Source organism: Phyllobates terribilis, unplaced genomic scaffold (genome assembly GCF_046119375.1).
Source record: "Phyllobates terribilis strain yellow unplaced genomic scaffold, ASM4611937v1 Scaffold_176__1_contigs__length_3987557, whole genome shotgun sequence".
In the NCBI taxonomy this organism is placed as follows: Eukaryota; Metazoa; Chordata; class Amphibia; order Anura; family Dendrobatidae; genus Phyllobates; species Phyllobates terribilis.
Genome location: NW_027362936.1, coordinates 691,380 through 763,468, shown reverse-complemented (window position 1 = coordinate 763,468; position 72,089 = coordinate 691,380).

The following is a 72,089-nucleotide window of genomic DNA, read 5'->3' as shown; positions in this document are numbered from 1 at the left end:
AGTAGCGGCAAGGCCTGAGGTGGTCAGCGTTTTGGCGCATATCCTACCTCCTCCGAGGATTGCTGGATGTTTTCCTGCTACTATCCCAGTTCTATGACTCCCGTTAAAACAAAGCTTCAGGTGATGAATGATGGATGAGGTGGTGGCAAAGGAGAGCAGGAGGAACAGGGACCATTCACATCAATATCAGGCCAGTCAACCACATATGTCTTGTAGGATATGTTTCTGTAACAAAAGGAGCAGTTTGGCTACACAGTTATAGGGCATACAGTGAGTGCAATGCCTACCAAAAATTTCGAGGCACTCCAATGTACCTTGGAAATGACATGGAGGTCAGAGGGCCTTAACTAAACAGTTTTTTCCATTTATAGCAACTGGGTCTCCTGTACACTGTTGGCCTAAACAGTGAATGGAAGGCTTTCCAAAAATTATGAGGAACTGCAATGCCCCTTGAAACAGACGTGGATTACAGCGTACTAAAAACCTTCTACCCACTATTGGGGAGTGGGTCTCCCTTAGTATTCGCCTTTGCATTGAAAAGCAAAAGCTGACTAAAATTAGGAGGAAATGCAATGTCCGTTGGAAGAGTTGTGGAGGTTAGAGGTAATTAAAAACAACATTTCAATGTAGCTTAACAAGATGGTTTTAATGCCCCTCGGAAAAGACGTGGAGGTCCCAGTAGCTTAACCAGACGGTTTGAATGCCCCTCGGAAGAGGGGCTTTTAATGCCCCTTCCAAGAGCCATACAGTACAGCATAGTACAAACATTATTCCCATTATTGGGGAGTGTGTATCCCATAGTCATTGCTTATGCCTTCCAAGCAAAAGCTGCCAAAAATTGGGACGGAGGAACTTGCAATGCCCCTTACAAGAGCCATGCAGTACAGCATATTCCAAACATTATTCCCATTATTGGGGAGTGGGTCTCCCATAGTCTTTGCTTATGCCTTCCAAGCAAAAGCTGCCAAAAATTAGGACGAAGGAGCTTGCAATGCCCCTTACAAGAGCCATGCAGTACAGCATATTACAAACATTATTCCCATTATTGGGGAGTGGGTCTCCCATAGTATTTGCTTATGCCTTCCAAGAAAAAGCTGCCAAAAATTAAGAGGAACTGCAATGCCCGTTCGAAGAGTCGTGGAGGTTAGAGTTAATTAAAAACAACATATCAATGCCCCTTGGAAGAGCAGTGGAGTTCAGAGTGGTTTAACAAGACGCTATTAATGCCCCTCAAAAGAGATGTGGAGGTCCCAGTAGCTTAACAAGACGGTTTTAATACCCCTTGGAAAAGTGGTGGAGGTCCCAGTAGCTTAACAAGACGGTTTTAATACCCCTCGGAAAAGTGGTGGAGGTCACAGTAGCTTAAGAAGACGCTTTTAATGCCCCTCAGAAGAAACGTGGAGATCCCAGTAGCTTAACAAGACGGTTTTAATGCCCCTTGGAAAAGTGGTGGAGGTCGCAGTAGCTTGACAAGACGCTATTAATGCTCCTCAGAAGAGACGTGGAGGTCCCAGCAGCTTAACAAGACGGTTTGAATGCCCCTTGGAAGAGACGTGGAGGTCACAGTAGCTTAACAAGACGCTATTAATGCCCCTCAGAAGAGACGTGGAGGTTCCAGCAGCTTAACATGACGGTTTTAATGCTCCTCAGAAAAGTGGTGGAGGTCCCAGTAGCTTAACAAGATGGTTTTAATGCCCCTCAGAAATGTAGTGGAGGTCCCAGTAGCTTAACAAGACTGTTTGAATGCCCCTTGGAAGAGACGTGGAGGTCCCAGTAGCTTAACTGGCCGGTTTAAATGCCCCTTGGAAAAGTGGTGGAGGTCACAGTAGCTTAACAAAACGCTATTAATGCCCCTCAGAAGAGACGTGGAGGTCTCAGTAGCTTAACAAGACGGTTTTAATGCTCCTCAGAAAAGTGGTGGAGGTCCCAGTAGCTTAACAAGACGGTTTTAATGCCCCTTGGAAAAGTGGTGGAGGTCGCAGTAGCTTAACAAGACGGTTTGAATGCCCCTTGGAAGAGACGTGGAGGTCCCAGTAGCTTAACAAGACTGTTTTAATGCCCCTCGGAAAAGTGGTGGAGGTCACAGTAGCTTAACAAGACGCTTTTAATGCCCCTCGGAAGAGACGTGGAGGTCCAAGTAGCTTAACAAGACGGTTTGAATGCCCCTTGGAAGAGACGTGGAGGTCCCAGTAGCTTAACAAGACAGTTTTAATGCCCCTCGGAAAAGTTGTGGAGGTCACAGTAGCTTAACAAGATGCTTTTAATGCCTCTCAGAAGAGACGTGGAGGTCGCAGTAGCTTAACAAGATGGTTTGAATGTCCCTTGGAAGAGAAGTGGAGGTCCCAGTAGCTTAACAAGACGGTTTTAATGCTTCTCGGAAAAGTGGTGGAGGTCCAAGTAGCTTAAAAAGACGCTTTTACTGCCCCTCGAAAAAGTGGTGGAGGTCGCAGTAGCTTAACAAGACGGTTTGAATGTCCCTTGGTAGAGACGTGGAGGTCCCAGTAGCTTAACAAGACAATTTGAATGCCCCTTGGAAGAGACGTGGAGGTCCCAGTAGCTTAACAAGACGGTTTTAATGCCCCTCGGAAAAGTGGTGGAGGTCACAGTAGCTTAACAAGTCGCTTTTAATGCCCCTCAGAAGAGAAGTGGAGATCCCAGTAGCTTAACAAGACGGTTTGAATGCCCCTTGGAAGAGACGTGGAGGTCACAGTAGCTTAACAAGACGGTTAGAATGCCCCTTGGAAGAGACGTGGAGGTCACAGTAGCTTAACAAGATGGTTTTAATGCTCCTCGGAAAAGTGGTGGAGGTCCCAGTAACTTAACAAGATGCTTTGAATGCCCCTCGGAAAAGTGGTGGAGGTCCCAGTAGCTTAACAAGACGCTTTGAATGCCCCTTGGAAGAGACGTGGAGGTCACAGTAGCTTAACAAGATGGTTTTAATGCTCCTCGGAAAAGTGGTGGAGGTCCCAGTAGCTTAAGAAGATGCTTTTAATGCCCCTCGGAAAAGTGGAGGTCCCAGTAGCTTAACAAGACGGTTTTAATGCCCCTTGGAAAAGTGGTGGAGGTCGTAGTAGCTTAACAAGACTGTTTGAATGCCCCTTGGAAAAGTGGTGCAGGTCCCAGTAGCTTAACAAGATGGTTTGAATGCCCTTTGGAAGAGACATGGAGGTACCAGTAGCTTAAAAAGACGGTTTTAATGCCCCTCGGAAAAGTGGTGGAGGTCCCAGTAGCTTAACAAGACGGTTTTAATGCCCCTCGGAAAAGTGGTGGAGGTCCCAGTAGCTTAGCAATACGCTTTTAATGCCTCTCAGAAGAGACGTGGAGGTCCCAGTAGCTTAACAAGACGGTTTGAATGCCCCTTGGAAGAGACGTGGAGGTCCCAGTAGCTTAACAAGACGGTTTTAATGCTTCTCGGAAAAGTGGTGGAGGTCCCAGTAGCTTAATAAGACGCTTTTAATGCCCCTCGAAAAAGTGGTGGAGGTCGCAGTAGCTTACCAAGACCGTTTGAATGCCCCTTGGAAGAGACGTGGAGGTCCCAGTAGCTTAACAAGACAGTTTGAATGCCCCTTGGAAGAGACGTGGAGGTCCCACTAGCTTAACAAGACGTTTTTAATGCCCCTCGGAAAAGTGGTGGACGTACCAGTAGCTTAATAAGACGCTTTTAATGCCCCTCAGAAAAGTGGTGGAGGTCCCAGTAGCTTAACAAGACGGTTTGAATGCCCCTTGGAAGAGATGTGGAAGTCCAAGTAGATTAACAAGACGGTTTTAATGCTCCTCGGAAAAGTGGTGGAGGTCGCAGTAGCTTAACAAGACGCTTTTAATGCCCCTTACAAGAGCCATACAGTACAGCATTTTAAAAATATTATTCCCATTATTGGGGAGTGGGTCTCCCACAGTCTTTGCTTATGCCTTCCAAGCAAAAGCTGACAAAAATAAGGACGGAGGAACTTTCAATAATGGCAACACGGACCACGGTCACCCAGTGGTATAGTGGTGGTGGAGGCTGAGGATAAGGAGAAGAACATAAAACAGCCGAAATGAGGAAGCGTATACCCATGTGTGGGTGTGAAGCGGTGCATGTGAATACACCTTCCGAAATAACACAGTGGATTTGACTTTATGTTACTCTGCTGTCATTTGGTGGTGATGAGAAGTCTGGCCCAATCCAGCTACTGTTCATTTTGATAAGGGTCAGCTTGTCAGCATTGTCAGTTGACAGGCGAGTGCGCTTATCAGTTATAATTACCCCAGCAGCACTAAAAACACGCTCTAATAACACGCTAGCGGCAGGGCAGGCCAGGACCTCCAAGGCGTACAGAGCGATTTAATTCCAAGTGTCCAGCTTGGATACCCAATAATTAAAAGGCACAGAGGAATCACGGAGGACGCTGGTACGGTCGGCAAGGTACTCCCTCACCATCTTTTGAAACTTTCCACTGCTTGTGAGAGTACCCCGCGCCTCAGGGCCTGTAAGCTGGGCAGGTCTCAGAAAACTGTCCCAGAATGTTGACAGTGTTCCCCTGCCTCTGCTGGATTGGAGTTGCCTCTCTCTCGCTTGTACGCCTTGGTTGGTCAACGAACTGTGACCTCTGCCGCTAGCGTGTTCAGATGGGAATTTTTTTTTAACAGTTCTGCAGCAAGGGCCTTCTGGTACTGCCCCATTTTCGTAGACCTCTCCACCTCAGGAATAAGAGAGTGAAAGTTCTCCTTGTAGCGGGGGTCTAAAAGTGTCACCAACCAGTAATGACTGTCACCCAACATTTTGACAACGCGAGGGTCACGGTTAAGGCAGAGTAACATAAAGTCAGCCATGCGTGCCAGACTGGTAACGGGCAAGACTTCCGTGTCCTCACCAAGATGACGACTGACCATGCTCTCCTCCTCCTCCTCCTCCTCCCCCCCCTGTCCTCAGGCCACCCACGCTGAACTGACAGTATGACAGTTGTACAGGTACTACCGTCTACAGCGCATGATACAAGCTCCTGTTCTTCCTCCTCCTCCTCTCCCTCATTGTCCCCCAATGCACGTTGGGATGAGATGAGGCTGGGCTGTGTGTAATCGACCGCTACGGCTTCTTGATCCATTTCATCATACTCTGGCTGCAATGCCTCCTCTTTAATTCTCTGCAGAGAGCATTGCAAAAAAAAGACAAGTGGAATGCTGACGCTAATGATGGCGTCATCGCCACTCACCATCTTGGTGGACTCCTCAAAGTTTGTCAAGATGGTACATACAGTACAGACCAAAAGTTTGGACACACCTTCTCATTTAAAGATTTTTCTGTATTTTCATGACTATGAAAATTGTACATTCACACTGAAGGCATCAAAACTATGAATTAACACATGTGGAATTATATACTTAACAAAAAAGTGTGAAACAACTGAAAATATGTCTTATATTCTAGGTTCTTCAAAGTAGCCACCTTTTGCTTTGATGACTGCTTTGCACTCTTGAGAGACTGCCATAAAGACTGAGAGGAGGGGGCATCTTTGCATGCAGTATGGACAGGGGATTGCCATGCACACACAACAGGTGACACCCGCTGACACTGGTCATGGACCCTGGGGTTCGCCCCACAAAGTCGGGTGCTTTGCTGCCATGTGCTTGATCATGCTGGTGGTGGTCAGGCTGGTAGTTTTGTCACCCCTGCTGATGCTGGCATGGCAGGTGGTACAAATGGCCTTTTTGGGGATATCAGCAGAGTCTTTAAAAAAATTCCAGACTCTGGAAGACCTACAGGTTGTACTGGCAACGTCCCTCGTGTTGGTGTTACGGGGAACTGTTGCCGGCCTTCTGTGTGCGGCCACCACACTGCTTTTTTCTGCCTGTTGGGGTACTCTGCCTCCCTCACCCTGTCTGCTGCTGGCCTCGCTCTGCATGTCCTCCTGCCACATTGGGTCAGTTACTAGATCATCCACCACCTCCTCCTCTTCCACTTGCGCACCACGATCCTCCTCCTCACTTCCTGGCAATTGTGTCTCGTCATCGTCAACCTCTTGTGACAAATTGCCAGCGTTGACTTCCTCTGGCCGTGGCTGTTCAAATATTTGGGCATCTCTACATGGGATCTCCTCTTCCACCACTTCAAGCGGAGCAGGCGAGGGGCACAAATCTGGAAATGGACCAGTGAACAGCTCTTCAGAGTGTCCAAGTGTGGGATCAGTTGCTGTCTGACGACACTCGGCATGGTGGGAGGGAGGAGCATCAGGGTGAGGAGGAGTATGCGGTCGAGACTCATGGCTACTAAGAGTTGACCGTGTGGAAGACAGACCGGAGGTGGTGGTGCCCAGGTAACTGGAAGTATTATCTGCTATCCAATTAATAACCTGTTCACACTGATCTGGTGTTGTTCTGTGCTTCCCTAGTAATTCGGTCAAGAAGTGGGAGCGAGAAGATATGGCTGTTGGTTGTGGCACATTTTCACCTTGGCCACGGCCCCGTCCTCTGCATGCACCATCACCAGAACGTCCACTTCCATGTCCCTTGCCACGCGCCTTGCCCATTGTAAAGTAAGTAAAATAGCTTACACTCGCACCATCAATGGAAAAAGGGTAATAAAGTAGATTAGAACCGTGGAAGAGGAAAACCACAGTTCTATTTCTCTGGCCTACACCCGACTCTTTTAAACAATCTGAACAATCAGGGAGAAACTATTACTGTTTTTCTTTACGGAAAAAATACCAAAAGCTGAATAATAGAGATTTTTTACCGTGGAATGGCAAAACCACAGTTATTGTTTACTGGGGTATACCAGAAAATTTTAAATAGATATATTTGTGTCTGAACAATCAGGAGACAGTACTGTTTTTCTTTACAGCAAAAAATGCAAAAAAGCAGGATAATACAGAGATTTGACCCGTGGAACTGCAAAACCACACTTGTATTTCTCGGGCCTACACCAGACTATTTTCAACAGATATATTTGTGTCTGAACAATCAGGAGACACTACTACTGTTTTTCTTTGCGGCAAAAAATGCCAAAAGCAGGATAATAGAGATTTTTTACCGTGGAACAGCAAAACCACAGTTATAATTTACTGGTGTATACCAGACTATTTTCAACAGATATATTTGTGTCTGAACAATCAGGAGACACTATTAGTTTTTTTTTTTTACGGTGACACATATTACGATAACTTGCACCCATAGTGCAAAAAAAACAAAAACCCTAAAAAAAACACAATGGGTTCAACCGTACTCAAATTGTTAACTAGGAGCAATGATTAGTGTGAATAATATAATATTTTGATTGGAGATGATCCAACCTCTGGTTCCACCACTGATCCTGAGAATGAAGGAATGGGGAACCTATCAGCTTTTTTTTTTCCTGCACAGCTGTGCTCCCAACCACCCACAGTGCAAAAAAAAAACCTAAAAAAACAATAGGTATAACCGTACTCAAATTGATAATTGGGAGCAGCGATTAGTGTGAAGGATATAATATTGTGATAGGCGATGTTCCATCCACTGATTCTGAGAAAGAAGGAATGGGGAACCTATCAGCTTTTTTTCCTGCACAGCTGTGCTCCCACCCATTGCGCAAAAATACCCTAAAAAAATGCACGTACTCAAATTGTTAATTGGGAGCAATGATGAGTGTGAAGGGATATAATATCTTGATTGGCGATGGTCCGACCTGTGGTTCCGCCACCGATCCCAAGAATGAAGGAATTGAGAACCTGTAAGCTTTTTTTTTCCTGCACAGCTGTGCTCCCAACCACCCACCCATAGTGCAAAAAATAAAAAAAACAATAGATCCAACTGTACTCAAATTGTTAAATTGGGAATGTGAAAAAAATAATGCATCCACTTCTTTCTAAATTAGGCTGTCAGACCCCCAAGAATGACATCCTAGTAATATGCCATGACTTATACCTCTTTAAATGTATGCAAAGGATAAACCTGGATATCCAGGTATACGTTCTATTGATTGATTTCTATAAGGGCCTATTTACACATGTAAATGTGTATCTGCTACGGACATGAATGATCGGCTGCAGCCCTTCCACGTGGCCAGTCAATGGATCCGCAAATCACAACAAGTAATTCAAGGAAATGGAAAAGTAACAAAAAAAAATTCTAGTAACATTGCATAGCGTACCGGCGATTGCGCTATTTAACTTGCCATCAGTGATTGACAGCATATAAATGGTTAAACAGCAGTGATTGACGCTCCGCTCTGGCCGCTGCTGTTACAGCAAGATGTCAGCTGTGTAGGATGGGGGCTCTGCTCCTGAGCCCACCCGAAACAGCAATCCAATGGACGGTTTCACACACCACATTATCCAGTGGTGTTTAATTTGCTTTTCTATTGAGGAAACAAAACCGTTTTAATAACGTTTTCCTTCTCTGGTATCTAGGAGCCATTTCAGCTATTTGTAAAGGGAATCTGTCAGCAGGTTTTTCTTGGCTATTCTGAGAGCAGCATGATGGGGTGAGCGCCACACTAGGAGTAGGACCACCGAGCCCAGAGCTATGGCAAGACGTGCAGACAATATATACCAGGTATGAATGAATCCAATACAACATTATTGTTACTTGGGAATGAACCTACTTGGATATAATACATCCCTTGATATGTATATACCAAAAGGTCATTATCTTGGGAATGCCTATATTGGCTTTTATTATTTGGGATTATATCCTTTTACTATGTGACCTAGGATATACTATCAGTATGCATTAGCACAATTGGAGCTACTACTATTTAGCCCTGGTGTCTCTGCAATTCAAATATTTACATTATACCTCCTCACTATTATATGGTATTACTATATATATGTGTGTGTGCTCTTTTCTTTGCCGCCATGTACCCAAATTATTATAATAAAGGTCTTTTTTAACACATTGACCCCTTGTCGGATGTACTATATATTGGTTGTTGTTGAGAGCAGCATGATGTAGAGACAAAGACCCTGATTCTAGGGACGTCTCACTTACAGGGCTGCTGGTTGTAGTTTTGATAAAAATCACACTTTTATTAGCAGAAGATTATCACTAGAGGACTAGTAAACCTGCTGCCAGGTAGTCCAACCACGCCCCCCACCACTGATTGGCAGTTTAAATACAGTGTACACAGAAAGCGGCCAATCAGTGGTGTGGGTGGGGTTATTATACAGAGCTCAGCATTCAGAGATCTGCATGAGAAAAAAAAACCTGCAATTTTATCAAAATAACACCAAGCAGCCCAGTAAGTGATACATCGTTGGAATCAGGGCCTCGGATTATGCTGCTCTCAAATGGGATAGCAAAAACCTGCTGACATATTCCATTTAAAGGGGCAGCTGCTACTAAATCCAGACATGGTGCAAAATGTAAATTCTGCTGCAGATTTACTGCTGTAGATTTTTAATTCCTAAAAATCCCTGTAGATTCAGAGGATCTCAACCTTTTCAATGCAAATTATTTTCAAGACTTATTCACAGATATTATGAAATATTACAGTAGAAATAAAAAAAAAAAAACACAATACCTAAACCCCTTCCTTGGGAAAAATATACGGCAAGTATAAGAAAGACAAAAATTTATTCTGGAGTCATATTGAAGTGTAAATAGAATTGTAACCATACAATGTAAACAGCAGCAAATGTAAGTAGGATCCACTGGATCTATATAAGAGGAACGCTTTCCAAAGCTGATCGTCTGAGCCCACCGCTATGCTGGCTGGACCGGCATTGTGATCGTCAGCACCTGGAATATACGTCACGTTTTACTGCAGCTCATAGAACCAAATGATAAGACGCAGAGCAGTGCGAGGCTTGTGACACAAAATATACGACATGTTTGATGAATGGCATAAAGGAAAGCCGATGCATTCAGATGTCTCTGGGCAACTATATGTTGTGATAGATAAGTTCCTGTCAGGATGAGGGGCAGCATCCTATCTGCTCACTCATCATGACAGGTTTACATGTTGACTCATGGACGTGATCAGTCAGTCAATCAATGACATAGATGCACGTTCTTGATTCCGACAGGTAGGTCAGAGATGTCCGTCTCAAACAGTTTACCTTCACCCATCTAGGATGGATGGCTGCTGACATCGTTGGCCATTATGTCCATACGCAATTATTATCCGCTAATTGTGATGTACAGTACAAATTTATATTGTGGTACCATGTTAGCCAGAAAATTTGATGGAAATAATTTTATGCCCAAAAATGGCAAAAGTATCCTCGGAGTGATACCTTCTTCAGGCAGGATTACAAATGTTAAGAATTCATTTGTAATATTGCCTGAAGAAGGAGCCTCTGTGCTCTGAAAGCTTGCATATATATTTTTTTTTTCTGGTTAGCCAATAAAGGTATCACTCCAAGAATACTTTTGCCATTTTTGGGCATAAAAGTATTCACATAGAATTATCCACTAATTAAAAGAATTTATTTTTGCTAAATAAATGTATACATTTTTTAAAATTTTATTATATACATTTTCTCAGAGAACCTCTTTAAGAAGGAGATTTCAGAATGGGCTATAAGACATGTCCAGCTTTGCTTAATTGTCTCACCTTACTGTCCTTGTTGAACTGAGCTCCACTTTGTTCTTGGATGATATTGTAAGGAATGAAGACGTCTAGATGATACAAATCGGGACGTCCGACTATTCTGTCTTCACCCAAGTCCAACACAAGAGATCTAGCAGAAGACTGTAAAGAGAAGACCAGCGTGGTAACAACGCTTATGTCGCTGAATGCTTCTGTACGGGAAAGAAAGTTGTAACCAACAAGTGCACAAAAATCTAAACTTTTATCTTGATACGTGGCCAACTAGAAGTTACTGTGTAGCTCCAGACGTCTCATACATTAAATCTGACACGTGGAGGAACTGCTCACAGAAAATGCTGAAAAATATTTTTTAGGATTCACACTGCATTAAAAGGGGTTGTCCACCACTTTAATACTAATGGAATATCCTTAGGATAGGTCATCAATATTAAAGTGCCAGACAACCCCTTTAAGTGAGGCATAATGAATGGTACCAGAATTTCAGATAATGTAGCCTTCATTAGGCAGAAGGCCCACTCGGTTATATGAAGAAATCTGGGGTCCCCAAAAGCAAACCCCGTAATCACCAGATTCCCGTGTGGTGACTACTTAATCTGCTTTTTGGGAAGACCAGAACTGACCCCTATATTTAACCAAGTGGGTCCCCTTAAGCTACATTATCCTGTCTGATGAAGGCTACATTAGCTGAAACATTCTTAATCTTCATTATGCCTCATTTAACGCAATGTGAATCATGGACATGAGAAAAATCAAATTAAAAAATAAATACATTTAAAGCATTTTCTGTGCGATTCCTCCAAATGTCACATTAATATAGAAAAAATAAAGAGCGGCGTGTTCTACACTATTGCAACAAGCCTCTTTCATCATTTATATCATCATTATAACATCATTTATATGCACCAGCACCATGGAATCAATGGCACTATATAATTAAATAATAATAATAATATATACATCTTCCCACCAGCTTGTTTTCCCTCTATCTCCTCTCTGGATCTATGAAGCCAGAACTGTCAAAGAAGAGGTGATGGTGGAGATGGAGGGGAAACAAGCAGGGCGGAAGGCTTATATAAATGACTGGTCCCGCAGTGAAGCACTGGGCGTCTGTGCTTGGTTTGAACAGTCATTCTCCGCTGACAGAGTCGTTTACAGAGATCTTCTTTCCAATTCCAACAGCTTGCAAACAACCCACCATGGTATGAAAAAAAAATTATATCATCATCATCCAGCAAATGTGTCACAGCTGCCAGCAATTGGCTACTGTGGACACATCAATGCTGTGATGATAAAAGTTGGCAGAGGAGGACCGGTAGCACGAGGTTGGCACAGACTTTTAATAAGGGAAGACTATTGGAAATCACATGAAATGCAAAAAGGTCACAATCCTAAACCACATCTGAGGGTCTCACCACTTTAGGTAAAGAGATTTCAGCCACCAGAAAACTTGGGTGTCCTACAGGAGGTTCCGCCACAATCATGTAATCTGGTTTCACGGGTGAACTGATAAAAAAAGGAAGGAAGCAGTATATTGCAAGGGTACACCATCAATTTATGATCTGTTGGGGTCAATCTCTAATATAATAAAGGGGCACTGATGCTGGTAAAGAGGAACAGCCTCTTTCAGGGTCATTCCCTGCACATTGGCATCATGGCCTCCACTGTGCAGCGGAACGACAGCATAGATCCAGCAAAGTGAATGGGCTTAGCTGCAGTTCTCCTGCATAGTGAATATCCGGGTAGCTGCCCCACACCAGCATATTCTTTAAAAAGGGCAGCGGGGTTACTTCCAGGCTGCAGCCCCCTTATTCTTGGAGTCCAAGAAGTTGGATATCCTATATCTTTTGTAAGATGGGATTCTAAAAAAAGTAAATGCATGCATTAAACCTCAAAGTAACCCAAACCTTTCAACTTCTGAGATGAGGGACTTGCTTGGAGTTAGCTGGGAGGGTCTGTAGGAAAAAAATAAAGACCATAAAGGCATAATAGTTAAAACAAAAAAAAAAACAATGTCCACATTGTTCTTGCACCATAACAAGCCATTCTGCAACTTCCCCCATCTGTTGGGTTTAACCCATCACCACGAGGAGTGGCGCTCCACCATCTGTTGGGTGTAACCCATCACCATGAGGAGTGGCGCTCCCCCATCTGTTGGGTGTAACCCATCACCATGAGGAGTGGCGCTGCCGCTTCTGTTGGGTATAACCTATCACCAGGAGGAGTGGCGCTCTTCATACTTTGTGTACCTAGAGGAAATGTGGTATTATAAGACATCCAATCAATTGAATGGCCGACCATGTACTGCATGGATGAGCGAGGAACATCAGAGAAGAAGCCGCCGATGCTCAACAGCAGCCTACTCTGTCGTCTTTTACAGACTGTATGCCATAGACTTGTACCTTAGAGTTGGGACTTACCCCATTATGTTAATTTCCTGAATCATCGGTTTTGATTTGGTTCTGATATTCTGTTCAAAAATGGATCCTAGGAACTTCCGATTTTTCGGCATTTTCCACTCTGAAGGGAAACCATAGATGATTAACAGGGTCGGACTGGAACTGAAACTCAGCTCTGGCATGTGAGAGCACGCAGGCCCGCCCGACGCGCGTTAAATTTGAAATATTTTCGTCAATTATTTGGGTATATGTCACAATAAAAATTGCTGCAAACTGCACTTTATCATCGATAGACAAACACTGACATAATGTAAAATATAAACTTCCCTCCAGGAAAATGTTAATTTCTTTCAACTGGAGGGACGGACATATTTGTAATATAGAGCTCCATGTTCCCAAAAACGCTATGTTTGATAGTACCAGGAAAAGCAGGAAAAGTGAATCCTTGCAGATTTGAAGCAGTTTCATGTCTATTCTTTCAGTATTTTTGCAGCGTTTCTAAAGAACAGGACAAAAAAAATCTCAAAAACGCAATATCAAGGGGATTTTCCTGCCGAGCGACAGGTTTTTTGTGCAGAAATGTTCTTCCCTTTCTTTTTTGTTTATATTTTGTGTTATACACTAGTGGCCAAAATTGAGGCAACACCTTCAGTTTTTCACCATCACCAATATTTAATGGAGGTTTTCACTGACCTACTTACTTGTACACACGCCCTCTTCTGCGATATGTATTCTATGTTGGTTTATAGTGACCTGGGTGTGGGTTGTAAGACAGATATTGTGCGATTAAAATGCGGTTTTGATATTTTAAAGCCAGTTTGTCATCAGAAGGTAAGCAATTACATGTTTTCGTTCTCAAAGTGTGTAAGCGGTTTCAAGAGACTGTTTCGATAAAGAATAAACCAGGTAGAGAAAGGAAGAAGGCTACAACTCCTCAGACTGATAGAAGAATTGTTAGAATCGCCCTAAATAACAGGGAATAAACTGCTGTTAACATCAAGGAGCTTGTCAACACCGGAGTGACAGTGTCCGATCGGACGGTTGGACGATGACTGGTAAATGCGGGGTTAAGAGCCAGAATACCAGGTAAAAAGCCATTTTTGAAAACCTCACAGCATCAGAAACGTCTGCAGGGGCCAAAGAACATTGTAAATGGACCATTGAACAATGGAGAAATGTTATACGGAGCGATGAGACACGCATATCCATCTTTGGCAGCGACGGTGTCTGCTACGTTCGACGACGACCTGGAGAGGACTGGTTGCCAGAGGGTACAGTACCCACCATGAAGCCTCCTCTGAGTGTTATGGTAGGGGGCTGCGTGTCCAGAGATGCAGGTGGTCGGCTGCAGGTAATTGAAGGAACAATTAATGCTGAAAAGTACATCAAGGAAGTCCTTCAGCCTAAACTCATTCCTTCGGCACGTGATGTATTTGGTGAAGGGACACCGTTTATTTTAAGATGGAGCCCCATGCCATACAGCTAAAAAATGTCTCTCTTGGTTCAAGGACAAAAATGTCCAGCTATTGAATTGGCCAGGAAACAGCCCAGATCTCAATCCTATTGAGAATCTCTGGGCTCGCCTCAAAAGAGCGGTGTCAAAACAGCGGGCTTCACACAAGAAGGAACTCATTGCAGCCATCATCAAATCATGGCTTCATATCATCACAACATCTGATTTACACAAACTGGTAGATAGCATGCCAAGTAGATGCCAGGCAGTCATCAAGGCCGAGGGCTGTCCAACTGAGTATTAACATTTAGTGTTAGATATGAAAACAGGACAAATCAATGGCTTTTCTCCCACAGTCATCTGAGTGACAATAGTGTCCAATTTGTTGACAAATGAACAAATTTCCAGCTAATATTGTGTTTCTATATGAGATTTTATTTCTACTTAAAAACTTTACTGTGAAATCAAAAACATTCATGAAATTTGTATTTGTATTGGCAAAATGCTAAAAATTCATAAATCTTGGGGGTGTTGCCTCAATTTTGGCCACTAGTGTATAGAGTTCCTCAGTATATTTATATGTTGTCCCCCATCACCTTTTTCATCTCTCCTTACAAGTATGCCTTGTATCTTAACTAAAACATGGTAGTAAGTAGCATATTAAACCCTTTTATAATGGGTAGTGTAGAATCGCTGCATATTTCAGGGTTATGCGCTCCTGAGGACTCATTAGTGCTGCCCTCCTCAGGCGAAACCTGGTTGTGATCTCGTATAATATGGGGCTAGCCGGTCTCACCTACCAGTTTGGGTCACAAACCCTTTTTCGTTTGCTTTGATGTTTTACTCATTGTTTATTACGTTTACACCAAAAATCTCTCCTAATCCTGGAGATCAAACCTATGAAAGCAATTTATGAATGATCGTAACACCTCTATGAAGGGTAATTATCACATCCTTCATAAATATACATTTATATGTATAAATACATATGTGGTCAACGCATAGTACTGGCACATGACTTATCACTTTCCAGGACCTTACAAAGCACCAGGAACATTCATAACAAGCGGAGGAGAAGCGATTCTGGCAACTTAATAGGAAAGGATTCTTTACAGTTAGAGCAGTCAGACTGTGGAATGCCAACCACAAGATATAGTAATGGCAGATAGCATAACAGCATTTATAGAAGGGCTGGATACTTTTTTAACAAAACATGACATTGTGGGTTATAAATAATCTAGTAATAGAAAATGTATAACTTTGGAGATAGACCTAGGATATTAAAGTTCAAACTTTTTCAACCTATGTAACTATGCAAGTATGCAGAATGCACATTAGGAAAATGCTTGAAATGCAATTCCCTATAATATTATTTTACATGTAATTTCCTCTTAATTATCCGCTTTGTAAAGTGCTAGTTATAAGCCCAATCTATGGATCTAAAAAGTGCAAAACACTCCTGAAACACTTGTACGTATGTTCTATAATCTTTATTTCTTATGGTGCCTAAGGGAAGCCGTAATGATAAGACTCCTGCTTGGTAACAAGTGCAGTTATTTGCCTCCATAATGAAAGTGAATTACCAATGATGAAAGGGTTAATACTTGGACCCTGCATCAGTAATAGCCCTTGTAGTAACCATGACAACTATTGTGAGGGCATAAACAAGTGTCATAAAGAAGATTCCATAAAAGAATGCCGTGCTGCCATGATCAGCGCCATTACTGATGATGCGCCTGAGGACCTTGAGCTTGACCACCCCACGTAATGTGCCAATGTTGGTGTAATTTGGAGGTTCTAGCAGGGAAAGGGGTTGTCTTCTTAGACACCCCGGGGGGAAGGGAAGGTAACAGAGGGGGGGTCCCCAAAACAGGATCCCCTTCTGTTACTATGTACAAAGAGCTGCTCTTCTTTGGGAGTTCATGGATGGATCGTTGACTTTAATGGGTGATAAATTGGGAGGGGGAGGGGATACGCATCCTATTAGGGGTTATCCATAATGAGCAACCCCTGTAACCAAGTACCCAACATCTTGAGAGACGGAGCTGGATCTGTAAGGGAGAAGTGGTAGATCCACCTGGGAAATCAGATCAACTAAATTCGTTCCAGCAATAAATGTGGTGACAGATATCGCAGCCAGATCTCTCCCACATCCAGTTTATCACATTAATAGTCTATATTTGTTATGTCGTTCTCTGTAAATATGTAGAAATTCTAAAACTCCGTCATATATCGGCACTAACTCTCTAAGCCCAAGGGAAGGGCAGCCCTCCAGCCATGGTTCCCTAGAGGTTTCCTCCACAGGGGGTTTTCGTCTCCTGAGCGCTGGAGGGTGACTCTTCGTGAGTCGAGGGTTGTGCCATTTTCGGTGTCATGTAAATTTAAATAAAGTTGAGAACGTTTGACACCTAATTGCAATGATTTGTGTATTTATTTTGTATGTGTCTGATTCATTTTGTTTGGGAGTCGGGGTCCATCACACATCACTGAGTCATACGTCTGGACATCTGCCGCCAGAAATTTTGCTCCAGGGGTTGCCCCTGCTCTGGGGAGTTTGATGGAGCAGAGAAGACAAGAATTACAGAACTCATCCTCAGAATAAGGACTTCTATTATAGTACTACAAGCAGCTTCCTCGCCTCATTCACACAGTGAGTATTTTGGGCACTAATTTACATCAGTATTTGTAAGCTGAAAACCAGAGGGGAACAAACACAGTGAAAAATAGTAACTGAAACACTTTCACCTCTTCTGTTTTGGATCCACTCCTGGCGTCTGCTAACAAATACTGATGCAAAATATCGCCATGGAAGTTCCCTAAATTCTTACTGACTGATTTGACTGTTTGAGTAGCAGTCAAGCAACAGAGGTTGCAAGCGTTAAAGGAGTTTTCTGGTATCAAAAACCCCTGTCCCCCTTGCCATTTTTCTCTATCCTGAACCTGTGCTTCCTGCCCTGATCTCAGACTGTCTGACCTAGTCCTTGTCTTCGCTCTCCTGAGTCTGGTACCCTGGTACCTCCGGAAAGCTGCTGCAGTCCCGGGAACTGCACTGAAGTGGTACCTGGTGTCTACCGGCGGCCCAGTCTATCCTCACCACCAGAGGTTCTAGTGGAGACCCAGTAGACACCTAGTCACAACCCTCCCGTGGGGCAATGGGTCCATATCCACCAGGGTTACACCCACATAGCAAATGTGGTACCAATATTCAAGAAGGGGATAACATCTGAGCCTGGAATTTATAGGTTGGTAAGTTTAACTTGTACTGTGGGCAACAACTTTGAGGGTTTTCTAAGAGATACTAACCTGGAGCACCTCAATAAGAATAACCTAAACATATGATTATGAGGGATCTGTCCTGCAAACTAATCTGAAAAGATTCTATGGGGAGGTAAGTTCAGGTTGGACCAGGGAAACTTAGTGGATGTTGTCTATCTGGACTTTTCAAAGGCATTTGATACGGTGCCATACAACAGGTTGGTACATTAAAATGTTCAATATATTATATGGTAAACTTGCTCCACGAAAGAACAAGTCCTTGTGTGGTCGATGGAAAAATCAAGGAAAATATCAGTGATGCGGTCGTTACCTCTTGACAGCTCCATTTCGTACTTGTTCTCTAGTCCCTCCATGGCCACGGTGATAAAAAATTCCCTGAAAAGCTCATTATTCTAATAAAAAAAATACAAAGTAAGGAGCTGACACAAAGGAGAGCAGACAGCTCGTATGTCGGAATAAGCAATTGCAGTTACCGTAATTTTCTCAAAGACGGTGCCATTAATCACTATGTCGTACGCCGTGCAGCTGCCTCCACCTGTAGGACAAAGTGCACCAGGACTTAGATACTTTGCGGTGCCGACTCAATCCATTGACCTTAGTAGGGCTGCTATGAATAAGTGGTATAAGTTCTTAAAGGGGAATCCAAGTAGTGGACAATCCCTCTAAGTCCCAAATCTAAACCAAAAAAGTTCAAAAGTCAACAACAAGATGTCAAACTTTATTCCGCAGACTGGAAGTGGACCTACCAGAACCTGTGGAGATGGCACCTTTGACCATTGAGGATTAGTAAGTTGTAATACTTGCTATTTTAACCCCTTTAAGGATATCTCTGGACTATCCCTTTAAAAAGAGAAGCGCTGTATTAAAAAAAAACGTACTATTATCAACTTCAACGTGGGGCTCTCCAAGGCTCATGGGGACTCGATAGCCGGAGGGATCATCAGATTCCAGGATGCTGACTAACTCCTGCTCCGTCAGGTCCGGGGCCGCTGGGATCTGGTTCGACTTGCAGATGTTAATAAAGATTTTGGTATTTTTGGATGTGCGAGTTTTAATGCAGAAACCTAACACAGAAATAAAAACAAAAAGTGAACAAAAACACAATAAAATCGGCAAAAGCCAAGCAGCATTTACATGTAATCAACTGCATAAGAAATTATGTGACCCCCCACGTTGGTTGCATCATGTGACCGTTGCAGTCAATAAGACCCCACTGCCCCACTGTGGTATCTGTCACATAATATGCACAAAGTAATCTGGATAATAATCAGAGGACGCCCATCTCACCCGGCTGGGGTCTGATCTCTCTGCGTTCTGGTAAGTTCGGTATTCTGCTCTCCATCTCCTGTTTGGCCTGAAATGAGGCAACAAGTGAGAATCAGTGAGTAACATGAACAGGATGGTTCTGCAAACTGATTTTTCCTGCACCAAAATAGTACAACTGTGAGGGGTCTAAAGCCAACAATACACATTAGGTAAATGTTGGAGACTGCCGCGCCCCCGGCAGCTGACGGAGGAGACATTCACCCGGTGATTGCTGGCCTCTCCAATTCATCTTTCGTACCTTCATCAGCATCTGTTCATACAGCGCTTCCTCCATGTTTGTGTTAATTTCTGCAGACAGCAGCGACTTGTCAGACGCCATTTTTTCGGTCAAAGACAGAAGCTCAGGGATCTTGTTTTATAAGAGAAAACCTGAAAAATGAAAATATGTATTAATCTTCTCCACAGACAACGACAGGGGGAGAGTGCGGGAGCCTGACAGCCCACGGCACGAGGGAGTGAGGGAGACTGACAGCCCAGGGCACGAGGGGGTGCGGGAGCCTGACAGCCCTTGACACGAGGGGGTGCGGGAGCCTGGCAGCCCACGACAAGAGGGGGTGCGGGAGCCTGGCAGCCCACGACAAGAGGGGGTGCGGGAGCCTGACAGCCCACGACACGAGGGGGTGCGGGAGCCTGACAGCCCACGACACGAGGGGGTGCGGGAGCCTGACAGCCCACGACACGACGGGGGGCGGGAGCCTGACAGCCTTCGACGCGAGGGGGTGCGGGAGCCTGGCAGCCCACGACACGAGGGGGTGCGGGAGCCTGGCAGCCCACGACACGAGGGGGTGCGGGAGCCTGGCAGCCCACGACACGAGGGGGTGCGGGAGCCTGACAGCCCTCGACACGAGGGGATGCGGGAGCCTGGCAGCCCACGACACGAGGGGGTGCGGGAGCCTGACAGCCCATGACACGAGGGGATGCGGGAGCCCGACAGCCCACGACACGAGGGGGTGCGGGAGCCCGACAGCCCACGACACGAGGGGGTGCGGGAGCCTGACAGCCCACGACATGAAGGGGTGCGGGAGCCTGACAGCCCACGACACGAGGGGGTGCGGGAGCCTGGCAGCCCACTACACGAGTGGGTGCGGGAGCCTGGCAGCCCACGACACGAGTGGGTGCTGGAGCCTGGCAGCCCACTACACGAGGGGGTGCGGGAGCCTGGCAGCCCACGACACGAGGGGGTGCGGGAGCCTGACAACCCACGACACGAGGGGGCGCGGGAGCCCGACAGCCCACGACACGAGGGGTGCGGGAGCCAGACAGCCCACGACACGAGGGGGTGCGGGAGCCTGACAGCCCACGACATGAAGGGGTGCGGGAGCCTGACAGCCCACGACACGAGGGGGTGCGAGACCCTGACAATATTGGGAGTGGGATTCTGCACACCTACAGCTAGCTACTTATTGTCCTGAATGTAGTAATCACCTTGGCACATTTCCATCTTCTTACCTGTAGTGCAGACACCAAACACCACTACTCTGCCTGCAATCACCCAGCTACAGCGTCACCACGCCTCAGCAACAGGGGAGCGTCTAGATTGGAGTTGATTTCTTGAGGGGGAGGAGTGATTTCATGGAACCATGATGTCACCAGAAGGGGCGGGGCCTTCTCAGTCCAGTCAGTGGACACTATTCCACCTGCAGCTGCAGCAGTGTGCACATTGTGCCGGGACAGGAGGACTGGTGATGAGGAGCTCGTGTTCTGCGTTGTGCTGTGAGGACTGAGGCGGGGAGAACACAATATTAATTATAATAATTTTTTTTCGGCTGTGTGCCCACTATGCGTTTTTTAAGCGTTTCCGCGGTGGCAATTCCGCTGCAGAAACGCTTAAAAACGCTTGGTAGAAGGTCTGCCATGTTCCCCAATGATAATCCGCATGTGCTGTGCACATGCTGTGTAAATTTCTGCTGCGGATTATCATTGCGGAAAAATCCGCTGCACTACCAATTATTTTGCGGAAGCACGGCGCTTTCGCCGCCATTGACTTGCATTAGAACACATGGAATCCGCATCACTGGATCTGTACATGCAGAATCCATGCGCTTCAATGTGCGGATGGTACCCGGGTTTGGAGAAGAGGAAACTGTCCTCTGGACCCGGGTACCATAGAACCTGTAAAAAAAGAATAAAATAAAAAATAAATATTATACTTACCTTCTGATGGCCCCCGGTGTCTTTATCCGATGCGTCCTGGCTTGCCAGCAGCTCGCGATGGTCTGAAAAGGACCTGCCGTGACGTCATTTAGTCATGTGACGGGTCACGCGACCGCTGACGTCGGCAGGCCATCAGAAGGTAATTATATATTTATTTTTTACCATTCTTTTATGGTCACACTATATAAATCCATGCCGGTTGCATGTATTTATATAGTGTGACCAAGTTGTCAAGCACTTTCCAAGTGATGCTAAAATCGCTTGTCAACCCGCATGCGGAAATGCAAGTGAAGAACGCTTCACATCAGCAAGTCCCAGGCAGGAAAAAAGCATGTACAATCCGCATGTACAATCCACATGCGTTTTTTCTGCCAGGGAGACGCGGAAACGCTCAAAAAAAATCCGGAGCATTTCTGCATCGTGGGCACATAGCCTTACATTAATTGTATGACTCAATATTGAGCACACGTAACCATCTATACACAGCTGGAGGCCGCACGTAGCCATCTATACACAGCAGGAGGCCGCACTTAGCCATCTATACACAGCGGGAGGCCGCACGTAGCCATCTATACACAGCGGGAGGCCGCACGTAGCCATCTATACACAGCGGGAGGCCGCACGTAGCCATCTATACACAGCGGGAGGCCGCACGTAGCCATCTATACACAGCGGGAGGCCGCACGTAGCCATCTATACACAGCGGGAGGCCGCACGGCGCCATCTATACACAGCGGGAGGCCACACGGCGCCACCTATACACAGCGGGAGGCCCACAGCGCCCCCCCCAGAGAGAGCAGGAGGTCGCACGGCACAATCTATACACAGCGGGAGGCCGCACAACGCCCCCCCCCACAGAGACAGCAGGAGGCCGCACGGCGCCATCTATACTCAGCAGGAGGCCGCACGGCGCCCCCGACCCCAAAGACAGCAGGAGGCCGCACGGCGCCATCTATACTCAGCAGGAGGCCGCACGGCGTCACCTATACACAGCGGGAGGCCGCACGGCGCCACCTATACACAGCGGGAGGCCGCACGGCGCCACCTATACACAGCGGGAGGCCGCACGACGCCACCTATACACAGCGGGAGGCAGCACGGCGCCACCTATACACAGCGGGAGGCGCCACCTATACACAGAGGGAGGCCGCACGGCGCCACCTATGCACAGCGGGCGGCGCCACCTATACACAGCGGGAGGCCGCACGGCGCCACCTATACACAGCGGGAGGCCCCACGGCGCCACCTATAAACAGCGGAAGGCCGCACGATGCCATCTATACACAGGGGGCCGCACAATGCCATCTATACACAGCGGGAGGCCGCACGGCGCCATCTGTACACAGCGGGAGGCTGCACGGCGCCATATATACACAGCGGGAGGCTGCACGGCGCCCCCCCCCAGAGACAGCAGTAGGCCGCATGGCGCCATCTATACACAGCGGGAGGCCGCACGGCGCCCCCCCCAGAGACAGCAGGGGGCCGCACGGCGCCATCTATACACAGCGGGAGGCCGCACGGCGCCCCCCCAGAGACAGCAGGAGGCCGCACGGCGCCATCTATACTCAGCAGGAGGCCGCACGCAGTCACGCACACACAAACATATACATACACGCATAAACACATTTGAAACACAAAAATACATATAAACAGACATCACACAATGACATCTGCCTGCACACACACACACATACATACATATACATACACACACACACACTCACCATCCCCCGACTCGGCTCCAGCTCTTTTCCGGTGCAGCACTGCAGGCCGGGCGCGCACTGCGTGACGTCACAGCTAGGAGACACGGCCGCGCACAGGGCCGTGTCTCCTAGCAGTGACGCGGCCGGGCCAGCACAGGGAAGTTAACTGCTGCAGTGCTGGCCCGGCCGAAGAAGAAGCAGCGGCTGTGTGCCGCTGCTGGGGGAGCGATCCTTGGGCCCCCCCCCACTGTCTGCCGGTATGTGCCGTGGCGCCGCACATATAATGAGGACAATCTGGCCATAGACACCCCGGAGCCCCGGGCCCCCTGGAGGTTCGGGGCCCCGGGCGGTAGCCCAGATCGTCCTCATTATAATCCGCCTATGCTTATATACATGTAACACTCACTACCCCCTATTCCTGTGTATTGCTGTAATATATAACCTATACTCGTTATCCATCATTATAAATTAAGAAGATTTTCCACTTTATCCGATATATCCACACTCAATCAGTAGATTAGATGTCTGCTGAAGAGGCAATACACATGAACGTCTCCACATCATCCTCCCCGACTGTATCTATATGTGCCCCGTGACCCCCGATCAAGTGTCTCCATCACGTGCTCGCAGCGTCACAGGTCACATAGTTTCCTCGTAGCGTTGGTGCGCGTTGTGTATCGAGCCACGCCTCCTCAGCACCCATTGGTTGGTGGAGACATACCTCCATCCTGATTGGCTATAGTTGGCCGTTTAACTCTTAGCTCTTTCCGAATGATGCCACCCCCTGACGAAGACAAGAAGCCGAAACATACATCGGGTCGACGCCAATCAGGAGTGGGATCTGCATCTGCTATAGCATGAGTACAATGCACATGTGGTCACCTTTTTTAAAAACGCTTAAAGTGGATACAAATACATATCTGTCAACAGCACATATGCCCAAGTCAGTGCACTACTCTCTACAGCAGAGGTCCCCAACCGCCGGTCCGCGGACCAGGACCGGGCCGTTGGGGTTTTTCAGCCGGGCCGCAGCGCCGCTGACAGTTGTAGAGGATCAGCAGAGAGAAAGCCAGCATGTGATCAGTAGCCTATAAGAAAAGAGGAGGAGGGACTGGCAGTGAATAGATAATTAGCCATGCGGCCCTACTCGCAGAATGTGCTCAGGCAGGAGCAGGGACAAGCAGGTCATGTGTGTCCAGCGCTCCTTCCCCTCCTGCTAGCTGCGAGTTGGAGGGGGAGGGGCTCTGGATGCTAATGGGCAGCTAGATATGACGTCAGGTGTCCCACCCTTATGACTCCTATAGCTGTGTTCTGGTGTCGTGCGGCCCAGCAGCAGATTTTCTGGTTAAAGTGAAAAAAGCAAATAACAGTGAAAATTCATAGCAGCAGTGGCTGTGTCCAGTAGCAGTAGTAGTGGTCATCATCATCAGATGGGACCTAAATGGGATCGTCTTGTTGCAGGAAAACAAGCCCAGTGCTCCCACTGATCCAGGGAAACAAGCCTGGTGCTCCCACTCATTCTGAACTTATGGTAAGTTGAATCACATTCTCATTATAAATGTCATAATTATATGATAAGTATGCACTAAGCTCCACCCCTCCATAACCCCACCCACATATGACCAAAGCCCCGCCCCCACCGGGCCATTGAAAACTGGTCTTGCTTAAAGCGGGTCCCTGGTGCAAAAAAGTTTGCCGACCACTGCTCTACAGGATTCACACCGACATCCAAATAATAAGGGACCAGCCCTTGTATATATACATACACAGGTGCATTTCACTAAAATAGAATATCATCAAAAAGTTACTTTATTTCAGTTCTTCAATATAAAAAAAGTGAAACTCGTATAGCCATAATCATCAGCATTAACAGAAATAAACAATAACTGTTTGATTATATTCTAATTTAGTGAGAAACACCTGTATTTGTTCACATAGGAGATATATAATTTATGTAGATTTATTCTTTGGAGGCACTTGCACTTTATGTAAAGTTTATGATAATTAAACAATCATATGTACAGATATATCTAACTAATGATATGTATATATATTTTTATATACTGGATTAATTTGTGGCTTGATTCTCTGTATTATCCCTTTGCTGTTCTAATCATGATCCATTCCCACTGGTGTTAATTGTAATTCCTGTCTCGACGTCCCCTTTGCGTATAGTTAATTCCCCCCTTTTTTTGCATTTCCTCCTCTTCCACCTGGTTATCAATATAATAATTATGTGCATCACCCACATGCCTGGACTCTTCTGGTCGATGTCTCCTTTCTGCTATACACTAGAGTGGTATACTATGTGCACAGATACATGGAGAGCCATATACTTCTCAGGAGGTGCGCAGCGTCCACCTCCTCACCGCACAGGCCCACAAGCTCCTCTCCGGCAGGAAGAAGATGCATTCAGGCGGCTCCTACCACTGCAGCAGACGGCAGTGCACAAGGATACAGGATGCAGTGTGGATGTGTCTGCACCACTGGGATGTGGCCGACCTGCATGTATACATATGCCCCTCTGCAGGGGCGGACTGGCCCACCGGAGGATCGGGAAAACCCCCGGGTCCCGATGGCCCCGCCCCCTACACCCCTGGGCCCTGTACAGAGAACAGAGGCCCCCCCCCGGTTCGCAGCACTGCCGATATGATTAGTGATGGGCCCTCTGCCTCCTCTGCGCAGCGCGACACTGCCGGCGCGTGCGCAGGAGGTCAGTCTCAGGGTGATGACGTCATTGCTCTGGGACTGCTTCCTGTGCGCGCTGTGGAGTATGGACCCTGCGTCGCTCCGGGCAGCGGCTGCAGCTCATCTCGACGCGTCATTATGAAAAGTAGGAAGCAGGGGGGGAGGGGTGACTGGGAGGACCCCTGGCCGAGGCTGGCAGTAAATACTACTGGGCAATGGGCATGATTATCATCATGCCCATTGCCCAGCATGTCCTGCTGCCAGCCTCTGGTTACTGGTACTATGCCCAGCAGCATGTACTATCACCAGGGGCTGGCAGGACATAGTGGGTGGGCCTGATAGTACCAAGGAGGCTGGCAGGACATATTAGGCATGAATCATGCCCAGCATGTCCTGCCAGCCACTGGTGGTACCATCATGCATGCCCATTGCCCAGCCACTGGTGGTACCATCATGCATGCCCATTACCCAGCCACTGGTGGTGTGGTACTATCATGCTAGTACTAACACCAGTGGCTGGCTGGCAGGACATGCCATGTGAGCTTGAATGCTAATACCACAGAGGCTGGCAGTACATACTGGGCAATGGGCATGATAGTACCACCAGTAGACTGACTAGGCGGTCTCCAGGGCTCCGTCTCCCCTTCTCGCTGCTGTTAGGCTGGGTTAACATTGCGTTTATGCTGTGCGTTACAACGCATCCGTTGTAAATCAGTGCAGACGCAATGTACCGTAGACTTGCATAGCAAAAATAGGCATGCGTTTGAAAGTATGCATTATTTGCAACGCACAGGAAAACATGGTCGGCGGCTGGAGGCCAGCTGAGCACTTCTCTGACAACTGGGTTCTAGTGTTATTCTGTGCCTGCTCATCTCTGTCAGCAGGCATATTTGTCTGATGGCAAAGATGTAGCAGAGCTGGAGACAGAAGATCCGTGGATTACGTCAGAGCAAGGGTTTTGTTTTTAATTAAAGATGGAGTCCCTACATGTGTTTTGTGTTTTATTTTTATTAAAAAAAAAATTCTGTGTTGTGTTTTTTTCTGTTTACTGGAAATTCATGGTGGCCATGTCTAGTTTGGCGTGACTCCATGAATTTCAGGCTTAGTTCCAGCTGATAATACAAAGCTGGTATTAACCCCATTATTACCCAGCGTGCCACCCCCCACCAGGGCCGTTGGAAGAGCCGGATAAAGTGCCTGGAAATGGCGCTACGATGAATGCACCAATTCCAGGGGTGGCTGCAGGCTGCCATTTTCAGCGTGGGGGGCCCAGAATGCTTGGGCCTTACCATGCTGAGAATCCCAGCCCCCAGCCCCCCCGATCAAAATATGGCGGGAGCCCACGCATTTTTTTTTTTTAATTATTTTTTTAAATAATTTAAAAAAAACATTGGGCTTTCCTGACTTTTGATCGCCAGTCAAGGTAAAACCAGACAGATAAAGCAGACAGCTACGGGCTGCCACCTCTATCTGCGCTGAGAATCAAAATTTCTGCAGAGTGCTATGTCATTTTTGTTTTATTATTTATTTATTTTCACACTTCTATATGTGTGACAGTCCCAACAGCCAATCACAGACGCTGACACAGAGAATGGGCGTCTGTGACTGGCTGGGGGCTGGGATTCGCAGCATGGTAAGGCCCATGCGTTCTTGGCCCTCCACGCTGAAAATCGCAGCCCACAGCCACCCCTGAAAATGGCGCATTCATCATGGCACCATTTCCAGGTGCTTTACCCGGCTCTTCCAGCGGCCCTGGTGGTGAGTGGCAACCTGGGTAATAATAGGGTTAGTACCAGGCCATCTTTGCCTTATCAGCTGGTACTAAGCCCGAAATTCATGGTTTCACGCCAAATTAGACATAGCCACCATCAATTTCTAGTAAACAGAAAAAAAAAAGACAGAATTTTTTTTTTTATTATTAAAAATAAAACACATTTAGGGACTCCATCTTTAATAAAGAAAAATCCTCACTCCCAACGGAATCCATAGGTCTTCTGTCTTCATCTCTCTTAGATCTTTGCCATCAGACAAATATGTCTGCTGACAGATGAGCAGGCACAGAATGACACTGGATCACTGTTACTGTGTAGTGCAGTGCTATGTTTCTTTTTTTGTCATTTCATGCAGTGTAGAAATCTTGGGAAAAGTGTGGATTGTGCTCTGGAAGTGATCAGTTATAGCTAACTAGGTTATTTTCTGCAGAGATAAGTCCTGTATAGAAGATATGATATATCGGTCTGCAGTTAAAGAACTTCACCTAGAGACATCACTGGTGAGTATGTGTATTACCTATACACACACACACACTGACACTATATACAGAGCTCCTGTGCATAATGTCACTGGTGATCACTGTATTACCTGTACACTGACACTATATACAGAGCTCCTGTGTATAATGTCACTGGTGATCACTATATTACCTGTACACTGACACTATATACAGAGCTCCTGTGCATAATGTCACTGGTGATCACTATATTACCTGTACACTGACACTATATACAGAGCTCCTATGCATAATGTCACTGGTGATCACTATATTACCTGTACACTGACACTATATACAGAGCTCCTATGCATAATGTCACTGGTGATCACTATATTACCTGTACACTGACACTATATACAGAGCTCCTGTGTATAATGTCACTGGTGATCCCTGTATTTCCTGTACACTGACACTATATACAGAGCTCCTATGTATAATGTCACTGGTGATCACTATATTACCTATACACTATATACAGAGCTCCTGTGTATAATGTCACTGGTGATCACTGTATTACCTATACACTATATACACAGCTCCTGTGTATAATGTCACTGGTGATCACTGTATTACCTGTACACTGACACTATATACAGAGCTCCTGTGTATAATGTCACTGATGATCACTGTATTACCTCTACACTGACACTATACACAGAGCTCCTGTGTATAATGTCACTGATAATCTCTACATTATCTGTACCCTGACTCTATATACAGAGCTTTTTTACATTTTCATTATCAGTCACTATCTGGTGCCATTATGTGCCATGGTCATGGCGTGGCGGTATTTGTCCCTTGTATGTGGTATTATTCAGACAGTCACTATGTTGTGCTAATATGTGGTCTTCTCATGGTGTGGCAGTATATATACCTTGTACTTGGTAGTATTTGATCACTATGTGGTGGTATGTGTTCTGGTAATGGTGTGGCGGTATTTCTCTCTTCTATATGGTATTATTAGTCTAGGTATAGTGGATGGTTGTCAGTCATTTGTTTTTTCGGATATTAAGAATGGGAACATTCTTTATTTGCAATACATATTAAATACTTGGATGTTTAACCTCTCCCTGTGTTGTGACTACTACACAGCAGCAGAGATTTATTGGTTAATAAAGTTGATTCATTTTGAAAGAGTTTGTGGACTTATGTTATTCCTATATACGGTAACTGCATGGTGCTGGTGGGCCCCAAGATTGATTTTTTCCTGGTGGGCCCCAGGTACTCCAGTCCAGCGCTGGTCCCAGACAGTTACCTCCTCATCTGTCCTGCTGCCGGCTGGGAGTCCTGTACAGTGCAGCATGTAGTGTGATGTGAATGCCACACTATGGAGATGCTGCTCCTACTACTGCCAAGTGAGGATCTCACCTCCCCAGTATGGTGCCCTCAGGAGCTCCCACAGGGCATCACAGGCCTTAGTATGAAGCAATACCACAAGTCTTCTAGTATTGCTTCATACTAAGGCCTGTGATGTCCTGTGAGAGCTCCCTGAGGAGGTGAGAGCCTCACCTCATAGGGCCCCATGATCTCTATGTACGATCCCTGACAGGGCCCCATGATCTCTATGTACGATCCCTGACTGGGCCCCATGATCTCTATGTACGCCGCTGACTCGGCCCCATGATCTCTATGTACGCCGCTGACTGGGCCCCATGATCTCTTTGTACGCCGCTGACTGGGCCCCATGATCTCTATGTACACCGCTGACTGGGCCCCATGATCTCTATGTATGCCGCTGACTGGGCCCCATGATCTCTATGTACTCCGCTGACTGGGCCCCATGATCTCTATGTACGCCGCTGAGGGGGTCCATGATCTCTATGTACACCCCTAACCTGATTGGCCCCATGATCTTTATGTACGCCGCTGACTGGGCCCCATGATCTCTATGTACGCCGCTGACTGGGCCCCATGATCTCTATGTACACCCCTAGCCTGATTGGCCCCATGATTTCTGTATACGCCCCTGACTGAGCCACATGATTTCTATGTACGATCCCTGACTGGGCCCCATAATCTCTGATCTCTCATGATGTTTTTTTTTTATTAAAGATGGAGTCCCTAAATGTATTTTGTGTTTTATTTTTACTGTGTAGTGCGGCACTATGTTGCATTTTGTCATTTCATGCAGTGTAGAAATCTTGGGAAAAGTGTGGCTTGTGCTCTCGAAGTGATCAGTTATAGCTAACTATGTTATTGTCTGCAGAGATAAGTCCTGCATAGAAGATGTGATATATCGGTCTGCAGATAAAGAACTTCACCTAGAGACATCACTGGTGAGTATGTGTATTACCTATACACACACACTGACACTATATACAGAGCTCCTGTGCATAATGTCACTGGTGATCACTGTATTACCTGTACACTGACACTATATACAGAGCTCCTGTGTATAATGTCACTGGTGATCACTGTATTACCTGTACACTATATACAGAGCTCCTGTGTATAATATCAATGGTGATCATTGCATTACCTGTACACTGACACTATATACAGAGCTTCTGTGTATAATGTCACTGGTGATGACTGTATAACCTGTACACTATATACAGAGCTCCTGTGCATAATGTCACTGGTGATCACTGTATAACCTGTACACTGACCCAATATACTGAGCTTTTTTACATTTTTATTATTTTAGCATTATTTGTCACTATGTGGTGGCATTATGTGCTTTGGTCATGACATGACGATATTTGTCCCTTCTATGTGGTATTATTCAGTCACTATGTGGTGGTAATATGTGGTCTCATGGTGTGTCAGTATTTATACCTTGTATCTGGTAGCATTTGATCACTATGTGGTGGTATTATGTGCTTTGGTCATGGTGTGGCGGTATTTGTGCCTTGTATGTGGTATTATTTGGGCACTATGTGGTGGTAATATGTGATCTGGTCACGGTGTGGTGGTATTTCTGCCTTCTATCTGGTAATATTGGTCTTGGTAGAGTGGATTGTGGTTGGTCATTTGTTTTATCTGATATCAATAAGGGGAAACCTCTTTATTTCCAATAGATATTAAATACTTGGATGTTTAACCCCTCCCTGCCCTGTGACTATTACACAGCAGCAGAGATGCAGTTACAGAGGTTCACCAGAGAAAGCAAGTTGGCATTTGGTGAGATTTTCACCTCTGTATTTATAAGACAAAACCAGGAGTGGGTGAGAAATGCATAAAACATGACCTCGGATTGCTCCACTCCTGGTTTTGTCTTATAAATACTGAGGTAAATATCTCACCAAATACTCAAGTGCCACAATCTTCTGACAGTGCGGATTCCACCAATAAATAAGTGATCACCTTCCCAACCTGTGCATCGCTGATAACTTGTTTTCACCAATAAAAACCCTTTAATGCAAACTACAGTAATTGTACATCGCAGTTCTGGTGAGCGCACAGTGATGGGCAGGAGCCGCCAGTATAATGGGTATAACGGCTAACAGGTATTTGCAAATAGCTGAAGAGTGGGTGGGCCCCTGGAGTCAATGTCCCTGGTGGGCCCCAGACACCCCAGTCCGGCTCTGCCCCCGACCCAGTCCGCCCCTGATTTGTCACGCACGGACCCGAAGCGACTGTGCACTGCGATACACACATCCTGTTGAAATTTCTGCTGGCGTTTACAAGCCCCAACCCCCCCTGGGCCCGGTCGCAGTGACTGCCACTGCGACCGCGGACATTACGCCCCTGGCTACATGAATCATATGTCCCATTTTGGTTCTCCTCACCATTTACATGGCACAGTCATGCATGCTTCTCTATCACCATAGCATGCTGCAAACAATCAGGATGGCTTCTGCTACATCTCTATATAAAAAGATAGTACATCTGTATTTCTATGATACGTAGAGTGGATGGAAATCATACATCTTGCTAATATTTATTATATTACATTCATCTGATGCTCTGTAGTAACAATGTAAATTAAATTGGCGACTTAGTGCAGTTCTATTACTATTAGTAAATGTGGGACCTTGTGTTCCACAGAATATCTGAATATTACCTGAATATTTAATCTCAGCTAATGTTCATTTATCTCTTAAATATCATTGGTCAGATGCTGATCACATGACCAGTGGTGGTGCATGCATGATGATTCCATATGAAGTGCACTGAGTGACAGTTGAAAGTGACAGTTGGAATTGACCAACAACAGTGGAGGAGATGTCGGCTAAATCTAAGCAAAGCAATAATATGGATATAAAAGAGGAGGAGATTGTGGTGAGCAGTGAAAGAGTGAAGACACGAAGACCTTCCCATGACACATCTGATGATGAGAGGAAGTCTTCAGTCAACAGGACAAAACCACCAGTCCAGAAGAAAGAAGAAGTAGAGGAGAACGTGGTGAGGAGAGAAGCAGCAAAGAGACTAAGACCTTCCCATGACACATCTGATGATGAGAGGAGGTCTTCAGTCAACAGGACAAAACAACCAGTCCAGAAGAAAGAAGAAGTAGAGGAGAACGTGGTGAGGAGAGAAGGAGCGAAGAGACTAAGACCTTCCCATGACACATCTGATGATGAGAGGAAGTCTTCAGTCAACAGGACAAAACAACCAGTCCAGAAGAAAGAAGAAGTGGAAGAAAAGGAGGAGGTAGAAAGTCAGAAGATGGGAGCCAAGAAGAGAGGAGCCATCTTCATCTCATCAGGGGACAAAAAGGAGAAGAAAAGAAAAAGGATTACATTAGGACAGAAACCCATGGATCTAAAGCAGAAGGCTGAAGAAGCTGAAGGAAGCAGCGGTGTTCGGCCAACCGGCTCCAAAAGCACAGTCTCTGATACCATCAAGAGGAGATTATTATTCCATCAAGTGCTTGGCCGGGGATGCTATGGAACGGTCCTGCTGGCGGAAGATTCATCTACCCGCAAACATTTTGCTGTTAAGATCATCGGCAAAAGAGCCCTGCTTGCTGACGGTGATGAGCGTGTGATGGTGGAGCGACGGGTTTTACAGCTGGCATCTGGGAGCCCCTTCCTTGTCCACGCAGACTTTGCATTCCAGACCAAGGTACAGTATTGATTGCTCGATATTAGGAAATGTCACACGTACCACACACTGCTCTGCCTTATGGACCCCACTGATATCATCTTACATTTCAATATAGCATGTCCCAAGGTAACCGCAGACAATAAGATGAATGTGATGACTATACACATGGGATATTGTGGCCCCTACTGTAATCAATAACATTTATGGCGGGGCTTGGTACATTGGGAATCATTTATTAAAACAGCCTTTTTACTTATCCCAGCCAATCACAGAACAGCTTTTACTTTTCCAGGTCCGTTAAAACAACCTTAGCTGAGCTCTAATTGGTTAGTATGGGCTACTAGTTTTCTAGTGAGCAGATTTATTAATGAGGCCCAATGTACCCCGCTCTATAAATGATTGAAAATATTAGATGTCATCATAGAGGTCAATGAACTGTAGAAAATCACTTGCCCGGACCTCATGTTTCTAATTGGGTGACTGGTAATATTTGTATCATTTACAGCATTAGCTGGGCATTATCTTGTTCGTAGGCATCATCGCCATGTAGTAGTCTCTAGCTCATTTCTTTCACACTGTAGAATTTTACATATTATTATCTTGTATAGACATGGGATTTCAGAATAGATTAAATGTATTTGTTATTTTTTGTTATTTCCTGGATGACATTGTATTTTGTGTATACCATGTGGGGGGACGGGACCCTGTGTACACTATATGTCAGGGCTATTGACTTTTGTGCACTTTATATACAATTTGAGAATGTGTTAATATTTTTGTATACAAGTATTATCTGTATCTTAAAGGTTTTTTTAATTAATGTTGGGACATTTTTATGCACGTGCATCTACTTGTTTTTCATTGCCATGTTTTCTATGTATAAATATACTGGAATAAAGTACAAAATCCACTGTCTTGGAGTGAAATTTCTTCTAACCTCACCAACTAATGAAAAAGATGGTATCATATTGACCAGGGGCGAGGTGGGCCAGAGGGGCACATGCCCTCCAAGCCGGTCGCCAAGCAGCTGCTTCTTTACAGACTGCAGGGCGGCCCTGTATCTTTCATTGTGTACATGTGCCAGCTGGGCATCTGCAGCCCAGAACAGCCGGCACAGGCCACGTTCTTATGCCTGCCGGAGAGAAGCTTCAGCCGCTGAGCAGTACGAGAGGGCAGACATCTTTGATTCTTGTAAGGCCACGACCCCACTATCAGTATTTGGTCAGTATTCGGTCAGTATTTTTTCACAGGAGTGGGAGACAAAACCAGGAGTTGGTGATAAATGCAGAATTGGTGACTTGTTTCTATTATACCTTTTCTCTGATTGTTACTGACCTGGTTTTGGCTCCCACTCCTGAGAAAATATACTGACCAAATACTGATAGTGGGGCCGTGGCCTTAGCCTGAGCTCCGGATAGTGGTCAGGACAGGAGATTTATACTTTTTGTAGAGTGTGGAAGTGGCAGGATGCTGCTCACCTCCTGACAAGTCCAGGGCCAGATCCTGAATGTTATCTATGGTCGCTCTGCTGAGGATCAGAAAGATTTATTGTAGCAGATGGACCCATCAAGCAGGTTGGGGTCGCGCTGTCAGTGTGAGATCATCGGCTCTCGATCTGTATGAATGTTCAAATCACATCGGACCTGAGATCGAGACACTTCAGACCGTACTATACAGACCCCTGCCCCAGACTGATCCTGCACCAGCTACAGGGCCAGAGCCGGCATAACCACCCATTGCACCAGAGCAAGTGCCAGGGCCCTGGGCAAGAGGGGGGGGGGGCCCACTCACAGTTGGGGACACTGGAACGCTATTGGGCCTGAGAGTTGGGGGGGCCGGGTAAACCCCCCCCCCCCCCCCCCGTGCTTTACGGTGTTTGAAATACTCACCTCTCGTCATACCCTGCTGGCCGCAGGTCCAGTCTCCTCTGCGTCTTCTGACTCTGTGACGTCTCAGTGTTGAAGAGACAGGACTTGTAGCCAGCATGGTATGAGGAGGGGTGAGTATTTTATTTATTTTTTATGTATGGAGCCCATTCTCTATGGAGCATTATATGGGGCCCATTCTCTATGGAGCATTATATGGGGCCCATTCTCTATGGAGCATTATATGGGGCCCATTCTCTATGGAGCATTATATGGGGCCCATAATTCTGCATGGAGTAATATATGGGGTCAATTATGGTGTAATGAGCATTATATGGGGTTCATTATTGTGTATAGAGCATTATATGGGGCCTATTATTCTTTATGGAACATTATATGGGGTCCATTATTCAGTATGGAGCCCATTCTGTATAGAGGACTATGTGGTGCCCATAATACTGTATGGATTACTATGTAGTGCCCATAATACTGTATGGAGGACTATGTGGTGTCCATAATACTGTATGGAGGACTATGTGGTGCCCATAATACTGTATGGAATACTATGTAGTGCCCATAATACTGTATGGAGGACTATGTGGTGTCCATAATACTGTATGGAGGACTATGTGGTGCCCATAATACTGTATGGAGGACTATAATGTACAGTCTAAAATGAAAACTTTTGAATCCCCCCTTGACACGCCCCATGCACTGTGAGGATTCGCCGGTTTCTGAGCTATTATAGAATTTACAATAGATATCACTCATGTAATGTAAGAAGTACCGTATTTTTCGGACTATAAGATGCACCAGACCATAAGACGCACCTAGGTTTTAGAGGAGGAAAATAAAAAAATAAAAATTTAAGCCAAAAATGTGTTCATGATGCACTTTTAAGGGGGAGGGGGTCTTCTGCTGACACTGGTATAGGGGTAATGTCCCCCAATTCTGACAATATCCCCCATCCTGGTATATATGCCCCCCCCTTCCTTTTATACGTGGTCCCCATCCTGGTATGCATGGCACCCCTCATCCCTATCCCGGTATGCATGGCACCCCTCATCCCTGTCCCGATATGCATGGCACCCCTCATCCCTGTCCCGGTATGCATGGCACCCCTCATCCCTGTCCCGGTATGCATGGCACCCCTCATCCCTGTCCCGGTATGCATGGCTCCCCTCATCCCTGTCCCGGTATGCATGGCACCCCTCATCCCTGTCCCAGTATGCATGGCACCCCTCATCCCTGTCCCTGTATGCATGGCACCCCTCATCCCTGTCACGGTATACATGGCACCCCTCATCCTTATCCTGGTATAGTGGTATGCATGGCACCCCTCATCGCTGTCCTGGTATGTATGGCACCCCTCATCCCTGTCCCGGTATGCATGGCACCCCTAATCCCCATCATGCTGCATATGGCCCCCTCAGCGTTACCCTGGTATGCATGGCACCCCTCATCCCTGTCCCGGTATGCATGGCACCCCTCATCCCTGTCCCGGTATGCATGGCACCCCTCATCCCTGTCCCAGTATGCATGGCACCCCTCATCCCTGTCCCAGTATGCATGGCACCCCTCATCTCTGTCCCGGTATGCATGGCACCCCTCATCCCTGTCCCGGTATGCATGGCACCCCTCATCCTTATCCTGGTATAGTGGTATGCATGGCACCCCTCATCGCTGTCCTGGTATGTATGGCACCTCTAATCCCCATCATGCTGCACATGGCCCCCTCAGCGTTACCCTGGTATGTATGGCCCCCTCAGCGTTACCCTGGTATGTATGGCCCCCTCAGCATTAGCCTGGTATGTATGGCCCCCTCAGCGTTACCCTGGTATGTATGGCCCCCTCAGCGTTACCCTGGTATGTATTGCCCCCTCTTCCTTATCCTGGTATGCATGGTCTCCCTAATCCCCATCATGCTGCACATAAAAGAAAATAAACACTGATACTCACCTTTCTTCTCTCCTCCAGCGCTGCGTCCTGTCTGCCCGTACTGATCTCTCCATGTGAGCCGCGCATGACATCACTGCCATGCGTGGCTCACAAGGAGAGATCAGCTGCCAGAAGTCACTGCTCCCCATGCCGGGACTGTGTGCGCTGGGAGCAGTGACTTCACTCTCCTTCATAGCCGGCACACACCGTAGCCGCGCTGCGGCTCCTGCTACTGCCGGGCTATCGCGTGTGCCCGCTTATTAAAGGGCATGAATATTCACCCCCTCACCATGCCCATGGACGTGGAGAGAGGTTGAATATTCATGCCCTTTAACAGCGGGCACAGGCGATTCTGGCAGGAGCCACAGCGCGGCTGCACTGTGTGCTGCTAATAAGGAGCATGAATATTCATTTTCTTTAGCAGCGGGGACAGTGTAGGCTGCAGCGGGCGGCTGCTGCCTCCTGTGCCCCGCTCCTCTACCGCTCCCCCCACACACCACATATATATACCCCCCCCCAACATTTGGACTATAAAACGCACCCCCCATTTTCCTCCAAAATTTTGGAGGGAAAAAAGTGCGTCTTATAGTCCGAAAAATACTGTAAGTGAAATTTTTGGCATTGTACTATATCTATATTTCTCTGCCTTATCTGTGCATCATGAATTGTGGTATGTGTTAAAGGGGCCACTGAGACTCTTTTGAGCCTACGAAAACCTGGAGCCGGCCCTGTACAGGACGTCACAGATTATATCTATACTGCCATCTATACAATGTGATGTCTGGTAGTCGGTGCAGGATCAGTCCAGGGCATATATGATCTAATGTCAGTGCACAATAAAGTACATACTGTACATTGCTGACATACTGTGACTACAGACATCAGATCTTATACAGTATATATATTGCTGTATGTATATACATATATATGACTGTAGATACCACCAAAATAAAACAATAGGTGCTTATTGACGCTAAAATAAATATTGCAAAAATTAAAAGACAATTCTACAGAGAATAACAATGGAGGACCCCAAGTCACCAACTCATGAGTATCACATATATAGAGACAGTAGTGAATATATATATACTAGATGGTGGCCCGATTCAAACGCATCGGGTATTCTAGAATATGAATGCGGTACACCGGGCGCAATCAGCACAGCGGTGTTTAAATTTGGCGCCAATATCGCTTATTGGTCCCGGCCGCGACCAATCAGCGAATTGTATTAGTGAGGACCGGGGAGCGGCGCTGCGGGAGATGACCGGCTGCTCGCAGCAGAAGTATCCCGACCGGTGGCGCCGCTCCCCGGTCCTCCCTTCACACTTGCCGTCGGGAGATCAGCGGCCCTAGCCGCTGATCTCCTGACGGTAGCCGCATGGAGGTCAGCGGTGCTGCCGGTCGGGGTACTTCGGCTGCATCGCCGCTGACCTCTGTGAAGAGCGGTGTTTAAATTTGGCGCCAATATCGCTGATTGGTCGCTGCCGACGGCCGCGAACAATCAGCGATATTGTCGCCAAGTTTAAACACCGTTGTGCTGATTGGTCTCGGCCGCCGGCCCCGACCAATCAGCGATATTGGCGCCAATTTAAACACCGCTGTGCTGATTGGCGCAGAGCAGTGTTTAGACTTGGCGCCAATATAGCTGATTGGTCGCGGCCGTCGGCAGCGACCAGTCAGCGTCGTATTAGTGTGGGCCTGGGAGCGGCGCTGCTTATGCGGGTACTTCCGCTGCTAGCAGCTGGGAGATGACCGGCTGCTCGCAGCAGAAGCATCCCGACCGGCGGCGCCGCCGCTCCCCGGTCCTCCCTTCACACTTACCGTCGGGAGATCAGCGGTCCTAGCCGCTGATCTCCCGACGGTAGCCGCATGGAGGTCAGCGGCGCCGCCGGTCAGGGTAGTTCTGCTGCGATCAGCCGGGAGATGACCAGCTAGCGCCGGTCATCTCCCGGCTGCATCGTCGCTGACCTTCGTGCGGCAGATGAGCCGCTAACCGCCGCCATCTTTTTTCTGAAATCCCGCGTCGCTGATTGGCCGCGGCCGAACCAATCAGCGACGCGGGATTTTCTAGACAGACAGACAGACGGGATAAGACAATTCTATATATTAGATATATGCCTATAACATGGTTGCCCAAAAAAATCCTAATGATTGCACGCATATGTAGCACAATGTGAATGTTAATCTATATATATAATCGTCTTATCCCGTCTGTCTGTCTGTCTGTGTGTCTGTCTGTCCAGGAAATCCCGCGTCGCTCATTGGTCCGCCAGCGGCCAATCAGCGCCGCGGGATTTCTGAAAAAAGATGGCGGCCGTTAGCGGCTCATTTGCGGGACGGAGCTCAGCAGCGATGCAGCCGGGAGATGACCGGCGCGTGGCGCTCATCTCCCGGCCGGTACCAGCAGAAGGAACCCGACCGCCGGACCCATCTGCGGGACTGAGATGCATCCGGGAGATGAGCGGCGCAAGGCGCTCATCTCCCGGCCGGTATCAGCGGAAGGACCGCCGGCGCCGCTGACCTCCATGCGGAAGGGAGGACCGGGGAGCGGCGCTGCGGGTCGGGATACTTCTCCTGCGAGCGCCCGCTATGTCCCGGGTTCTCGCAGCGTAAGTAGCCGCACAGGCAGCGCCGCTCCCCGGTCCTCACCAAGACGATTCGATGATTGGTCGCGGTCTTCGGACCCGACCAATCACTGATCTTAGCGCAAAACTTAAACACCGCTGTGCTGATTGGTCGCCGACGCTGCCCGCGACCAATCACCGATTTGGGCACCAAATTTAAATATCGGCCGCGACCAATCAGCACAGCGGTGTTTAAATGTGGAGCCAAGATCGGTGATTGGTCGCGGCCGATATTTAAATTTGGCGCCCAAATCGGTGATTGGTCGCGGGCCAAGACAGCGACCAATCACCGATTTGTGCGCCAGATTTAAATAGCGGCCGCGACCAATTGGATGTCAGCGGCGCTGCCTGTGCGGGTACTTCCGCTCCGAGAACCTGGGACATGAGCGGGCGCTCGGAGCAGAAGTATCCGGACCCGCAGCGCCGCTCCCCGGTCCTCCCTTCACACCCTAGCCGCTGATGTCCCCACATTATCCGCATGGTGTTACAAAGGTCCGGACATTTGTGTTAAAAATCGCTGATTGGTCGCCGGCGCTGCCCGCGACCAATCACAGATTTGGGTGCCAAATTTAAATATCGGCCACGACCAATCAGCACAGCGGTGTTTAAATGTGGAGCCAAGATCGGTGATTGGTCGCGGCCGATATTTAAATTTGGCGCCCAAATCGGTGATTGGTCGCGGGCAGCGCCCGCGACCAATCACCGATTTTTAACACAAATGTCCGGATCTTTGTAACACCATGCGGATACTGTGGGGACATCAGCGGCTAGGGTGTGAAGGGAGGACCGGGGAGCGGCGCTGCGGGTCGGGATACTTCTGCTGCGAGCGCCCGCTCATGTCCCGGGTTCTCGCAGCGGAAGTATCCGCACAGGCAGCGCCGCTGACATCCATGCGGCTAGGGTGTGAAGGGAGGACCGGGGAGCGGCACTGACATCCAATTGGTCTCGGCCGCTATTTAAAAGTGCCGCACAAATCGGTGATTGGTCGCTGTCTTGGCCTGCGACCAATCACGGATCTTGCTGCAAAAGTTAAACACTACGGTGTTGATTGGTCTCGGGCATCGTCCGCGACCAATCACCGATTTGGGCGCCACATTCAAATATCGGCCGCGACCAATCACCGATCTTGGCTCCACATTTAAACACCGCTGTGCTGATTGGGCGTGGACGCTATTTAAATGTGGTGCCAAAATCGGTGATTGGTCGCGCCCTACGTCGGCGACCAATCAGCACAGCGGTGTTTAAATGTGGAGCCAAGATCGGTGATTGGTCGCGGCCGATATTTAAATTTGGCGCCCAAATCGGTGATTGGTCGCGGGCAGCGCCTGCGACCAATCAGCGATTTTTAACACAAATGTCCAGACCTTTGTAACACCATGCGGATACTGTGGTGACATCAGCGGCTAGCGTGTCAAGGGAGGACCGGGGAGCGGCGCTGCGGGTCGGGATACTTCTGCTGCGAGCAGTCGCTCATGTCCCGGGTTCTCGCAGCGGAAGTACCCGCACAGGCTGCGGCGCTCCCCGGTCCTCACTAATACAATTCCGCTCCCCGCTCCTCACCAATACGATTAGCTGATTGGTCGCGTGCGGAGAGCGTGACCAATCAGTGATCTTGGCGCTAAAGTTAAACACCGCTCTGCTGATTGGTCGCGGCCGCTGCCCGCGACCAATCACCGATTTGGGTGCCACATTTAAATAGCGGCCGCGACCAATCACTGATCTTTCCGCCACATTTAAACACTGCTGTGCTAATTGGTCGCGGACGCCAGCCGAAACCAATCAGCGACCTTGGCTCCAAATTTAAACAACGCTCTGCTGATTGGTCGCAGATGCCGGACGCGTCCAATCAGCAAGATTGGCGCCAAATTTAAACAACGCTCTGCTGATTGGTTGCGGAGTCCAGCCGCGACCAATCAACGAGATTGGCGCCAAATTTAATCAACGCTCTGCTGATTGATCGCGGTCGCTGGCCGAGATCAATCAGCATTATTGGTGCCAAATTTAAACCCCGCTCTGCTGATTGGTCGCGGCCGTCAGCCGCGACTAATCAGCGATTTTGGCGCCAAATTTAAACACCACTCTGCTGATTGGACTCGTCCGGCATCCGCGACCAATCAGCAAGATTGGCGGCAAATTTAATCAACGCTCTGCTGATTCATCGCGGTCGCTGGCCGAGATCAATCAGCAGTATTGGCGCAAAATTTAAACCTCACTCTGCTAATTGGTCGCAACCACCGGCCGCGACCAATCTTCGTTTTTTGTGCCAAATTTAAACAATGCTCTGCTGATTGGTCGCGGTCGCTTGCCGCGACCAATTAGCAGTATTAGGGCCAAATTTAAACACCTCCCTCTTTGCTGATTGGTCGCGGTCGCGACTAATCAGCGATTTTGGCGCCAAATTTCAACCCCGCTCTGCATCGCTCTGCTGATTGGTCGCGGTCGCCGGCCGCGACCAATCAGCAGTATTGTCGCCAAATTTAAACACCTCTTTGCTGATTGGTCGCGGTCGCGACTAATCAGCGATTTTGGTGCCAAATTTAAACACGCTCTCCAGTCCTCACTACCACGGTTCGCCGATTGGTCGCGACCGTCGCCCGCGACCAATCAGCGCTTTTGGCCCAAAATTTAAACACCGCTTTGCTGATTGGTGGCGGCCGCCATCCGCGACCAATCAGCGATTTTGGCGCCAAATTTAAACAACGCTCTGCATCGCTTTGCTGATTGGTCGCGGTCGGCAGTCGCGACCAATCAGCAGTATCAGCGCCAAATTTAAAAACCGCTCTGCTGATTGGTCGCGACTAATCAGCGATTTTGGTGCCAAATTTAAACACGCTCTCCAGTTCTCACTAACACGGTTCGCTGATTGGTCGCGGTCGCCGCCCGTGACCAATCTCCGATATTGCCGCCAAATTTAAACACCGCTTTGCTGATTGGTCGCGGTTGCCAAACGCGACCAATCAGCGATTTTGGCGCCAAATTTAAACACCGCTCTGCTAATTGCGCCCGGTCGGCCGCATACATATTCTAGAATACCCGATGCGTTAGAATCGGGCCACCATCTAGTCTATATATAGTTGACAATAACCAAGGGAAAATGTAAGTGTTTTTAGAACTACTAAGAAGATAGCTTCTTACACTCACAAGCCCAAGTGAGTACACATATATAGTATATAATATTAAACTCTGTAAAGAATCTCCTATAAAATAATACATTCAAAATGGAGGAGCAGTAGTTACAAGGCAACTTAAATGTCCAAGTGAGTAAATGTGGGATGTGGTCCTATGTGCACCAATGTACCTTTCGTCCTTGCTTCATCAGGGGCCCCCAAAACATCCATTTTGGATGTTTTATTTTATAGGAGATTCCTTATAGAGCTTAATATTATATACTATATATGTGTACCCACTTGGGCTTGTGAGTCTATTGTGGTATAGCGACAAGCTCGGCTGTATGCGTAGGTAAAACACAAGATACTGTCTCTTTAAATTCTCAGGTTAGTTTATTTAGCAGTCATAAACTACCCTTGAGTCCATAAATAAAAACACAGCCCATTCAGCTAAAGAGACAAAACAAAATGCAAAACTTTCAGAACTTTCAGCAGAGTCCTTATCTCGGCCAAGGTCTGGCCACTCAAAATTAGCTACACACAGGTTCATCACAGCATGTGCTAGCTCCTTCCTAGAACAAAGTTTCCCCAGGTACTGAACACACCTGAGTGTCAGGGCTGACTATTTAAAGCCCAGACACTCCCCTGATTGCAAGGATGGTGGATAATGTTCCTCCCTACACTTTCATTATCCACTGAAAACATTCCCTTGTAAATATCGTTCTATTAACTCTCTCTGCACCTACTTGTGCATGAGAACTTGTATGTTTTCACATCACTGAGTCTAAGAGTCTCAGCGACACATACCTCCCTTCTGACACACTACCAGTGACTTTGTCACACTATGAAGATATCCTTTTAGTAGTTCTACAGACGCTTACATTTCCCCTTAGTTAATGTCAATTATATAGATTAACATTCACATTGTGCTACGTATCTGTGCAATCATTAGGATTTTTTATTTTTTGCAACCATATTATAAATATATATATAATATATATATACAATACAGACCAAAAGTTTGGACACACCTTCTCATTTAAAGATTTTCTGTATTTTCATGACTATGAAAATTGTGCATTCACATTGCAGGCTTCAAAACTATGAATTAACACGTGTGGAATTATATACTTAACAAAAAAAGTGTGAAACAACTGAAAATATGTCTTATATTCTAGGTTCTTCAAAGTAGCCACCTTTTGCTTTGATGACTGCTTTGCACTCTCTTGGCATTCTCTTGATGAGCTTCAAGAGGTAGTCACCGGAAATGGTCTTCCAACAATCTTGAAGGAGTTCCCAGAGATGCTTAGCACTTGTTGGCCCTTTTGCCTTCACTCTGCGGTCCAGCTCACCCCAAACCATCTCGATTGGGTTCAGGTCTGGTGACTGTGGAGGCCAGGTCATCTGGCGTAGCACCCCATCACTCTCCATTTTGGTCAAATAGCCCTTACACAGCCTGGAGGTGTGTTTGGGGTCATTGTCCTGTTGAAAAATAAATGATGGTCCAACTGAACGCAAACCGGATGGAATAGCATGCCGCTGCAAGATGCTGTGGTAGCCATGCTGGTTCAGTATGCCTTCAATTTTGAATAAATCCCGAACAGTGTCACCAGCAAAGCACCCCCACACCATCACACCTCCTCCTCCATGCTTCACGGTGAGAACCAGGCATGTAGAGTCCATCCGTTCACCTTTTCTGCGTCGCACAAAGACACCGTGGTTGGAACCAAAGATCTCAAATTTGAACTCATCAGACCAAGGCACAGATTTCCACTGGTCTAATGTCCATTGCTTGTGTTCTTTAGCCCAAACAAGTCTCTTCTGCTTGTTGCCTGTCCTTAGCAGTGGTTTCCTAGCAGCTATTTTACCATGAGGGTCTGCTGCACAAAGTCTCCTCTTAACAGTTGTAAAGATGTGTCTGCTGCTAGAACTCTGTGTGGCGTTGACCTGGTCTCTAATCTGAGCTGCTGTTACCTGCGATTTCTGAGGCTGGTGACTCGGATAAACTTATCCTCAGAAGCAGAGGTGACTCTTGATATTCCTTTCCTGGGGCGGTCCTCATGTGAGCCAGTTTCTTTGTAGCGCTTGATGGTTTTTGCAACTGCACTTGGGGACACATTCAAAGTTTGCCCAATTTTTCGGACTGACTGACCTTCATTTCTTAAAATATTGATGGCCACTCGTTTTTCTTTACTTAGCTGCTTCTTTCTTGCCATAATACAAATTCTAACAGTCTATTCAGTAGGACTATCAGCTGTGTATCCACCAGACTTCTGCACAACACAACTGATGGTCCCAACGCCATTTATAAGGCAAGAAATCCCACTTATTAAACCTGACAGGAAACACCTGTGAAGTGAAAACCATTTCCGGTGACTACCTCTTGAAGCTCATCAAGAGAATGCCAAGAGTGTGCAAAGCAGTCATCAAAGCAAAAGGTGGCTACTTTGAAGAACCTAGAATATAAGACATATTTTCAGTTGTTTCACACTTTTTTGTTAAGTATATAATTCCACATGTGTTAATTCATAGTTTTGATGCCTTCAGTGTGAATGTACAATTTTCAAAGTCATGAAAATACAGAAAAATCTTTAAATGAGAAGGTGTGTCCAAACTTTTGGTCTGTACTGTATGTGCTCATTTCTACAGTGGGGAAAATAAGTATTTGATACTTTGCCGATTTTGCAAATTTTCCCACCTACAAAGAATGGAGAGGTCTGTAATTTTTCTCGTAGGTCACTTCACTTGTGAGAGACAGAATCTAAAAGTAATCCAGAAAATTACTTTGTATGATTTTTACATAATTCATTTGTATATTATTGCATGAAATAAGTATTTTTATGCAATAGAAAAACAGAACTTAATATTTGGTACAGAAACTTTTGTTTGCAATTACAGAGGTCAGACGATTCCTGTAGTTCTTGACCAGGTTTGCACGCACTGCAGCAGGGATTTTGGCCCCTTCCCCCATACAGATCTTCTCCAGATCTTTCAGGTTTCGGGGCTGTCACTGGGCAGCATTGAGTTTCAACTCCCTCCAAAGATTTTCTATTGGGTTCAGGTCTGGAGACTGGCTAGGCCACTCCAGGACCTTGAAATGCTTCTTACGGAGCCACACCTTAGTTGCCTGGCTGTATATTTCGGGTCATTGTCCTGCTGAAAGACCCATTCTTGACCTTTCTCAGAATTATCTCATGAGGCGAGATCTTGCATGGAGCCCCAGACTAAGGAAGATTAACAGTCATCAATCTATATAGCTATAATATATGACGCGCCCCCTGGGCCGTGGGGTACTCGGTGCAGGGCCGGTCGGTGCAGGGGAGATGTCACAGTGGCGGTGACCCGATCCGTGACCCAGGGCGGTCAATAAAAGGAGATATTTACAGGGGATATATAGTTTTTATATACAGTTCGTGATGCCATCTGTGGTATGCGGCTATATGGAGCCGCCGCTGCGGAGCAGGTCCTCTGGAGCTGGTGTAAATGCAGCACAGTTGGTTTACCCCTCCACAGGTAGAGCTTAGCTCCAGGGCTGTGCTGAGATGTTATGGATGTTGCTGTTGCAGTTGTAGTGCAGGGGGTGATGGCGCGGCCAGAATAATTCACAGAGACAGTGGGGTGCAGTCTTCAGGGTTTACTCACAGTTGTTTAGTTCCTCAGGTTACACTTTCTGGACTACGACCTCCCACATCACGCTGCTTTCACCAGGCAGGGGTGCAGCAAACTCCCAGGTGTTTCAAGAGTGCCAGACAGGACCCCGTTCTATATGACCTCCTCAGCCGTCTTTCTGCGCTGGCCCTCACCCTTCTTGCCCTGTGCCTCGCCAAACAATGTCCCTAGTCGGTATCCTCGGATCTTTCTGGGCAACCTGGAGTTCCCTGGATCCTATGTGGTTACCTTTTTGGCGACTTGAGTGCGGATGTGGCAACTGCACCCTGAAAGTACAGAAGCCTCCGGTTCCTAGTTGAACTTTGTAATTCTCACTAGTTAGGGGCCGGTCCCCTCTGCGGCTTGATCCCTCCACCGCCTGGCAGATTCGGGCATACAGGTGGCCTCCAGCACTGCCCGTACCCCTGGGATCCCTTCCACGCTCCTGGAGCCTTTCTCCTGCTCCTCTCTCTCTCTCTCTCTTCAGTCTTGGGCCTCTCTGGCTAGGCCCTCCTCCCGAGCAGAGCTCCTGCAGAGCTCCTGCTCCCAACTCTTCCTCTCACTGAAGAACCCTTCTAGATTGTTCCACCTTCTTTTTATATCACTTCTTACTGAGCTCCCCTGATTTACTTCCTCCACCCACACCCACTACATGGTTCCCCCTATTTTGGTTCCCCCCACTCCAGTCAGGGACAGGGCTCAGAAGGGAAGCGATTCATCTTGCCCCTCCTGCTGGTCTGGAGTAGTGTAGTGTTGGATGCAGGTGTTAGGGTCCCGGGCAGCACTCTATCCTTACCTGAGAGTGAGATACCACACCTCTGGGTGAGATGCAGTACCTCTGTGGCGACTGAACCCACAGGGGCTCAACATATACACATATACATATATAATTCTAGACAATCGTGTTAAAAATGATGGTCGGCTTCCAGAAAAAAAGAGATCTCCCAGACAAGTAAGCAAATGTCCCGGGCACAGCCAAAGTCTACTGAAACCTCTTGAAAAGCTGCTTTTCTAATACTTCTTGTATGAGAACCTGAGATGCTACGTTAACCACTTCGCGCCAGAGCCTGTTTTTGCCTTCGTGACCGAGCCAATTTTTTCAATTCTGACCACTGTCACTTTATGAAGTAATTACTCTGGAACGCTTCAACGGATTCCCCTGATTCTGAGATTGTTTTTTCGTGACATATTGTACTTCATGATAGTGGTAAAATTTCTTCGACATCACTTGCGTTTATTTGTGAAAAAATCGGAAAATTTTGGAAATTTTGCAATTTTCAAACCCTTAAATCAGAGAGATATGTCACACAAAATAGTTAATAAATAACATTTCCCACATGTCTACTTCACATCAGCACAATTTTGGAACCAAAATTTTTTTTTTGTTAGGAAGCTATAAGGGTTAAAAGTTGACCAGCGATTTCTCATTTTTACAACAAAATTTGCAAAAACATTTTTTAGGGACCACATCTTATTTGAAGTCACTTTGAGGGGCCTTTATGACAGAAAATACCCAAAAGTGATACCATTCTAAAAACTGCACCCCTCAAGGTGCTCAAAACCACATTCAAGAAGTTTATTAACCCTTCAGGTGGTTCACGGGAATTTTTGGAATGTGGAAGAAAACAATGAACATTTAACTTTTTTTCACAAAAAATTACCTTAGACCCAATATTTTTTAATTTTCGCAAGGGTAACAGGAAAAAATGGACTCCAAAATGTGTTGTGGAATTTCTCCTGAGCACGCTGATACCCCATATGTGGTGCAAAACCACTGTTTGGGCGCACGGCATGGCTCGGAAGGTAAGGAGCGCCATTTGACTTTTGGAATGGAAATTTGACTGGAATCGACAGCGGACGCCATGTTGCATTTGGAGAGCCCCTGAGGTGCCTAATCAGAGGAAACCCCCAACAAGTGACCGACTTTTACAATCTACTCCTCTGTATAAATTAATCTAGTGGTGGGAAAATAAGTAGATAGGTAAATGGTCACTAAACCCATAGATGAATTCCCAGAGAGGTGTCATTTCCAAAATGGGGTCACTTCATGGGGGATTCTGCTGTTCTGGCACTTTTCAGAGGCGCTAAGTACCATAACTAAAGAATCCCCCCTGAATAACTAAAGAATCCATTTTAACTCAATGGATGATTTCCAGAAACAAGCACGCAATGGAAGGTTTAGATTCTGGAGAACCCCCCCCCACCCCCACCCCTGGAAATTAAGTGAGCTCTACTCGAATGTGTCATTCACTAAATGAACCAAATGTTTGAATGACAAAATGGGATACATTTTTACAGTTTAAAAACGTGGTTCTGTGTGGAAGATTTTAAAGCAGTCAGTGACGCATAAGGCTGGCAATGATGGGCATTGTGGGCAATAGTAGCGGTTATCACGCCTCATTCCTCTCTTAGTACGTACACAACATCTTTTCTGGGGGTTCCTTCTCGTTTCCGTTGCTGGAATAAGTGCAATAAAACGTTGCTCAGTGAGTCTTTTCACATCCTCAGATTCTAATGGATGAGCGGGGCTAACACTTTCAAAAACAAGATTTTCAGTTACCTTTTCTTGATAATCAAGAAAAGGATCTGAATTTCCTGCTTTTTTGTACAACACAAAAGAATTGTATGTGGCCACCTGAAACAAATAAATAACCAACTTTTTATACCAGGTATAGGACTTTCTTTATACCTGGTATGGCTGTAGAACCTGGTCTGCAAGGTCCACACCCCCCATGTGTTTGTTGTAGTCAATGACTGACACAGGTTTTTGCTTCGGAGTGGTGGATCCTAGTTCTACAGTGGCCCTTGTGGCATCTGTGTGGATCGAGCTGAGGACAAAAATATCCCTCTTATCCCTATACTTCAGGGCAAGCAGCTCTCCGTTGCGTACTGCCCCTGACTGCCCCTTTTGGAACTTTTGGTTGACCAATGGTTGTGGAAACCCCTGACAGTTTTTACAAATGGTCCCACAAGCTCCGATGTTGTGTTCAACCAGACTTTTAAATAGGGGTATGCTGGTGTAATAATTGTTGAAAAAATGGACTTATCAGCTCCCAAACAATTTTTCCAGATGTCCCCAGATAAGTAGGGCATCCTGGTGGGTTTAGTTGGCTATCTTTCCCCTCATATATGTGAAAAGCGGATGTGTATCCGGTTGAACTTTCGCACATTTTATAGAGCTTTATTCCAAACCTTGCCCTTTAAGATGTTTGAGGTGCAGTCTTCCTTTGAATTTTTACAAGGGACTCATCTATAGAAATATTTTGTGTTGGGGTGTAGAGCCTTCAGAATTTTTCTGACAAATTTTCAATGATGGGTCTAATTTTATATAACCTGTCATGTTCTGGGGCATTTCTGGGCAGGCATTGACTATTGTCGTTAAAATGCCAAAACCGCATGAGCATTTCATAACGGGTCCTAGGAAGAACGACTGAAAACAGGGGTGGCTTGAACAGGGTGGTTGGATCAGTAGGATCGAATGCTCGGTTTTTTAACAAGCCCCATGGCAAATGTAAGTCCTAAATTTTTTTTGATTTCCGGGACATTAGTTGGTGTCCATAAATTTGCCCTAGCATAGTAAGATCGGGGATTCTGGCTTATGAATTGGGATGCGTATAAATTTGTTTGCACGACAATATGCTCTAGCAAGCTGTCTGTAAAAAAACAAATTAAAAAAATGAATTGGTCCAAAATCTTCCACCTCCACATTTATACCAGGAATGGCGTTGAAATCAGGGCTGAATGGAGCAGCCGAATCCGAAGCCTCCCATCTGGGAAATGCTATATCATGTGGCAAAGCCCCTTGTACACTGGCGTGCGCCAATTCACTAGTAGAAGGGACAGCGCTTGTACTGGGCAGTGTTCCCTGATTTGGAGACGTTTCTCCAGTAGCGCTATTTGCCCCTATTGCTGTACTGGTCCTTGGGCTTGAGGATGGACCAGAATCACTGCTCATTTCTGAGCTCTCAGTGTCGCCGCTACTAAAGCCCTCAAAATCCACATCTCCATCTGAGATTGCACTGTCATCAGTGTCAGAACACAGCAGGGCATACACCTCTTCTGCGGTATAAGTCTGACGGGCCATTTTATTTGTTTTTATATTTTTTGACTGGACTGGACTGACCGGACTGGACTGACCGGACTGGACTGACCGGACGGGACTGGACTGACTGGACTGGACTGACCTGACAGGACTGACTGACCTGACCTGACAGGACTGACTGACTGACAGGACTGACTAACCCTAACCTAACTCTTACTTTCTTTTTTTCTACTTTCACAGTGGCAAGGCTGACACAGCTCTTGTCACACTGTTTCTCCTCTGCTCTCTCACTGAGATCGGAGGGGAAACAGTGTATTTATCAGGCAGATCGCCCTCTCTGATTGGCTGGTGTGATGCTGACATCATCGAGACCTGAGCCACTCAGGTCTCAATGAGGTCAGAGGCCACAGCATCAGGATCCCCTCGCTGCTAAGGTATGTGGGGGTCTGGATCACCGACCACCAGCTGTCACTATCTTTTAAATGCCGCGATCGCTATGGATCGCTTCATCTAGAAGATAGGAACAGGTTAACATCATGGGGACCTGATCCAATCAGGTCCCCATGATCTCACATGTCAGAGCTATCGCTCTGCACCGGAACCGCAGCGCTTGCAGGACCCTGGGGGTCCTGAGCGCTGCTGGACCACCCACCGTTTTTAAACGTCGGCGCTGCACAGAGCCCAGGCAGCGCTGACGTTTATGTACAGTGGGCGTTCCTGAACCGGTTAACAGATGGAGCATCATGTCCTTCAGACCACCACTTTTATGGCCTGGTATTATTGTAGCTTGGATTAGGGTATACAACAACCATGCTTTGTGCACTGCAGTCTACACTCGTCCAGTCCAGTCGGGCCTCCCTGACTGTTGGTCAGTAAGATATGTGTAAGTATTTTCTGTATGATATATTATTCTGCTGATACAACTAGTGAGACCTCCGGGCACAAAGATTTCATTCTTTTGTCTGAGTTAAATGCTTTGAAAAACATGATTCAATCCGAGCACCATATCTAAGGAGTCTTGCCACGTGAAGCTAGTTTCATGAAAACATGCCTCCATTTTTTACTTATTAACCCCTTAATAACATCTGACGTACTAATACGCGTCTGTGCCCTGGGACTTAAGAGCCAGACCCGTATTAGTACGTCATCGCGATCGCGCGCGCACACAGGCTGTGCGGGCGCGATCGCCGCCGGGTGTCAGCTGATTGTCACAGCTGACACCCGGTACTATGTGCAGGGAGCGGTCCTGCACCGCTCCCAGCACATTAACCCCCGCGATGCTGCGATCGAAGTCGATCGCGGCATTGCGGGGGCAAGGGGAGGTGATCGGCGATACTCACCTCCTCTTCCGGCTTCCAGCGCAGTCTGCAAAGGCTTCCCGGGTGTTGCCATGACGACCCGATGTCGTCATGACAACATTCGGGTCACCAGACAGCAGGAAGATTGCTTGGACATGCGCAGTGCATCTCCAAGCAATCTTCACACTGTGCACTTCTGACAGCCTTCATGGCATAGGGATGGTGCTCCATTCCTGTGCCATGCAGGCGATCAGAAAAAAAAAAGTGAAAGTCCCAGAGTGGGACAAAGTAATAAAGTGTATAAACTGTGTGAAAGTGGAAAAAAAAAAAAAGTGTAAAAATATTATAAAAAAATAAAAAAAATAATACACCAAAAATAAAAATATAATGTACCCATCAATAAATATTATTATAAAAAAATAAAAAAAAAACAATAAAAGTACACATATTTGGTATCGCCGCGTCCGGAACAACCTGACCTATAAAACTGTCCCACTAGTTAACCCCTTCAGTGAACACGGTAAAAAAAAAAAAACGAAGCAAAAAACAATGCTTTATCACCATACCGCCAAACAAAAAGTGGAATAACACGCGATCAAAAAGACGCATATAAATAAAAATGATACCGCTGAAAATGTCATCTCGTCCCGCAAAAAACAAGCCGTGACACAGCTCCATCAGCCGAAAAATAAAAAAGTTATAGCTCTCAGAATAAAGTGATACTAAAAAATTTTTTTTTCTATAAAATAGCTTTTATTGTGTATAAGCGCCAAAACATAGAAAAATGATACAAATGTGGTACCGCTGTAAACGTACTGACCCGAAGAATAAAGCTACCTTATCAATTTTACCACACGCGGAACAGAATAATAATAAAAAAAAAAACAATTCCTGAATTGTTGGTTTTTGTTTATTCTGCCTCCCAAAAATCGGAATAGAAAGCGATCAAAAAATGTCACGTGCCTGAAAATGGCACCAATAACAACGTCAAGTCATCCCGCAAAAAACGAGCCGTCACATGACTGTCTGCCAAAATCTGGAAAAATTATAGCTCTCAAAATATGGCGATGCAAAAACTAGATTTTACAAAAAATGCGTCTTTTAGTGTGTGACAGCTGTCAGTCATAAAAACCCCATATGATTCTGGCATTGCTGTAATCACACCGACCTGAAGAATAAAGTCGTCTAATCACTTATACCGCACAAGGAACGGCGTCAAAAATAAACTCTTGGGTTAGGATTGGGCTAGGGTTAGGGCTGGGTTTGGGGCTAGGGTTGTGCTGGGGCTAGGGTTGTGCTAGGGCTAGGGCTGGGGTTGGGATTTTTTTCAAAAGTAAGAAAAAAAGATGACGATATGGCGACTAGTGTTGAGAGCAAGTGCTCGCTACTTGAGTTTGCATCGGGTGCTCTGGTATGCATTGAGTATCGTGGGTATTTGAGTGACATGCTCGAGTCTCTGTCCCATATGCTTCGCGGCCAAAAACTTTACGGGGATTGCCTGCAATGCACGAGCGATCCCCGCATGTTTTTTTTTGGGTGTCTAATAACCGTGAAACATGCGGAGCAGGGACTCGAGCATGTCACTCGAGCACACGCTGTACATGGTGCATACCTGAGTACCCGATGCAAACTCAAGTAGCGAACACTTGCGCTCAAGAATAATGACAACTTATTCAATATGATGACCTAATGTAAACAAATTCTGTGCCGTACCTCTGGGTTCAAAATGTTCACTATACACCTTAATAAAATCCTTGAGGGGTATAGTTTCCAAAATGGGGACACTTGTGGGGGAGCTCCACTGTTTAGGCACATCACGGGCTCTCCAAACGCGACATGGTGTCCGCTAACAAATTGAATGGAAAATCGGCTCAAATTGTTAGCGGACGCCATGTTGCGTTTGGAGAGCCCCTGTGTGCCCAAACATTGGAGCTCCCCCACAAGTGACCCCATTTTGGAAACTAGACGCCCCAAGGCACCTATCTAGATGCATAGTGAGCACTTGGAACCCCCAGGTGCTTCACAAATTGATTCGTAAAAATGAAAAAGTGAAAAAAAAACACTTTTTCATTTTTATGAATCAATTTGTGAAGCACCTGGGGTTCCAAGTGCTCACTATGAATCTAGATAGGTGCCTTGGGGGGTCTAGTTTCCAAAATGGGGTCACTTGTGGGGGAGCTCCAATGTTTGGGCACACAGGGACTCTCTAAATGCAACATGGTATCCGCTAACAAATTGAATGGAAAATCGGCTCAAATTGTTAGCGGACACCACATTGCGTTTGGAGAGCCCCTCTGTGCCCAAACTTTGGAGCTCCCCCACAAGTGACCACATTTTGGAAACTAGACCCCCCAAGGCACCTTTCTAGATGCATAGTGAGCACTTGGAACCCCCAGGTGCTTCACAAATTGATTCGTAATAATGAAAAAGTGAAAAAAAAAACACTTTTTCATTTTTATGAATCAATTTGTGAAGCACCTGGGGTTCCAAGTGCTCACTGTGAATCTAGATAGGTGCCTTGGGGGGGTCTAGTTTCCAAAATGGGGTCACTTGTGGGGGAGCTCCAATGTTTGGGCACACAGGGACTCTCCAAATGCAACATGATATCCGCTAACAAATTGTTGGCTCAAATTGTTAGCGGATATCATGTTGCATTTGGAGAGTCCCTGTGTGCCCAAACATTGGAGCTCCCCCACAAGTGACCCCATTTTGGAAACTAGACCCCCCCAAGGCACCTATCTAGATGCATAGTGAGCACTTGGAACCCCAGGTGCTTCACAAATTGATTCATAAAAATGGAAAAGTGTTTTTTTTTTCACTTTTTCATTATTACGAATCAATTTGTGAAGCACCTGGGGGTTCCAAGTGCTCACTATGCATCTAGAAAGGTGCCTTGGGGGGTCTAGTTTCCAAAATGGGGTCACTTGTGGGGGAGCTCCAAAGTTTGGGCACAGAGGGGCTCTCCAAACGCAATGTGGTGTCCGCTAACAATTTGAGCCGATTTTCCATTCAATTTGTTAGCGGATACCATGTTGCATTTAGAGAGTCCCTGTGTGCCCAAACATTGGAGCTCCCCCACAAGTGACCCCATTTTGGAAACTAGACCCCCCAAGGCACCTATCTAGATGCATAGTGAGCACTTGGAACCCCTAGGTGCTTCACAAATTGATTCGTAAAAATGAAAAAGTGTTTTTTTTTTCACTTTTTCATTATTACGAATCAATTTGTGAAGCACCTGGGGGTTCCAAGTGCTCACTATGCATCTAGAAAGGTGCCTTGGGGGGTCTAGTTTCCAAAATGGGGTCACTTGTGGGGGAGCTCCAAAGTTTGGGCACACAGGGGCTCTCCAAACACAACATGGCGTCCGCTAATTATTCAAGCAAATTTTACAATCAAAAAGTCAAATGGCGCTCCTTCCCTTCCGAGCCCTGCCGTGCGCCCAAACAGTGTTTCTTCCCCAAATATTGGGTATCTGCGTGCCCAGGGGAAATTGCACAACAAATTTTGGGGTCCATTTTTTCTTGTTACCCCTGTGAAAATAAAAAAAATTGGGTCTAAAGTAACATTTTTGTGAAAAAAGTTAAATGTTCATTTTTTTCTTCCACATTCAAAAAATTCCTGTGAAGCACCTGAAGGGTTAATAAAGTTCTTGAATGTGGTTTTGAGCACCTTGAGGGGTGCAGTTTTTAGAATGGTGTCACTTTTGGGTATTTTCTGTCATAAAGACCTCTCCAAGTGACTTCAAATATGATGTGGTCCCTAAAAAAATGGTTTTATAAATTTTGTTGGAAAAATGAGAAATCACTGGTCAACTTTTAACCCTTATAGCTCCCTAACAAAAAAAAATTTTGGTTCCAAAATTGTGCTGATGTAAAGTAGACATGTGGGAAATGTTATTTATTAACTCTTTTGTGTGACATATCTCTCTGATTTCAGGGCTTAAAAATTCAAATTTTGAAAATTGCAAAATTTTCGCCAAATTTCCGTTTTTTTCACAAATAAACGCAAGTGATATCGAAGAAATTTTTCCACAATCATGAAGTACAATATGTCACGAAAAAACAATCTCAGAATCAGGGGAATCCGTTGAAGCGTTCCAGAGTAATTACCTCATAAAGTGACAGTGGTCAGAATTGTAAAAATTGGCCCGGTCATTAACGTGCAAACCACCCGCGGGGCTTAAGGGGTTAAAGTGTTGTACAAGGTCTGACCTCGTGTTTTTACCATAAACCAGAATCATTTTATAATAAATCTGCCAGATGCTGCGGGGGAAGAGATACTGGCACCATGCCTGCCCTGTGCATCAGTAATCACAGGACACCCCTATAAATATCTGACATAAAATGACATTGAACATTAACTGAACAACATGTACAGCAATTCTTTCTATCTCTGTATGCCCCTGAAGAAAATCATTCTACATATCCGCATATTTAAGTGACCCTCCACAGGAGCATCATTATGAACCCTAAGGTGTCATTACAGGGGTCTCATGGTCATCAGCTAGAACATTGAAACAAATGATGGGACATGTGAAATGTAATCCTTCTTACATGGGACATGTAGACCACCTTCCATTTATCCTGCCGCCTATAGTTATACGGAGCTATTCTGTAGTAGGTGTGTAGATATTGTGATCTTTTGGCCACTTTACCTGCATACAAATCTACTTCTGTATTTCTGTGCTCCAGCTCTGTGTGCTGCTTGGTCTGGAATACGTGAGCTGCGGGGACTTTAACACCTTCCTTCTGGAGAAGGGGCGGCTTGACATCCCCAGCGCAAGGTACATTTTATGTTACCTACAATCCTGATCATAACTGTATAGAAATGTCTAGCATTGATCCGTTCACTTCCCTGCTGTATTATCTGCCTTTGGGTTCTGGTGTTTTTAATATAAAAAATATTGTAGATTGCAGCGAAATTAACCAGAACATTGACAGAAATCTGAGTGGCCTCATTATTCTTCAGTGGGATCTGGCAGGATTTGTTGTATGTTCTGCATATGGTCATCTTGTTCTAATCGTCCAGTCAATGTAGATAATATTGGCTGGAAGCAATATCTTTGTGTTTCTTGTCTTCTCCTCGGAAAGTTACCCTCATTCATGTCTTTCTGTCAGATTCTATGCCGCTGAACTGGTCTGTGGAATCCAGTACCTCCACTCCAAGGGCGTCATCCACAGAGACCTCAAGCCCGAGAACATCTTGGTGGCTGAAACGGGCCATATTAAGATCACAGATTTCGGTCTCGCAATTGACAACATGCATGGAGACCGAACAGCCACCGAATACGCTGGGACTGCCGGTTACATGGCTCCTGAGGTGGGATAATAGTGCTTTCCTATTTAGTTTTCACTAAAATTACAGTCCATGGGAATGTTAACATTTTGACCTTTCTTTTCTCTCTTCCATGACAGATTTTTGCTGGCGAGGAGTATAACGCCGGAGTAGACTGGTATTCTCTTGGTGTCATCTTAAAAGATATGGTTACCAGTGAGTGTACGTTCCATCTGACACTCGATGAGGCATCCTCCGGCATTGATGACATCATTAAACAGGTCAGTATAGTTCCAGGTTATTAGTACTAGGGGTTGTACAATATTCATTTAAATGGTGAAGTTGTGAGAATGTTTTATTGCCTCTACCGCTTACCTTCATGGGTTTTACTTTATTGTTTTTAGCTCCTACAGAAAGATCCAGCCAGACGCTTAGGAGTCCATGGTAACATCCGAGAGCACGTGTTTTTCCAGTGTATTGATTGGGTCTCTGTGGAAGCCCTGAAAGTGCCTCCACCTCACATCCCTGTAGTAAGTATATGACCAGATCACATTGCACCTCTGTTAAGTATTAGTTAGCGCTGACACTTAGGCTGTGTGCCCACGATGCAGAAATGCTCAGGATTTTTTCCTGAGCGTTTCTGCATCTCCCTGGCAGAAAAAAACGCATGCGGATCGTACATGCGGATTGTACATGCGGATCGTACATGCGGATTGTACTTGCGGATCGTACATGCGGATCGTACATGCGGATCGTACATGCGGATCATACATGCGGATCGTGCATGCGGATCGTGCATGCGGATCGTACATGCGGATCGTACATGCGGATCGTACATGCGGATCGTACATGCGGATCGTACATGCGGATTGTACATGCGGATTGTACATGTGGATTGTACATGCGGATTGTACATGCGTTTTTCCTGCTGGGGACATGCGGAAATGGAGCGTTATTCACTGACATTTCCGCATGCGGATTGTACATGCGGATCGTACATGCGGATCGTACATGCGGATTGTACATGCGGATTGTACATGCGGATCGTACATGCGGATCGTACATGCGGATCGTACATGTGGATTGTACATGCGGATTGTACATGCGGATTGTACATGCGTTTTTCCTGCCAGGGACATGCGGATGTGAAGCTTTCTTCACATGCATTTCCGCATGTGGATTGACAAGCGCTTTCCAAGCGATTTTAGCATCACTTGGAAAGTGCTTGTGACAACTAGGTCACACTATATAAATCCATGCAAACTGCATGGATTTATATAGTGTGACCCGAGAGAGTGGTTAAAAATAAAAAAAACAAATGTATACTTACCCTCCGATGGCCCGCGCTGGCTTGCTTCGCTCGGTGCTGGCACTTTGCAGTGGATTGAAAGACCTGCCGATGGCAGCGTCGCATGACCCCTCACATGTCTCTGACGTCAACGCAGGTCCTTCAATCCACTGCAAAGTGCAGGGAAGCAAGTAGGAGTGCAGCGCGGGCCGCCGGAAGGTAAATATACATTTATTTTTTATTTTATTCTTTTTTTACAGATTTTTTAATGGTGCCTGGGTCCGGAGGAGAGTCTCCTCTCCTCTAGTCCTGGGTACCATCCACACATTAGAACGCACCAATTACGCAAGTACAGATGTAGTCTTGCGGAATTGGCGCGTTCTAATGCAAGTCAATGGCGGCGATAAACGCAGCATTTCCGCAAAATAATTGGTAGTGCTGCGTTTTTTTCCGTAATGATAATCCACAGCGGATATTTCCGCAGCATGTGCACAGCACATGCGGATTATCATTGCTGCCCTTCTACCATGCGTTTTTAATGCGTTTCCGCGCTGCGAAAACGCTGCAGAAACGCATTAAAAACGCATCGTGGGCACACAGCCTAACATTGGAAAATCAACATCATCTAGAGCTGCTGGTCCTGGTCTGATGGTCTAGATCATTTCATATCATCCTTCTCCAGAACGTTTGAGATTTTGGTAATAATTATTTTTTTGTTTGTTTTATAGCCATCTAAAGCTCATCACAGTTCTCGACCACACCATCTGGAGAAATTAGAAGCAGCAGAGGCCAAAAAGTCACCTCTATCAGCAAAGGACCAGGCCATGTTCAAGGGATTTTCTTTTGTCAACTTGGAAACCCTTGACAAGACACCAGCTCCATAGTCATCAGAGCCAGCTGTCTTCCTCAGCCTCCAGAAGACCTTGAAGAACTGAAGATTGGACATCACTTTGATAATCATCTGAAAGCACTGCTGGAATGAAGATGACCATGGATACGACACTGAGGGACCTAAAACACTGACCCCAAAGATGAAGAAGCCAGACAATGTAATCATGCGCTGGCAGTAAGTATAAGCGCCACAACATCTGCGCTTCACTATACTCATAGGCATGTGCAGAACTTTTTACACTAACCGGTAATTGGATTTCCTCTTGCTCATGACAGCTCCATCTTTCGGTGCTGTCTTGGGCTAAGAAGAAATAACATGGTGTGCGATGGCCGGCTATTAAGGGGAGGAAGGAGGCCGTATTTTTTTTTTAACTAACATTGCCCATGTCTATGATCATTTTTACCATTACCGGTAGTAAGATTTCCTCACACTCATGAAAGTGCTGTCATGGGTGTCGGGAAGAGGTGTGTGATGGCCGGCTATTAAGGGGAGGAAGGAGGCCGGATTTTTTTTTTTTTTTTTTTAAATGATCAGTTAATAATGAAGATAAGCATAGCAATGACAGAGGATCCCAATATATGACACCAAAGACAGAGATGCCAGCAGATCTACTCCTATTCTGGCAGCAAGTATAAGCGCCACAACATCTGCGCTTCACTATACTCATAGGCATGTGCAGAACATTTTACATTAACCGGTAATTGGATTTCCTCTTGCTCATAACAGCTCCAGTCTTTGGTGCTGTCTTGGGCTAAGAAGAAATAACATGGTGTGCGATGGCCGGCTATTAAGGGGAGGAGGAGGCCAGATTTTTTTTTAACCAACATTGCACATGTCTATGATCATTTTTACCATTAACAGTAGTAAGATGACTTCTGAGACCCAACAACAAAATTTCCCCAAAAAGTCCCATGTAATAACGACAACATACAGAATTTAACCAAAACTCCTTTTAATGGTTAGAGGTCGGTCACAGCCAAAAAGGATGTGCTCAGCGCGTAACTGGTATAAAACCCGGTTAAGGCACTATTGGCCAGCTGAAACGGGTACAAATCCATATTCCACTGCCGGACTCCCGGCGCATATCATACTTCGTACTGGAGAAAAACATCAAGATAGAGCAAATGACTGCTGCTGTGACTTAAATACAGAACAACCAAATAATACCAACAAAACACACTGTACATGGGAAAAAAGGGGAGGGGTGGTGGGAAACGCAGACTGCGGGTCTCATGCTTGTGTGGAGAGAGGCAGGAAGAGGCAGGTGACTGGCCCAGGGGATGGGGGAAGACTCGGTTACCCGGGCCTTTAGCCTTAAGGAGGTCGCGGTGGTCGGCTCCCGGGCCCGTACTCTGGGGTCTCTCTTTAAAAAGGCGTTGATAGATGTTACGTTTATAAAAGTTCGTGACGCAACCTGTGGCTTCTGGTGAGGATCACCAGCGCTGCGCAGTCCACTGAGGCCGATGATAAGGCAGCTGGATGGTATAGCTCCCCACAGGTGGAGCTAGGCCTCAGGGCAGTGTATGACGGGGTATGCAGGACAGAGAGACTCAGCCGTGTCAGAGCCAGAACAGGGACAGACACGATAGTCACTTCAGTACCTTTTACTGATGGAAATTCAGGCACGTCCCGGAGCACTGTAGGGTGAAGAGTGTATGTCCGGATCCTCCCCAATGAGCGGGTTTTGGGCCTCCTGTTCCTTGCCTCTGCGTAGTAAGTTTCTGACCTGCCTGGAGCTAGGCCTAACTTTGTCTCTGTCCTGCGCTGGCTGACCTTGTGGTAGGGCCTTCTCTTGCAGTGCACGCTCCCGACCTACGGGGCCTATGTGTCTCCTGGCTCTGGTACGTATCAGCACTTTAGCGATCCTGGGACTTGTAGTTCTCCAGGGATTCCGGTTATATCTTACTGGGTCGGGGATATCCCGGTAAGCTTCGGACCCGGTGTCCGGTAATTTCTTCTTCGGGGTGAGCTAGTTAAGCTTCTCTGCCCCCTATGTACTAACTCTCTCCTCTCGCCTTCGGCCTACTCGGGCCCTCAATAGGCTACTCACACTAACGGCAGCTTGCCGCGCTTCACCGATCTTATGGCGCCGGCACACCTAAGCTCACTATTCTGAGCTACGACTCAACCGGGCTCAACTCTGTATTCAGGCTTGCACTAACTGAATTCTCCAGAGGAATTGCTGAGTCACTGAGCTCCACTGCAGACTGACCTGTTTCTGTGTCTCACTCTGCAGGAACTGACTGCCTGGCTCCACCTTCCCTTCTTTATATATCCCTAACGGGCTCCCTCTGGTGGTCTGAGATGGAAGGTGGAGATGTGTGAATGGTTATGGGGGCCTCTTGTGGAGGAATCCGTCAATACACCCTTCTAGGATCTGTCATACCAAGCACAGCTGGGCTTCACATTCCCCCCTAGTTAATCTCAGCACTCCCGAGCTGAAGTACATTTTATAAAACAATAACAATAGTAAACTTAAGCAATACATGAACAATATTCCCTTTATGGGAGGCACGAATCTTAAACGTTGCATAACAAAACAATTACAGAGTGTCCTCAGAATCCAAGTCTCCTGTGGTGAGGTTCCCAGCAAGGATGTCCATCTCACAAGGTAGAGTACTTTGGTAGTTTTGAGGGACCTGTCCTAAACCTTCTACGTTGGCCCTGGGGTAGCTGCAGGGCATGAAGATCCCGAGTTGGACCTCCAAAAGAGCCACTCCAAACAGGTTTTCCTTCTGAGGTCACCTAAAGGGCACTCCAGGGAGCGCTATTATATATAGTAAGAGTTTTTGGGCTGCACACAGTCCTCAGCCACGAAGTTCTTAGGCAAATAAAGAATTAATGAGAAAAAAGCACAAATGGATAAGCATGCATAAAAATAAACAGTCATGCAGTACATTACAATTTAATATACAATACCCCAGGGGTAACTATATATATTTTCAGAGATTTTTAACTATCTACTGAGTGTACCTAACAGGAGGTTTACCTCTTGTACTACATATTGACCTGCATAGTGCTGTGGTTGGTGGAGTGTCAGTGTCTGTATCCTCAGTTACTCTACCAGTTCTACATGTAACCATGTTATAAAACTGCCTTAACCTCTCTCTTGGACTGGCAAGTCTACCATTGGCTGGGCCCTGTTGCTCTGCTCCTGCCGGGGATCCTTCATCCGGGGATACTTCTTGAGCTGGCTCTTCTACAGCACTTACAGGTTTAACTTGCTGTGGAGGGTTTGCTGGCTGTTCATAGAATTGGAGTACTGGAATAATTACTGCACCTCCTATTTGAGGCCAATCCGCTGGGAAGTCTCCTAGGTCAGTGTGGATCACTGCTTCTTTAGGTTCTTCCTGGGTTGTGAGAGGCACTTTTTCTTGGTGTTTCTGTAAGTCTGGACACAACTTTAGGTGGTCCCTGGACACTGTAGCAGATGTTCTTCCTCCATCACGACTAATTATGCATGTCTTTTTGTTGTTAAACCGTGACGGTAACACAGTGTAGGGGTCTTTTTCCCACTGGTCATCAAGTTTGTGGTTACTTCTTTTTCTTTTTAACACTGTTTCACCTGGTGTGAAAGGTTCTGCGGGTGCGTTTTTGTTGTATTAAACTTCCTGCTTTTCTCTCACCCGAGTAAGACTGTCCTTGACACAAGCTTGTACCCTTCTGAACTGCTCTTGTCTGGTTTTGTCCCAGTCCTCAGTGGTCATATCAGCTTCAGGTTCAACAACACCAAGCTCCAGATCCATGGGCTGCTTTCCTGGCCTTGCCCGCATGAGATATGCCGGAGTGCAGTTGGTGGAACTCACTGGTATATGATTCTACAGATCCACTAGGTCAGGTAGTAGGTCTGGCCACTGGTTTCTCTCCTCAAGTGGTATGGTCTTTAGCAGGTCGATGATAATGTTGTTCATCTTTTCGCAGAGACCGTTTGTTTGCGGGTGATACGGTGTAGTTCTTATCTTTTTACACCCGTAGAGATGGCAGAACTCCTTAAACAGCTCAGCCTCAAAGGCCGGGCCCTGGTCCGTCAGCACCTGCTCAGGGTAACCATGGGGTCTGCAGAAATACGCTTGGAACGTCTTTGCTGCTGTCTCTGCCGTCAGGTCTTTGACGGGGGCGACCACCAAGAAACGTGAGTAGTGATCCACCATAGTCAGCATAGGAGTACCCTGGCCTGCTGGGGGAGAGCTCAACATGGTCCAGGGCTACGATCTCCAGGGGTCGAGTCGTCTTGATGGGTTGCAGGGGTGCCTTCTGGCTGCTGAAGTCTTTCCTTCTTAGGCCGCAGGGTCCACAGTCCCAGCACCACCTCTCAATGGAGCTGCGCATTTCTACCCAGTAGAATCGACATTTCAGCAGGGTCTCTAGCTTTTTCCAACCAAAGTGCCCCGCCTGATCGTGGTAAGCCTCTAATACCATCTGGATGTCTGTCTTAGGGACTACTATCTGCCATACCATCTCATGAGTCTTTGGATTGACGCACCTCCGGCACAGCTTCTCACGGTAGATAAACAGCCGACTTCGCTCATTCCACAGCTGCTTTGCTTGCAGAGACGCATCTTTCTCCAGGGAGGCACCTTCTTGAGTTATCAGCTGTTTGATGCGGCTGACAACCGGGTCGCTATCCTGGGTCTCTTTCCAGCTGTGCTGAGGCAGGGGGTTTAACGTTTTTCCACGCTGATTCCTGGAGGCTCGTTGCTCATGGATCATCCCACTTCGATGAAGGGCAGGTAGCTCAATCTCTTCCAGGTCATCCACTTCTTCTTCTGTGTCTGACTGGTGAGGCATCCTAGACAGGGCATCGGCTTTGGCGTTCTTGCGGCCCGCCCGGTATTTGATTGTAAATTGGTAGTTTGACAGCCGAGCCATCCATCGTTGTTCCGGAGCTCTCAACTTAGCTGTTTCAAGATGGGTCAAGGGGTTGTTATCAGTAAAGGCAGTGAACTTGCTGGAAGCCAGATAGTGCTTGAATCTTTCAGTGATGGCCCAGACCAAGGCCAGGAACTCCAACTTGAAGCTGCTATAGTTCTCTGGGTTCCTCTCAGTCGGGTGGAGCTTCCTACTTGCGTATGCGATCACCTTCTCCTGCCCATTCTGCTTCTGACTTAGAACAGCACCCAGGCCTTCGTTGCTGGCATCTGTATACAGCAGGAACGGTTGGCTGTAGTCAGGGTAGACTAGGATCTCATCACCTGTCAGGATCTCCTTCATCTCCTGAAACGACTCGGCTTGCTCCTTACCCCAGTGGAATGGGGGTTTTTTGCCTTTGGGGGACTGTCCTACCAGGAGGTCTTGCAGAGGAGCTGCTCTCTTAGTGTAGTCCTTTACGAACCTCCGGTAGTATCCTACTAGTCCCAAGAACTGACGCACCTCCTTGAGGTTCTTCGGCTCTGGCCACTTCTGGATGGCTGTGACTTTCTCCGGGTCTGGTGCTTCCCCTTCCGGACTGACAATGTGCCCCAAGTACTGTACCTTTCTCTAGAGCAGGTGGCACTTTGAGGGCTTCAACTTCATCCCATACCGGGACAGTGACTCAAATACCTCTGCCAGGTGTTTCAAGTGGTCCTCGTACGTTCTGGAGTACACAATTACATCGTCCAGGTAAAGTAACACAGTCTCGAAGTTGCGGTGTCCCAGGCAGCACTCCATCAATCTCTGGAACGTTCCGGGGGCATTGCAGAGTCCAAACGGCATACTGTTGAACTCGCAGAGTCCCATCGGGGTGGTGAAGGCCGTCTTCTCCCGATCCTTCTCAGCCACAGCTACTTGCCAGTACCCACTAGTGAAGTCAAGGGTGGAAAAGTAATTTGCAGACTTTAAGGCAGCTAGGGACTCCTCTATGCGTGGTAAAGGGTATGCATCTTTATGTGTAATGCGATTTACTTGACGGTAATCTACACACATTCTCATGCTCCCGTCCTTGTTCCTAACCAGCACTAGGGGAGCTGCCCAGGGACTACAACTATCCCTTATCACTCCCGCCTTCCTCATGTCATGCAGCATTTCTTTTGCCTTCTGGTAGTGAGCTGGGGGTATAGGCCTATAACGTTCTTTGATTGGGGAATGGTTGCCTGTGGGGGTATGATGTTGAACCCCCTTAACCCTTCCGAAGTCTAGTGGATGTTTACTGAACACCTGCGAGTACTCTTGAACCACCCAGTGTACACCCTGTTTTTGGTGGGTAGGAGTGGTGTCCGACCCAACAGGGAGCGGTTGACACCAATCCTCCACCTGGGTTGCAGGGTCATTATCCTCCACTTCTTCTGGTGAAGTTAAGGACTCCGCCTCATGGATGCAGTTGTTGTTGACAGCATGTAATTTGGCAACAGTGGCATAACGTGGCAGTTTGACCTCATCTTCCCCTAAGTTGAGAAGATGGACGGGCACCCTCCCATTACGTACATCTACCACTCCCCTGGCAGTTAAGAGCGTGGGTCTGTGCTCAGAGCATAGGGGTTCTACTACCGCCTGGTAGCTCTGTCCTCTAAGACCTATGGCAGCTCTTCATCAGATGAGCATTTCACTCATTGGGGAAACGACAATGGGTATGGGGTCTGTTACCCGCATGTTACTGATTTCACCATCTGTTAACTTTACTTGCTGTTGATACATCAGGACGCGGATCTCCCTCTGCAGTGCCCTCCTCTCTCTCGGTCTGGCAGTGTCGGCGATCTGTTGGAGCAAGAACACAACTTCTCCCAAACAGTTACCAACAACGTTAGTGCCCAATACCATATACGGGTTGCTGTCATCAGGGTTATTCTCCAGTACAATTAGTCCCTGGTCCTTCAGCTCCACTCTCCCCACCTTTACAGTCACATTCTTAACCCCGAGTAGGTTAAGGAGGAGTCCATTTGAGGCATACACAGACAGATTTGGAGCTGGCGGACGTAGGTCGTCCATGGACCAGAACCTCTTGTAGAGGACTTCAGGCATGATGGTTACCTGAGATCCTGTGTCCAGCAGGGCATGCGTCGGGATCCCGTCCAGTACAATGGACAGGAAAGGTCTTCCTCCGACGAACCTGTTGCACCAGTCTGATGGGCCTGGTGAGTCTACTCCTGGGTGTCGGCCCTCGGACCCAGGGTTTTCTCGTTTAAAGGACAATTCTGGGCGATGTGTCCGGTCTTGCGGCAGCGGTAGCAGGCTGGGTCCTTTGGTGGACGGCGCTAGTCACTGATCCTCGGCGAGGGTGGTGTTGGTCTCCTCCTCCTTCGCATCCAGGGGACATTCTCAGGGCTATCGGCTAACAGGATCTTCCCTCCTTCCTCAGGCTCCGTCCGCAACTGCAGAGCACTCAGCACAGTGGTCAGGGTTTTACTCAACTGACGCACCTCAGAGCGCAGACTGTCCAGTTCTTTAGGGGACGTTGCTGGAACTTTAGCTTCAGCAGCCACCGGGGAAAAGGTGGGTGTTGCAGGTACTGGGGTCGCCCCACCCTGGTAACGTTGGATGGCATTTGTTTCCAGGGGCTGCAGTCCTTTTATAGCCATGTCCTTAAGATTGTCAAAGGTAGCTTCTGGATGATCCAGGGACCACCAACGCACAGTCCTGCTCTCCTCTGGAGACCTCAGTCCCCGGACAAACTGTTCCTTCAGCATTTTGTTCTCATTTTCAACGCTGGTTGGACTAACCTGGTTTAGAGCCCGCAGGGCCCCCTGTAGACGCCAGGCGTAGTCCCGAACATTGTCCTCTGGTTGTTGGGAACAGCTGTAAAACCTTATCTGGAGGTCCGCCTCAGTAAGGTCCTCAAAGACAGTCTGTAGTTTTTGAAATATTGCGGACACTGACTCCTGGTCTGCGGCCGACCATGTTTCCACTTCCCGCTCCGCAGCACCGGTCAGCTGTCCTAATACAACGGCGGCTCTTTGTTTGCCGGTCATGGAGTACATGTCCAAGATACCACATATCTTCCGTTTGAATCCAGACAGGGTATTTGGTTTGCCGTTGTACTGGGGGAGCCACTTTGCTCCAGGAATGTACGGTAAAGTCATAGGAATTACGGGTGTTACAGGCGCTGCTGGTGGAGCGGCGGCTTCGGCCTGCTCATCATCGGGCTGAACTTCAGGGACGTTGACCGGTAGGTCGGCGTTCTGCTGCTTGTCGGACATCTTGGCACCCCCCTAGTTAACCGTGGCCTACCTTCTGTTTTTTTTCTTCCGGTAGGCCGCAGCTCCGCAGGTGACGGTTGTCTTCAGGACCTTGCGTCCTACGTCAGAGCGTTCAGCGATGCTCCTTACAGGAACTGGCGCTTCTAGCTTTGACGTCAAGGCGTGGGGCGTGTCCGGGGCTTAGCGCTCTTTTGAAGGTACGCCCCTTATTTTCCCGCGGTTACGCCCTTCTTCTTGCTCAACGGCCCAACAATGGCGGCAACTTTCACCACAATTTTACGTACACAGTTCAGAATAAAGGCGCACAGTACCCGGTGGCAACGGGCACAACACTCTGTCGTTGCAGCGGGCACGTAATCCTGTTCGTGACGCCAGTTGGAGATGACTAGCCCAGGGGATGGGGGAAGACTCGGTTACCCGGGCCTTTAGCCTTAAGGAGGTCACGGTGGTCGGCTCCCGGGCCCGTACTCTGGGGTCTCTCTTTAAAAAGGCGTTGATAGATGTTAAGTTTATAAAAGTTCGTGACGCCACCTGTGGCTTCTGGTGAGGATCACCAGCGCTGCGCAGTCCACTGAGGCCAATGATAAGGCAGCTGGATGGTATAGCTCCCACAGGTGGAGCTAGGCCTCAGGGCAGTGTATGACGGGCTATGCAGGACAGAGAGACTCAGCCGCGTCAGAGCAAGAACAAGGACAGACACAATAGTCACTTCAGTACCTTTTACTGATGGAAATTCAGGCACTCCCCGGAGCACTGTAGGGTGAAGGGTGTATGTCCGGATCCTCCCCAATGAGCGGGTTTTGGGCCTCCTGTTCCTTGCCTCTGCTTAGTAAGTTTCTGACCTGCCTGGAGCTAGGCCTAACTTTGTCTCTGTCCTGCGCTGGCTGACCTTGTGGTAGGGCCTTCTCTTGGAGTGCATGCTCCCAACCTACGGGGCCTATGTGTCTCCTGGCTCTGGTAGGTATCAGCACTTTAGCGATCCTGGGACTTGTAGTTCTCCAGGGATTTCGGTTATATCTTACTGGGTCGTGGATATCCCGGTAAGCTTCGGACCCGGTGTCCGGTAAATTCTTCTTCGGGGTGAGCTAGTTAAGCTCCTCTGCCCCCTATGTACTAACTCTCTCTACTCGCCTTCGGCCTACTCGGGCCCTCAATAGGCTACTCACACTAATGGCAGCTTGCCGCGCTTCACCGATCTTATGGCGCTGGCACACCTAAGCTCACTATTCTGAGCTACGACTCAACCGGGCTCAACTCTGTATTCAGGCTTGCACTAACTGAACTCTCCAGAGGAATTGCGGAGTCACTGAGCTCCACTGCAGACTGACCTGTTTCTGTGTCTCACTCTGCAGGAACTGACTGCCTGGCTCCACCTTCCCTTCTTTATATATCCCTAACAGCTCCCTCTGGTGGTCTGAGGTGGAAGGTGGAGATGTGTGAATGGTTATGGGGGCCTCTTGTGGAGGAATCCGTCAATACACCCTTCTAGGATCTGTGATACCAAGCACAGCTGGGCTTCACACAGGGTCTGGACTTATAAAGAGGGGAAGAGGGAGGAAGAAGAGGATTATTGGGTGAAAGCCAGGAGGAGAGGAGAAAAAGAACATGGGACACACAATTTAACCCCTTCAGCAGGGCACAGCAGTCAAGGGGCATTCAATTAAAGATTGACGTGCCCTGCAGACTGCTGAGACCCAACAACAATATTTCCTCAAAAAGTCCCATGGAATAACGACAACACACAGATCTTAACCAAAACTCCTTTTAATGGGTAGAAGTCGGTCACAGCCAAAAAGGACATGCTCAGTATTTAACCGGTATAAAACTCGGTTAAGGCACTATTGGCCAGCTGAAACGGGTGCAAATCCATATGCCACAGCTGGACTCCCAGCGCAAGTCAGACTTCGTCCCGGAAAAAAACATCAAGATGGAGCAAATGACCGCTAAGGAGGAGCGGAGTATTTATACTGCGCTCCGCCCCCCACCCATTTGGTAAAAAGCTTGTTCTATGCTATCCTGGAGACCGGAGAGAAAAATATCCAGCCCTATTTCCGTCAGATGGACTCCATCGGGTAGCATAAGACTGGAATTGTCTCCCTCAAGTTGGTGATGCCTCATGACCACTCCGGCCTTAAAACGGATAAAGCGGGACAAGCGGGCATTAAGCGTGCGCACAGAACGTTCAACTGCCGCCGCATCTCTCGCGCCCTGCCATGCAACACGTGACATGACCTCTGACCAAATCAGAGTAAGCTCTGGAAAAAGTCTGTGGAATTTATCCACGTCGGAGCGCATGATTGTGAGGAGCTCCGCTAGGTGAAAGGAGCAGAGATCATTCCCGCCCGCATGCAGGACTAGAATTAAGGGAGAGGAAGCAGTCTGAGCTATCCGCACCACCTCGGGAAGAACCTGAGGCCAGGTCAAGCCTCTTATTCCTCTCAAAAAAACGTTGATGCCGTGGAACCCAAGACCTCTGCCACCTGGTCGACGTTCTGCTCTTTGGGATGCCCAGAAGATGTAAGAGTGGCCCAGTATCCTCACTGTGTGTTTTACACCATCTATGAAGAGATAATAAAGTTAGTGAAGCAATAAATTCGGTCTGATGTATCTTGCAAAACAGGAGGAACGCCATCTACCAATGTGCTGGATCTCGGAGTTAGGCAAACCAGCACGGGCTGCTTCGGTAGCAGCTGCTATCCTAAAGGAGTACGTACCAAATACCTTGAGAGGAAGGCCTACGAAAGCTAAACATTTCCAAAAAAACTAGATTGAAATTGAAAAACCGTAAGAGGAGAACCATCCTCATGTGAGAAAAAGGAGTCACCAGATCACCAGAACGATAAGTAATTATTAACAAGGGTTAAAGGACAAATAGGACCGGGGATGGTAAGAAGGGGAACCCATGAACAAATACCGGACGGGTCAATTTTCGATTTCCGAAAGTGGATACGGAGACCTCGGTCACAGGGAGTGATACCATCATACTGGAGTCCTCCTGAAGTGCGCTTGGATGGGGACACCAATTCATTAATGCGCAAAGCACCAAAAAACGCGAGTCAAAAAGCGTCAGAGAGTAGAGCAGACTTGAAAGGAGAAGAGCGGACAGCGGGAGTGGGTTGATTAGGCGGGTAAGTAAACTGAAAGAAATGGGCCGTCTGTTCTCCTGACGAGTGTGCTCCCTCCTCCAACCCATAATAGCCTGCCGAATGATGAAAACCTTAGTAACATCGTTCCAACCTAAGAGGCGAAAATAAACACCGAGATCAGATAGGCGGTTCTGTGCAACGGCTCCTGAAACACCCATGCTACGCAAGTAAAGTAAATATTCGATTGTGACCTCCAGACGGGCAGCGTCGGATGCTGCTGCTGATCTATCCCCAAATAGGTTATGCCACTCATTCCATGCCTTACCGTAAGAACGCCATGTAGACGAGGCCACTGAAGATCTCACCAACTCCATCAATCTTTCTCTACCACCTCCCACATGAGGGATGGGCATGGATGCCCCTCTGGTTTGGCCGCGGGGAAACATTCCCGGAATTTCTGCCAATCAAAACGAGAAAGAGAATCAGCAATGACATTATTTGTACCCGGAACATGGCGGGCTTAAAACCAGATGTTTAAATTAAGCATTTTAATACCAGGAATCTGAGTAATTTGATAACCAGGGGAGATGAGGATGACAAGTGATTTATGGCGTGTACAATACTCATATTGTCAGTCCAATAACAGATCCGTTTATCCCTGAGGGATGGGCCCCATAAAGAAATGGCTGTGATGATAGGAAATAACTCTAACCAAGTAAGGTTTTTAACCCAGCCCTCAGTGCGCCAAGATTCCGGCCAAGGTTCGGCACACCATTGGTCTCCAAAAATGACACTGAAACCAGTAGATCCAGCGGCATCGGAAAAAAGGGAGAGATCCTCATTAGTCAATTCCGATGACTAAAAGCATGTATATCCATTATAGGACAAGAGGAACTCCTTCCCAACCAGCAAGTCTGCTTTCAAAGGAGGTTTTATCCGAATTCTATGATGGGGAAGCTTGATGCTTTTGGTCGAGAGGGATAAACGTCTGGAAAAATTCTCCCCATAGGCATTACTGTGCAAGCAAAGTTAAGGAGGCCTAGCATGGACTGCATTTGACATAGTGTTACTTTGAGGACAGAACAAAATTCTTCAATCTGGGACAGCAATTTTGAATTTTTTTCTGAGGGAAGGCGAAAAACCATGGCAACGGAATCAATCTCAATTCCTAAAAAGGATAGCGAAGTAGTAGCAAAAGTTTTTCCACTGGATAAGGGAACGCCAAAATACGACGCGAAAAAAATAAAATTGTCCAGCAAAAATTGACAGGACCTGGAATCTGGTGGTCCCACAAAAAGAAAATCGTCAAGATAATGGATTATAGCGGAGGAACCTGTTTCATACTTGACCACCCATTCTAGGAAAGAACCAAATAATTCAAAATAATAGCAAGAGATGGAACAACCCATGGGAAGGCAGGTAGATCTCACATCACCGTTACTTTCTGAGTAGCAACGTCTTCGGAAAGTTTATGAAGCTACATTTACAGAAAACATGGGTCCACTGGCTTTACTAAACGCCATCTACAAATTCGAGCTTCAAGATTTGGAGAGGTGTGTATTGTAAGAATTTTTATCACCCAACCACTTTGAGTAGCAGAAGGAGAGATAGCATTAGCAAACTCTCAAGAACTATCTGCATTCTACAATGACGGAACAACGGTTAAACAGCCGAGCCCTTCTGTCAATTGAGCATGAGCTCGCCAGACACCTGAATTATAAAGACCTGATTAAGGATTTTTCTAACCAGCAGGTAAAACGACTGCCTGTTCCATACATGTAAATTTGCATCTTCACATCTTCTAATTGCAGCCAGTTTTACATTAGTCTGTTATTGCCATGTATGTTCCCCTGTATTATGGATGAGTGTCCTAGCCTGACTGCGGGATTACTGACCCAAAGTCCTAGCATTAGACAGATGTAACAGATCGGATAGTAATGTTTCAGTTCTGAGACCTGCACCTGACTGACCCTGCGATGCACTATCGGTACCCCAGATGGGAATACCCATTTAATATTAGGGCTCAGTTTTTAGGATAGAGCGCACTATTGTTTGTTGTTCTTGAATTTATGGAAATACGTCTTTATTATTATGGTTCATTCCTTAGATCGTTGTTTTAATATGTTTTCTGACCTCACAAAATGACCTT